The 60,948-nt window shown below is 43.4% G+C and overlaps 3 protein-coding genes across 3 annotated transcripts; all 3 read left to right on the top strand.

Moving 5' to 3' along the window:
* Window positions 1–1,017: 1,017 nt before the first annotated feature.
* On the top strand, window positions 1,018–13,757 carry LOC136768471 (zinc finger protein 679). Its single transcript, XM_066722699.1, has 2 exons — window positions 1,018–1,350; window positions 11,888–13,757. Exons 1-2 carry the CDS (start codon window positions 1,110–1,112, stop codon window positions 13,189–13,191), a joined length of 1,545 nt encoding a protein of 514 aa, XP_066578796.1. The 5' UTR covers window positions 1,018–1,109; the 3' UTR covers window positions 13,192–13,757.
* An 8,722-nt stretch (window positions 13,758–22,479) lies between these two features.
* Window positions 22,480–37,728, top strand: LOC136768469 (zinc finger protein 345). Its single transcript, XM_066722697.1, has 2 exons — window positions 22,480–22,794; window positions 34,911–37,728. The coding sequence occupies exons 1-2, from the start codon at window positions 22,554–22,556 to the stop codon at window positions 36,863–36,865; spliced, it is 2,196 nt and encodes a 731-aa protein (XP_066578794.1). The 5' UTR covers window positions 22,480–22,553; the 3' UTR covers window positions 36,866–37,728.
* An 8,320-nt stretch (window positions 37,729–46,048) lies between these two features.
* Window positions 46,049–59,729, top strand: LOC136768470 (zinc finger protein ZFP2). The gene is made up of 3 exons (XM_066722698.1): window positions 46,049–46,222; window positions 54,614–56,241; window positions 58,990–59,729. The coding sequence occupies exons 2-3, from the start codon at window positions 54,762–54,764 to the stop codon at window positions 59,502–59,504; spliced, it is 1,995 nt and encodes a 664-aa protein (XP_066578795.1). The 5' UTR covers window positions 46,049–46,222; window positions 54,614–54,761; the 3' UTR covers window positions 59,505–59,729.
* Window positions 59,730–60,948: the final 1,219 nt, after the last annotated feature.

Genomic DNA, 60,948 nt, shown 5'->3' with positions numbered 1-60,948 from the left:
TGCCCAGTCCCCCGAGCCAGTCAAGGGGATTATTAATCCAGGGCGATTTACAAACTAGAAGCGCAATACAAAGTGCAAAAATACAGTGCAGTACAAGGCATAACATTACAAATTCAAATTCACAAAATATAGTGCAATTCAAAGCATAATACATTTTACAATTTGCAATTTATACAAGTGAATACAATAAATGAGGTCTTGTTCCAATACTCCCACGATGCTTTCATTGTTTTATTTCCTGGCTTCCTGGCGCTGATTCCCCATAACACTCAGCAACAGCCACACGTTGCTCATCAGGAGTATCGGTTGCTGTTACTAAATGCTCGAACCTCTCAATGTTTGTCATCCACGGTTCCACAGACTCATTAAAGGCATCAACATGGCCAATCGCGGCAGCCATCTTTTATAGCGTAATACGTGGGTTAATAGTTTGAACACTTGCTTAGTACCACTTAGTGAATACTGACATCATTTGGTACAATTGCAAAGGTGTATAAAACATCCCCGTCGCCAATTTATGTTACGTATCACCGTTAATTCTATAATGTATCCACACCGACTAACACCACGGCTGCGTCCCAAATCGCACACTCGCTCCAACACCCTTCGACAAGTGTGCCCTTGGCGTGACGTTGTGCTGACGTCACAGTGTGCGCTTGAGTGAGGAGGGTGTAGTATGTAGGGTGTAGTGTGTAGTATGTAGGGTGTAGTGTGTAGTTTGTAGGGTGTGGGGTGAAGCTAAAGCGCTCAATGGGACACACTTCAGCGCCTTTGCCTATGGCCGAAAAAGTACCTACGCAGTCTTTTCTTGTCATCTGTCATCTGTATTTAAATATAAATAATAATTGTGAAATACATTGTTCTTTAATATCACCTCCTACTTTTATAGGATACTACTGCAGTAATTAACTCATTGATTGGTGCCGAAGGGAGCAGTGAAGGACAAAAAGCGCGATTAGGCTCCTTCACTCGCTCCCTAAGGGGCTGGACAGCCTTAACGGCCACCGTAGCACTTCCGCCCCGCAGGGGAAGGGACGAGGAATCAAGGCTGCGACCCAAAGCACACGCTGGCGCCGCTGCGCACTGAGCCGCCCAGCAGCCCGAGCAGCATGTCTCTGTCCCAGCGCTTCACACAGCGCCTGTCCTCGGCTCTGGCCGAGCTGATGAGAGCCGCTCAGTGTGCGGCGCGGAAGGCGCTGGCAGAGACGCTGGCGGAGCACCGAGAGGAGATGAGCCGAAGGCGGCGAGAGACCGAGAGGCTGCGCTGGAGGCTGCGGGAGCTGCGGGCGGCGAAGCGGAGTTTGAGAAGCGGCGGACACGGAGGAGGAGAGACCCCGGGAGCTGCCCTAGGTAACTTGTTCATTGTGTTCATGTCCGCTGGTTAAAGAGACGCGATGCGCAGACGCGATGGGCTGGATCTTATTCTGTGACGCATCTGTGCGGCTTCTCATCAGGGCTGAAAATGCGCATCCGCTCGTTTCATATTAAAAGCGCTGTGAGAGGATCTCGGCGCGCCTGCGCAGTGAGGTGCGCTGCTGCGCATTTCCTCAAGGCCGATTTAGGCTGCGTCCCAAATCGCACACTCTTTCCCTCATTTCCTTCCCTTGCGGGGCGGAAGTACTCCGGTGGCCATCTTAAGCGCTGTCCCAAACCCTCAGGGAGCGAGTGAAGGAGCCTAATCGAGCCGTTTGTCCCTTCAGTGCTCCCTTCGACAAAGTGTACAAAAGCGCGCACTTATGCGGAAGTGTTTTAGCGCTGAAGTCCCAGAACTCTTTGCGTTAAAGGCCGAGACACTCAACTGGGAGTGGCGAGTGCTTATAAATATAATGTTAGCTAGACAGTTGTAGAAATTGTTAAATTATGTATCAATGAAATAATAGATGGATACAATAATATGATTATATAATCATTATTTAAATATACGATTAGAAAGTTCAGCCAAAAAATGTTTAGGCAACTATCATTTAATTATCCTATTAAACTAGGAGGTGATATTAATGAACAGTGTATTTCAAAATTATTATTATTATTATTATTATTATTAAATACAGAGACCGATGACAAGAAAAGACTGCGTAGGTACTTTTTCGGTCAAAGGAAAAGGCGGTGAATGCTGTCGCTGAAGTGAGTCCCATTGAGCGCTTTAGCTTCACCCTACACCCTCCTCACTCAGGTCCACACTCTGTGACGTCAGCACAACGTCACACTAAGTGTACACTTGTCGAAGGGTGTAGGGGCGAGTGTGCGATTTGGGACGCAGCCATATACTTCTGCGTAGGTCCGCGTCTGCGTCCCTGCGTAGTGACGCAGAGCAGGGGGTTGTGGGTAAGCGCAGCCGCAGAGGCCCGCAGAGGCGCCACGTCACTCCTCCGAGATCTGAACATATAAGAACGGATATGCAGGAGAAATTCACATACGCAGAGATGTGTGTATGTATGTTCTAGTGTTAAGTGTCTAGCCAACTATAGCAAGACAATAGAGATCTGCACATACAGGATGCAATTTGTATGTGTGTGCGTTTAGTTTCTGTAATAATAATAAAATAACATGTCAATGGAGGTAGAGGTCTTCATAAGGAATGTCATGATGTGGCTGACGTGAAGCTGTAATTTTGGTTTTGTGTCCTATCAACTTGGCTTCATCGACTTTGACAGATCTTTGTACTAGTTTAAATCACTGACAATTTAAGTACATTAGGCTCTATAGTTCTGAAGATATTTGCTGTCAAGTGACATCTTGTAACTCAATTTGCCACCATGCCGTATCACCACTGTTGACGAAACCAACCACAATCAAGAATAACAATGTAAGTTATTATTGTACCCAGTTTTGTGAGTTTGTGAATTTGGCATACATATTTTTTCGGGGGTTAAATGTCATATGTGTGTACTGCATTCCAGTGTGCAGGAAATGTGTAATGTGTTTAATTCGTCACGTATGTTTCTTTTCATTGGCACCCATGTTTTTCACTGGGGCAACTCGCCTTTAACAACCTTAATAGGACTCTGCACAGTTGTCTTGCTTGCCAATTTGTGTCAGAGTGGGTATAAGTGGCATGGAGCAGAAGGCACCATAGGTTGAATCAGAGAATGCTACATGGTGGACAAAGCATGTGCCCGAGGAACTTCTGATGAACATGCTTAATAGCGGGGCATATGAGTGTGAAGTGGCATATGCATATATCAGTTGGTTTTGGAGAATTATATTTCTGTGGCATTTCGAAATTGTACTGCTAAATGCAATATGGCGGCAGCACCATGACACCAGCAATTGCAGTTTTCAATGAATTTGTAGGTATAAGTGGTGTCCACAACACTTGCAAGTTTCATGAGTTTTCCTGTATGTATTAGTTTGAAGTTTTGGCGGAAGGACAAAAAAAAAAAATCCTAACAAAAATAATAGTGTATGGAAGCCTAATTAAACAGTAGACACATTTCATATTTTGTAAAAGAAACCACCTAGAACCTTAATGGTATTCTTTGAATGTAAATCTATAAAGAAAGCAGGAATTACAATGTAACAGAGATTGTAACATCAAATACTATTTACATTTTTGGGAACAAGTACAGCTCATTTAAGAGTCGTGCTACGATTTTAGCAGTCACATAGTCCTGTAACCAGGCAGGTTTTCGTCTGATCCGTGGGGTTCTGGGACAGGATGGAGGATCAGGCGGAGTCATTGTAGCAGTGTCCTCTGTGTTTGCGGCAGGAAATGGGCAGGCGGTGAGGTGGAGTGCATTCTACTTGCGGCCATCCTCTAGCATGTATGTGCTCTGTCCAATTTTCTTTTTAATTTCAATGGGTGTGCCAAATTTGGGGTGTCCTTTAGGCACATGGAAAGTTGTTTTTACACGCACTCTCCCTCTTGGAATGAAGGAGGGCAAGCCCCACATCTGGCATCAGTGTAGGCTTTCATTTTTTGTCGCCGTTCAATTCTGCTGTGCACCTGCATGTCTGAAGCCGGGTTTGCAACAAGAGGAGGGACCGTGTTGAGTTTAGTGCGCATTTGACATCCGTGTAGCAACTGGAAGGGTGAAACACCAGTGGCTGAGTGCGGCGTAGTGCGGTAGTTTTTACAGGAATTCAGTGAGAACAGATTTCCAAGGCAGAGAGTTACCCAGAGACATTTTGAACATTTTGTTTCAGCACACTATTGAAGAGCTTGATGGCGCCGTTTGCGGCTGGGTGGTAGACTGAGACTCGGTTATGTTTAACGTTTCGTTCGGCTAAGAAAGCAGCAAAGTCAGCGGAAGTAAACTGAAGGCCGTTGTCCATGACCAATGCCTCAGGATTCCCCAGTCTACTGAAGACAGTCAAAAGGAACGAAGTGACATCTCTAGTCATAACGTTAGCAGAGAAAGCAACGTCTTTGCAGGAAGATGAAGCGGTCTCGAAGTCAGCGCTGGACAGTGCAGGGAGAGCAGCCCTGATGTGCGCTACAAGTTCAGGTTCGACATCAAGTGGATGGTCATCAGGAACAGGCAGATGAAGACAGGAGAGGCAGTCAGCGGTATAGTTTTCAGAACCCGGGCTGTAGACCACATAAAAGCATTCCAGCGCGACCTAAGCAGTTTGTGGTTAGCAGAGCCTGGTGATCCGTACGCAAGGTGAAACGACGGCCCCACAGGTATGTACGCCACCTTTCTACTGCCCATACACAACCTAGTGCATTTTTTTCCACTGTAGCGTATTTGCGCTCCACAGCAGTGAGCGTTCTGGATGCAAATGCCACCGTGCATTCTGTGCCATCCGGGTGAACCTGGGTAAGCACAGCACCTAATCCATGATCAGAAGCGTCTGTAGACACAAGTGTAGGTAGGGCTGGGTCAAAAGGAGTAAGGGCAGCACTACTGACAAAACTTTCTGTGCCTCATGTCCATTTAAAGTCCTTTTCTTGTCTAATGCATGCTCGCATTGGCTCTGACTGCAAAGTTAGAGACAAATTTTGAGTACCAGGAGAGTAAGCCCAAAAACGAATGTAGGACAGCAGCATCTGTAGGCACTGGGGCATATCAGGCAGGATTCTATTTGCAGAAACAACATGACCGAGAAAGTGGATACTTGAACAATTGAAGCAGCACTTATCCTCCTTCAGGAGTAGACCTGCTTCTTTTAGGCAGTGGCAGTGATTTTAGATTGTGGTCATGTTCAGTAACATCCGCACCATAAATTATGTCATCCAGGTAATTTTGCACACCTGGTAGTCCGTGTAGGATTGTTGCCATCATTTTCATGCAGAAGGTTCTGAGGCCAAGCCATACGGAACACGGCGGTAACGAAAAAGACCGTCATGCGTAATAAATGCGATCAGGTCCCGGCTGTCCTCGTGTAAAGGCACTTGATGATAGGCGCTTGCCAGGTCAATGGTGGAGAACACTTGTGCCCCCTTAAGTGTAGATATCCATGTGTGGGAGCGGATAGCAGTCCATGATGACAGCTTTATTTGGCTCCCAGAGATCGACACACGTACGAATGCCACCTGATTTTTTTCTGCGTGACTACGATCAGAGAGACCCAGACAGAGGCGTCAATTCTCTCGATCACGCCAGCGGCCAGTAATCAATTCAGTTAATCTGTTGCCGCACCTCTCACAGACAATGGCAATCGGCATAGCTTTTGACAAACAGGGAAAACAATGTCGGAGATTTTAACCTTATGCACAACGTTTTTAGCGCAGCTGATGAGACAAATTGAGACAATTGCATTACAGGGGCAGTGGGAGCGCTTTCGCTCAGAGGAGGCAGAACAGCATTTCCCACAATGTGGGACTTAAATCAGTTACCAGGTCCATACCCAGTAATGGAGTACCAGTTTCAACAATAAAGAACGTTGCGGAAGCAGTGGCAGCACCTCTGGACATTGAAGACCCTGTGTCCACTACGAGATCTATGTCCTGAGCAGGGTTATCCGAAGATTTAATTGTCACAGTGCACATAATTTTAATGCCATATGAGCGGGCTCTTGCATGTATAAGACTGTAAGTTCTGGAACCTCAACCTCTCATACGGGGTGGGTGGGAGCAGAATGACACACTCAGGGGAAATGCCCCTTTTTATTGCAGTTTCGGCACATAGTTTTGAAAGCAGGGCGTGACTGAGCATTTGCTAGGTGACCATCAGATCCACATCGGTAACATGTGCGAGGTGCCTGTGACGCTGGATTAGTATTAGCAGATCGGCGGGGCGCTGATTTATGCCGGTGCCGTAACCCTCTTGGTTGCTTTTGTGCTGCATGTACCGTAAACGAGCCTTATTACTGCTCATCGATTTTGCTTGTGCAGCAGCGGATTTGATCTGTATAGCAATAGTAATTGCTTTGTTTAGCGTAAGATTAGTCTCAAATAACTGTCTCTCTTATGCGTGGACTTGTCATATGCTCGATTAATGATCTCGTAGCATTTCATCACTTCTTGTACGAAAGTCACATGTAGATGCTAATTCTTGCAAAGCAGTTATGTACTGAATTACAGTCTCATGTTTTCTGAATGAATGGCGCTCCACTATGACGTTAGTCATTGGCATAAAGTGGGCTTTCAGTGCAGCTACAGCAGAATTATAGGTATCACCTGTATTTGGTAGAGAGTAGAAAATCCACAGACCCTCAGTTTCAAGGCAATGAAGAAGTAGTGCTCTCTTTCTAGCCTCCGGCCAATGAAGCAGCAATGACAAGGAGATAATTGTCAAACATTCGCAACCACGTTTGGAAATGTATTCCATGAGTCCTGGGGCATGGCAGGAACGGTGCAGGACAAGGTACATTAAAAGCCATCTTCAAAATATTTATATAAATCTGTAGAACAGTAGGTGAGTTATACTCGTTGGCAATTTGTAGTGACTGATGTAAATAGCGGATTGCATTTCACTTTCCTTTCATCTCAGAACCAGTTAAATATGGCAGCACTTTTGTCTTCTTTAACATCTGTATTGTATCTGTCCCACGAGAGTACAGTATATGATTATGTATATTGTATAAGGTATACTGCCACCTATCGGGTGGAATGTAGAACTCAGCAGGGGAACATAATGAATATGGTAGAAGAACAATGTACAATTATACAGTAGACACAACAGTATGCAGGGCCGCTTATCCAGGGCGACATACAACATCAGTGTAAAACAAAGTGCATAAATACAATTAAGTAAAAGGCATCAATAATTACAAATTCAATTAAACTAAAACATAGCAATTCAAGTGAATACATTTTACAAATTCCAATTTACAATTTAAACAGGCAAGTACAGTAAGTGAGGTTCTACATCCTGGACGGTAAAGAACATAAGAACATAAGAAAGTTTACAAACGAGAGGAGGCCATTCGACCCATCATGCTCGTTTGGTGTCCATTAATAACTGATTGATCCAAGGATCCTATCCAGTCTGATTTTAAATGTTCCCACATTTTCAGCTTCAACCACATCACTGGGGAGTTTGTTACAGATTGTCACAACTCTCTGTGTAAAGAAGTGTCTCCTGTTTTCTGTCTTGAATGCCTTGAAGCCCAATTTCCATTTGTGTCCCGGGTGCGTGTGTGCGCCTACTGATCTGGAAAAGCTCCTCTTGTTTGATGTGGTCGATGCCTTTCATGATTTTGAAGACTTGCATCAAGTCCCCACGTAGTCTCCTCTGTTCCAGGGTGAAAAGGTTCAGGTCCTCAGTCTCTCAGTAGGACTTTCCCTTCAGACCTGGAATAAGTCTGGTTGCTCTCCTCTGAACTGCCTCTAGAGCAGCGATATCTTTCTTGAAGTGTGGAGCCCAGAACTGTCCACAGTATCCAGATGAGCTCTAACTAGTGCATTGTACAGTCTGAACATCACTGCCCTTGTTCTCAATTCTACACTTTTGACAATATACCCTAACATCCTGTTTGCCTTTTTTATTGCTTCCCCACATTGCTTGTCCACATAGACTCCTAGGTCTTTCTCATGCGTTACTTCATCTAGATCTGTACCTCCCATAGTGTAATTATAGTGGACATTTTTGTTACCTGCATGTAATACCTTGCACTTGTCCACATTGAATTTCATCTGCCAGGTGTCGGCCCACAACTGAATATTATCTAAGTCCCTCTGAATAGTCTGTGCTGCCGAGATTATCTGCTGAGCCACCTATTTTAGTATCATCTGCAAATTTGACAAGTTTGCTAACTATCCCAGAGTCCAGATCATTAATATAGATTAGAAAAAGCAAAGGCCCTAGTACTGATCCCTGTGGAACTCCACTAACAACCTCAAGCGGCGACTCTAATCGACACCCCAGTTCATAATCCATCTACTTGCATTACCCTGAATGCCTGCGGCTTCCAATTTGAGGATCAGTCTTTGGTGTGGAACATTATCAAAAGCTTTCTAAAAATCTAAGTATATCATATCATATGCTTTCACATGATCTATAGCTGCGTTTGCAAGTTAAAAAGACATGATCTGCCTCGTCTAAACCCATGTTGACTATCTCCAAGAATATGGTTTTCATTAAGATGCTCCTCTATTTTCTGTCTAATCATTTTTTCCAAGATTTTACAAGTGATGCAGGTGAGACTGATTGGTCTGTAATTTCCTGGCTCAGTTTTGTCCCCACTTAGTGGCCTATAAATTTCCTATAAATCTGGCCGAGGTGATTTTTTTTTTTTTTTTTTTTTTTTTAATTCTGCTAGTCCGTTTAGTACCTCCTCCTCATTTATCTTGATCTCCCTTAGGGTCTGAAATACTCATTTAGACATTTAGAACATCTTGTTCATCAGAGTCTGATCATGCTGGATCAGAGAGTCAATGCATGATTCCAGCCTTCGGACTAAACATTTGCCATATACATTTATATCTGCATTTAAAAGGGACGGGGCGAGAGCTGGAACATTCTAAGGGATCCTCCCTCTTCTTTAAAAGAAGAGAGATTAATGCAGTCTCTGTGAAAGGAGCCAATTTCTATTGAAAAATTTAAGGGAATTTAGAAGGATACAGCCAACCTGTTACCTCAAGCTCCTGTAGTGTAAGAGGCATATCTAGCATTGAAGCTTGTTCAGGAGACAGTGAGGGTAATTCTAGAGGATTTAAAAAATACTGATATACTGGTACTGATATACAATACTGAATCTAGAGTTTTTAAGCAATACTGACATCTACTCTGGTGAATACAGTTGATAGTAGAATTATTTGGTTAACTTGCTCTGGTTGTGAAACCACCATTTCTGTTTTGACTTTGATTGCATCTATAGAAGAAAATTGTTCAGCCTGTTTTAAAATGTATGTTGACTGTCAGTAGTGTAACATGTTGCAAGATCCTAATATAATGTCAATTCTGCTATATGTTTTATGTCTTCCTTAAAATATATATAATCTCTGTCAGGGGTGCTGAACGTGCCAGGGGTCGCAAATACATAAATCGGAGGTAAACTCCTTAAAAAAATTGGGTAATTTGGGAGATCGTGTGGGTGAAGAGTATGATGTATCCAACACTTTAATAAATAGCTGATTGAAATCCAATATAAGCCAATAAGCCAATATAATATGCATAATTGTCAGAGCCGGGTCCTGCCGTTGTTAACTTTCAGAACAACAGGAGACACCAGGCAATGTTCTTCTCTGTGGGGGCAGAGCCTTGCCCTGACCGGTCCAAACGCCTTTCTCTTCACAGCAGTGACAGCAGAGTAATCCACATAGATGGCTAATTTCCGACTTGGACAATAACTGCATTTGATTTGCAACCAGCTTGAAGGCTGTGCTCTCTGTCAGTGTAACAGAGGCACTGTATAATCAAAGTGCATGGATGGCTGGTCTCTATGGAGCATCGGAATAGGGTCTGTGTGCTCTGCTCAGCTCCAATAAGGGAGCCTTTTAGTTGCAGATCTGGGAACCAACGAGGGATTAGTTGTTGAAGAAAACGAACGGGTTCATTGCCCTCCACTCCCTCCGTTAGCCCAACTAACCTCAAGTTGCATCAATGGTTTCTGTCCTGAATATCCGCCAACTTGTCTTGCATTGTGTCAATGCGAGTATTGCATTGATGATCAGCTTTTTTGTGATCTTCCATCGACATGGACATGGGATGGTCACAGGATGTCCGGATTTTATTTTCTTAATTGCATACATACTGTATCTGTTATGTATGATTTATTAATAGGTCTATTGGGGTTTTATTTACAACCCCAATTCTGAAAAAGTTGGGACTGTATGGAAAATGCTAATAAAAACAAAGAGGAGTGATTTGTAAATGTTCTTTGACTTGTATTTAAACAAAAAATGTATAAAGACAAGGTATTTGATGTTTTACCTAATCAACTGCATAGTTTTTTGAAGGTAAATGTTTATTTTGAAATTGATGCATGCAACATGTTCCAGAAAAGGTGGGACGGGCAATTTAGGACTAATAGCGATGTGACAAGTTAAAATAAAAGTTGATGTGAAACAGGAGCCTCCAAAAAAGGCCTAGTCCTTCAAGAGCAAGGATGGATTGAGGCTCACCAATCTGCCAACAGATGCGTCTGCGAATTATCCAACGCTTTGAGAACAACATTCCCCAAAGACAAATCGTTAGGATTTTGGACATTTCGCCTTCTGCAGTGCACAATATAATTAAAAGATTCAAGGAATCCGGACAAATCTTGTTGGGTAAAGGGCAAGTCCGAAACCACTTCTGAATGCGCATGATCTCCGATCCCTCAGACGTCACTGTCTTAAAAAACCGTCATGAATCTGTAATGGATATCCTGACATGGGCTCGGGAATACTTTGGTAATCCTTTGTCTGTCAACACCATTCGCCTCTCTTTCCACAGATGCAAGTTAAGGCTTTACTATGCAAAGCAGAAGCCATATATCAACACTGTCCAAAAGCACCGCTGACTTCTCTGGGATCGGTTTAGTCTGAGATGGGCAGTAGCACAGTGGAATCGTGTTTTGTGGTCCGACGAGTCAACATTTCAAATAGTTTTTGGACAAAACAGCTGTCATGTTCTGCGGGCGAAAGAAGAAAAGGACTATCCAAGCTGTTATCGGCGTCAGGTCCTAAAGCCAGCGTCTGTTATGGGGGTGGGGGTGTGTCAGTGCCCATGGCATGGGTAACTTGCACATCTGTGAGGTACCATTAATGCAGAAAGATATGTACACATTTTGGAGCAACATATGCAGCCATCCAGACGTCATCTTTTCCAGGGACGTCCCTGCATTTCCCAGCAGGACAACGTCAAACCACATTCTGCCCGGATTACAAGCGCATGGTTGTGTAAGCAGAGTGTGGGTGCTAGCATGGCCTGCCTGCAGTCCTGACCTGTCTCCGATTGAGAATGTGTGGTGCATTATGAATCCGTACAGTTGCGCAGCTGAAGAAATGCATAATGGATGAAGGGGGAAAATTCCGCTTGCTAGACTTAACCAACTGGTGTCTTCAGTGCCCAAACGCTTAATACATGATATTAAAAGAAAAGGTGATGTTACACAGTGGTAAACAGTCGACTGTCCCAACTTTTTGGGAGTGTGTTGCAGTTATCAGATTTGAAATGAGTGCATATTTTCAAAAATAAATTAAATTCACAAAGTAAAACATCTAATAATGTGTTAATGTGTTTTCAATATAGTACAGGGTGAATTGAGTTTTCAAATGTTTTTTTGCATTTTCCATACTGTCCCAACGTTTTCAGAATTGGGGTTGTATGTTGTAGGAAATTAAGAAGTATTTGATCTAAATCAAAACAGACAGTAAGTGACAGGGTTTTATTTTCTTAATTGAATACATACTGTATCTGTTATGTATGATTTTATTAAGAGCTCTGAAGGGCTCTTAGAGGTTTTATTCATGTCACTTGCAAGTGAATGTTTAAAATGTCAGTGACTTATTTTCCGTGATTAATTGCCGGGATGCCCTAATTCTGATCTGCTCTCCTGTCTTGTCCTCCTCCAGGAGCTGTAGAAGACACCACCTTCCCTGACTCTGGGGAAAGGGCTCCCACTGAGCAGCAGCCCTGTGAGCAGGAGTGGGGCTCCAGTCTGAGGCAGGACACAGAGCCCACAGCTACTGAAGACAACAAGAGTCTGTCTGAGCAGCACAGGAGCAGACACGGTGAAATGGAGCTCAGTGGACTGGAGTCTGGCCACATGGCGGAACCACAGACTGTGGGTTTAACACAGGGACTCAGGGCACTGGGATCTGAGTGTGGACCCAGTGCAGCTGGTGCCGAAACAGACTCTACCAGTACACAGTGTGAACCCAGTGTTGCGTCTGTTCACATTAAAACAGAAGACAGTAAACTGGAGTGGGAAATGCATGCAGATTTGAAAGATGAACCCTGTGATCTTAGAATAGAGAATATTACAGGAGGCTTCTGTAAACTGGAACCACAGCCCCCAGTAGATGGGCTGTGTGACAGCGACTCTGTTGCCTTGAGGACGGGGCTCAGTGGAGGCAGTGGCAGTGCAGTGAGGGGTGAGAGCCCATCTTCACACTGCAGACAGCTGCGTCCTGGACCTTCCAGCTCTGACTCTCCTCACTCAAACACAACTAGGAAAACTCTGGGATTCCATCGCTGCCCCCAGTGTGAGAAAATGTATAGGAATTATGGAAGCTTAAAAAAACACCAATGCATTCTTACAAGGAAAAGAGTGCACAGCTGCACCCAGTGTGGGAAGAGCTTCACTCAGGTAGCACACCTTAAATCTCACCAGTGCATTCACACCGTGGAGAAACCGTACAACTGTTCCCAGTGTGGGAAGAACTTCCGTAATGCAAAAACCCTTAAATCTCACCAGCGCATTCACACAGGAGAGAAACCATACAGCTGCACCCAGTGTGATAAGTGCTTCACTCATTCATCAAGCCTTAAATCTCACCAGCGCATTCACACAGGAGAGAAACCGTACAGCTGCACCCAGTGTGGGAAGTGCTTCACTCAGGCAGAAAACCTTAAATATCACCAGCGCATTCACACCGGGGAGAAACCGTACAGCTGCACCCAGTGTGGGAAGAGCTTCCGTAATGCAAGAAATCTGACAATTCACCAGCGCAGTCACACAGGAGAGAAACCCTACCTCTGCACCCAGTGCGGGAAGAGCTTCACTCAGGCAGCAAGCCTTAAATATCACCAGCACATCCACACAGGGGAGAAAACGTATAGCTGCACCCAGTGTGGGAAGAACTTCAGATGGACATCAGGCCTTAAACGTCACCAGTGCATTCACACAGGAAGGAAACTGCACAGCAACTGCTAGAGTGAGAAGAGCTTCAGTTAAACAAGCAACCTTAAATCTCAGCAGTGCATTCATACTAGAGATAATCTGTACTGGATTAGATTTGTACATTAAAATTACACAAACAGTTATGTTAATAGTTATACAGTGAGGGGAAAAAAGTATTTGATCCCCTGCTGATTTTGTACGTTTGCCCACTGACAAAGAAATGATCAGTCTATAATTTTAATGGTAGGTGTATTTTAACAGTGAGAGACAGAATAACAACAAAAAAATCCAGAAAAACACATTTCAAAAAAGTTATAAATGATTTGCATGTTAATGAGGGAAATAAGTATTTGATCCCCTATCAATCAGCAAGATTTCTAGCTCCCAGGTATCTTTTATACAGGTAACGAACTGAGATTTAGGAGCACTCTCTTAAAGGGAGTGCTCTTAATCTCAGCTCGTTGCCTGTATAAAAGACACCTGTCCACAGAAGCAATCAATCAGATTCCAAACTCTCCACCATGGCCAAGACCAAAGAGCTGTCCAAGGATGTCAGGGACAAGATTGTAGACCTACACAAGGCTGGAATGGGCTACAAGACCATCGCCAAGCAGCTTGGTGAGAAGGTGACAACAGTTGGTGCGATTATTCGCAAATGGAAGAAACGCAAAATAACTGTCAGTCTCCCTCGGTCTGGGGCTCCATGCAAGATCTCACCTCGTGGAGTTTCAATGATCATGAGAACGGTGAGGAATCAGCCCAGAACTACACGGGAGGATCTTGTTAATGATCTCAAGGCAGCTGGGACCATAGTCACCAAGAAAACAATTGGTAACACACTACGCCGTGAAGGACTGAAATCCTGCAGCGCCCGCAAGGTCCCCCTGCTCAAGAAAGCACATGTACAGGCCCGTCTGGTTTGCCAATGAACATCTGAATGATTCAGAGGAGAACTGGGTGAAAGTGTTGTGGTCAGATGAGACCAAAATCGAGCTCTTTGGCATCAACTCAACTCGCCGTGTTTGGAGGAGGAGGAATGACCCCAAGAACACCATCCCCACCGTCAAACATGGAGGTGGAAACATTATGCTTTGGGGGTGTTTTTCTGCTAAGGGGACAGGACAACTGCACCGCATCAAAGGGTCGATGGACGGGGCCATGTACCGTCAAATCTTGGGTGAGAACCTCCTTCCCTCAGCCAGGGCATTGAAAATGGGTCGTGGATGGGTATTCCAGCATGACAATGACCCAAAACACACAGCCAAGGCAACAAAGGAGTGGCTCAAGAAGAAGCACATTAAGGTCCTGGAGACTCCAGACCTTAATCCCATAGAAAATCTGTGGAGGGAGCTGAAGGTTCGAGTTGCCAAACAGCCTCGAAACCTTAATGACTTGGAGAGGATCTGCAAAGAGGAGTGGGACAAAATCCCTCCTGAGATGTGTGCAAACCTGGTGGCCAACTACAAGAAACGTCTGACCTCTGTGATTGCCAACAAGGGTTTTGCCACCAAGTACTAAGTCGAAGGGGTCAAATACTTATTTCCCCCATTAACATGCAAATCAATTTATAACTTTTTTGAAATGCGTTTTTCTGGATTTTTTTGTTGTTATTCTGTCTCTCACTGTTAAAATACACCTACCATTAAAATTATAGACTGATCATTTCTTTGTCAGTGGGTAAACGTACAAAATCAGCAGGGGATCAAATACTTTTTTCCCCTCACTGTATATATGTCAGTGCTATGTGTATCATTGTATTGTAGCAGTCAGCCAGCTCCTATACTCTCCAGATAAATCACCAGAAAAATACAACGTGGTGTGGGAGTAATTTTTGGACAACTACATCTCCATTTGACACCCCAAAAAAGGCAGTCCAAGTCAAACCACAACATAGTCACTACCACAGTCATTTTCATTAGCTCTGATTGTCAGCATTTTTAGGAATGACCAGAAGACAGCTGCTGCCTTTGACACACCTGCGACTGCTAGAAAGTTCAATAATGAGTCAGTGCAGCACAGCACATAATCGTGTGCAGATTATAAGAGATGCTTTAATTTTGATCAGAAACACTGGTCAGCTGTCCATTCAGTCTGCTGAGTGACAGGAGTGTGAAGCAGCTGATCAGAGCAGATCTTTGTCAGACACAGCAGTTAGACATCAGTGTTTGTCTGGAAATTCACACAGTTCTGTATCTGACTCCATTCTCCAGCAGTGAACGGCACTAATCTGTACCACACATTAAGTACACTACTACAGTGCAATACTGATGCAGTTATTGTTACTTTATTATTATTTGCAGCATCCTTACTCAGGATGACTTGTTGACTGAGATTTACCAGTTTACTGTGTTCTGATGTAAATGATTGTTAACTGTTAGGTTTCATTTTTTAACAGTGTTGTTAAAATGTGACTGATCACTCTTATAGTGTTTATATTTGATTATTTTTTGTATTCTAATTTGAATTGTTACTGAATTTGTAGATTTCACATGAATTGCATGAATGAGTTGTTTTTCTAAAATAAAAATGGATCTTAACTCTGCTGCAGTTCTTTCTGTTGGGTGTGTGAATAAGCTCTTGTAAGACGATGCAACAAGCTGAGATGAACATATCCAACAATACAATAGATTAATTGCGTACATTACCTTGTACCAGTACATAGTGACCATCATTATCTATGACAATGTTCTGTACTGTGAATGAGGAATGTATGTGTACAAGTATTGCCTCCCCTGTACTTTTACTATTATAACCGGAATACAATAATTTTTGTGGGATTCACTTTCGGTTCAATCAATGCTCCTTTGTGGTGAGTTATGACCCACTGTATATCTTTGATATTCACGGCCATTGCAAGAGGATGAACACTTTGTTGAATCAAGTCCTTATGTAAGCTGTGCCAGAGGGGAAAAAAGCAAAAGATAAATTGTTTAAAAAAAAAAAACAAGAAAGTGCAAAAAAATAGAAACTCACAAATAGGCAACACATACCCAACTGGACATACTAACGCAATCCAGGTAGCTCTGTCTGTGAGTTGAGCTCGGAGTTCGGCCTTTTTACACGAGCCCCGGTGCAATGAGTTCAGTGTGTTCACCTCTGTATAGTCCATGCACTTTGAAATATAAAATGTAAATTGAAGAGGAAAACAAACTTCACATTGCTGTTTGGGCCATTAATAACAAAATGTCCCGTTCAAGATTTCATTTTAAAATACCTCGTTAAACATTTTGTTTTTTGGGGGGGTGAATAAAGGTGCAGACGGAAAAAAAATAATGCTGCATGTACAATACTACTCAAGTTTAGGGAGTAGCTTCATAAGAACCATTTTAGCCTCACAGGGTTCTCAAAGATGCTTTCTCCTTTCTCTCTTCTTGACGTTTTGTGTTTATTGACAAATGTTTCACCGGAGCCCCTGTGTCTACCGCTGCCGTCATGTGCCTCCAATATCTTTTAATCATATATGTGCTCCTCAGACGTGGCTCACGGGATTGAGGACTATATCTGGTTTTGGAAGCTCTAAATTACACGCCACATTAGTACAGATTAATAGACACATCTGTCGGTCACAGTGCAGAGTTGGTACAGAGGGATGCTGTGCTGTGAGACCCTGTTGACATGTCCCATTGTTAGTGCGGCAGGTCACACAGTACACAAGTGTGAGGGAGTTTTAGGAATTAATAACTTATTACAGTTCGGCCTCTCTCCAGTGGGAGTGCGCTGGTGGAGTCTGTAAGGTTTCCTGAACTACTGAAGCTCTTCCCACACTGGGGGTGGCAGTACGGTCCCTCTCCAGTGTGAGTGTGCTGGTGGCATGTAAGAGAATCTCCTCTATTGAGGCTCTTCCCACACTGGGTGCAGTGGTGGTGGCCCCCAGTGTCTCTAGGGGGCAGGGCAGGCAAGAGTGCACTGATTGGGAAGGATGGTCCAGGGCGCTGCTGTCTGCTCTTCACTCTGATTGAGGTAGACCTCAGCAGGGTGAGGTACTCCTGCTGGTGACATCTCTTCATATGCTTGTGGAGGAAGAGCTGGGCCATGAAGGACACTGAGCACTGGGTGCAGGGAAACACCTGAGATCAGAAGGCACACCTGAAGAGAGAGAGAGGGGGGGGCTTAATATGGTACAGACACACTGACTGACTGGACACAGCTGTACAGACACTGCACTGAGAGAGATGGGGGGGAGAGAGTGAGCAGAAGAGTGACAGAGTGTATGTGGCAGAGAGAAAGAAGAAACCTTCCAGACACAATGTGAGAGCATTGAAAACAGACAGAGAGCAGGAGGGGGACACAGAGAGAGATGGGTCACATGAGTAACAGTTGTGAAAGACGTGTGAACAAGCGACAGATGCGGAGAGAAAGAAGTTGGTGAGAAGAGCGGAGTGAAGAGATGGAACGTGAGAGAAGGAAGGAGAAAGAGAGAGAGATAGACAGTGCTGAAGTGTGAGAGAAGAACGGCTGTAAGAGAGAAGGTGCGTGAAAGAGAGGGACGTGGAGCAGGGTGTGGCCATCTGAGAATTGGCTCCTGTTCTCCCACAGGTAGTCCCAGGTCATGACTAGGGCCAGACTAAATCTGCGGGCGTGGATTTTTAACAAAAAAGCATGCATTTATTTTTAAATGAGAAGCAAAATTAAAGTATTATTTACTTTGATATAACAACAACACCCCAAGTAATAGCATACAGTGCTACACATGCACTGTAAAATAGTACAGATTCAGGTAGATTTACCACATCCGGGTTTAAAGTGCATGAAATCTCAGAGACACGCAGACAGAAAAGTAAAATCGAATCAGGACATCAGTGCTGATACCCAGCACTAGTCAATATATTATTACTATTATGTACGTTTGTGTCCCAGGCTTTGATTTGCTGCTTAAATTAAAATGGTGTTGATTTCAATAAACTGATAGACTTCATGGAGGAACACAACATGACACCACAGCTACCCGTGAGCGCAGTACAAACAAGATCAATGCTGTATAGGATCTTGCAGAGCACACTCAGAACTACAGAACTACTCTGCAAGGTGTGAACAGGATTTGAAGGATCGTTTAAACAATAAAGATCTCCTGAAGTCACAAGCTACCTTTGTTGTCGAGCACAGTCAAGAAATTGTCTGGATTTTAAAATCTCTGGAAGCAACAGATATCCCAACAGCACACAATCTCCCAGAAACTAGAAGACTGGAGTGCTGTGCTGCACTGACTCAAAGAGAAAACCTGGATATTTGAGTGCTGCATTTAAAATACAAGTGATTGTTAAAACATTTACACATGGTTCCTGCAGCTATCGGCTGAGCAAATGTAAGTCCCTTTTCAGACATGTTAAGACCAATCTTTACAATACAGTACAATAATACAAGAACACTTTATTGTCCACACAAGGTGGAAAATTGTCTTTGGTCTCACTCAATGAAAAACACAACAAAATATAATCTGTCCACGTATAGATCCATACATACAATAAATAAATACATTATACATTAAAATACATACTAAAATACTATTTAAAATCACCTTGAATTAAGAAAGCTAATTGCACTGGGAATAAAAGATTTCCTGTATACATTTTTGGTTGACAGTCACCCTATATCGCCTACCTGAAGGTACCATCTCAAACTCTGAGAACAAGGCATGCGAGTCACCATCCAGAATACTCTGGGCCTTCATCCTAGTTCTCAGTGCATATAGATCTCCTAACTGACATTGTGGCCTTTTGCACTGTAGAAAGTGCAAGACCCACGGCAAGTATACAAAACTAATTCTGAAAGTGTGATCAGTTCAAATTCTCTTTATTTGATCGACATGTTCCAATATGACTTCTGTGGTTCGGTACATTACCAGCATGTCAGTGATGAAAAGTGTAGTTGGGTTATACTCTGAATCTAAGTTTGGAAAGTGACCGTGCCTCGTTCTTGCAGAAATTCAGAAATTCAGAAATGTGCATGAGCAAAGAAACAGACATCATTTTGTATTCTCAAAATGTTGTTTTCAAAATTAACCCGGTTTATAAACATTTAAAAAATCCTATACAAGATTCTCCTGCATGTTCTTTTAAAAATACAAAAACAAGAGATATCATCAGTGTTGCAAGGAGCGCACCTGTTAACTATTTCACACAACGGAGATGACATGTACGGTAGTTAAGCTCTACAGGGCTCATGTAGCTGCTGCACTCAAACAGGTGGTAAAATGTCCAGTGATTTGGGATACAGAGGAAACAGACGCACTGTTAGACAGTGGCGTCGGTAGATCTGGGCTTTTTGTACTAGCCCCGGGTCTTTTGATCCAATTCCAATAATATATTTGTACTCCGATTATTTACCATAACGGCTTTGCTGTGAGTTTATATACAGACATCTACTTGCGTGTCTTGCAATCATATGAACACACAGTCAGCCCCCCCCGCTCTTACCGGAGAAAACACCATCAGCTAAACTAAATTGGAGATCAGGGGATATTCATAAAACATTCGGGGCCCGCCTAAAACCTGTAGCCCCTCTAAAACCGACGCCCCTGCTGTTAAGCCATCATGCGGATGGTGATGTGCTCTATTATTTATAGGATTGTATTTGTTGTGTTTTTGTTTTGTTGCCCTGGTGTGTTTCAAGTGATTGAACGTGTGGTTTCTTTTGTTTAAGACGTTTTAATGCTTGTGACAGGATGCTGTCTGTCACAGCACGGCTGCTGCAAACAGCTCCCTCGCAAACAGGCTGTGAGCTCACGGCTGCAGGCGACGAGCACCGTGGCGACTGTGACGTCAGGGGCAGCTGTGCATCATCTATTTAATCTCTCTCCTTTCCCGGGTGAAGCAGCTAACCCCTGAGAGACAACCGCGGCATACTTACCCTGAACTCCCTACCTGGTACGTGGAAGGACAGCTATGGAGGCATCTGTGGTGGAGCAGTTGCTGGCTGCAGTGGTGCAGCTGGTCCAGCAACTTCAGGTGCGAGCTCCTGCATCTGTCCCTGCTGTGGCCACAGCGAACCCGGCTTGGGCCGGCTTGAGGATCCCGAAGATGGGGCCGGAGGTATATAGCCTGGTGGCTGGGGTTGATTGACCTTAATTGATCAATCACCCAAGCCACCTGCAATCCATGAGCAGGCAGGGAGGGACAATTAACCCCATCCCTGCCACACACACCTCACCTCACCACACAAAGTATGGAAGGCCGCCATCGGCTGCCCCCTCCCCAGCCGGAACCCAACACCGAGGGGAGGGCGGGAGGGCCGAACGGGAAGGCACCTCCTCCCCCAGGGTCATACACTCTGGCACTGTCCTCCCTGTTCTGTGACCCTGGGCGAGGCAATGGTCCCTCTCCCCGTCCAGGTTCTACTTCCCCTCCAGATTCCACCTCTGGGTGAGGTAATCTCCCTGGCAGTGGTGGTGCCCCCTCAGGGCACAGTAGCCACGACACCGGTACTTCATCCCCGGGCAGCGGCAGCAACAGCAGGCTGGTGACCACGGGCGGTGCGGGCACGTTATCCCTGGGCGGCGGCAGCAGCAGCTGGCTGGCAGCGCAAGAGCAGTCGTTCCCCTGACGGTTGATTTGGAACCAGCAGGTATTAAACTAAACCTGCAGTACTGCTCCTAGCCTCCTGGTGACACCATAAGTGGCGGGGTGGCCAGCAATGGACGCTTGGAGACGGACCACAGGTATAAAGTAAGTCTTTAATTAAATAAACACCAAACAAAATAAACCGGCACAAGGGCCATCCAATATATAGCAGGTGGCTGGGGTTGATTCACCTTAATTGATCAATCACCCCAACCACCTGCAGACCATGAGCAGACAGGGAGGGACAATTAACCCCCTCCCTGCCACAATTGATACCACTGCATTATTTTTATCTTAGAAAATAAGTGCCACATAATGTATATTAATCTACCAGTTTTAGTTATTTTACAAAATGTAAAAGCAGTAGATATTAAGTAAATATATGTTTAAAAAAACGAAGTTGCACTGGTTAAGATTGAGTGCAAGTGCAAACATACTGCAAAACAATAGGGTTACTAATGCAGCTAAATGAACAAACGTCTACTTCTTGTAACGGCAGGGCAATGGGAGAATCTGTGGGACTTTGTTTTGGGGTTAGATTGTAGATTTAATGGGGTTTTTAAATGTACTTTAGCATTATAATTGTGTGATGAATGCGTGATTCATGCATTTTACTGCACAGTAGCAATACTGTAACATTTAAATTATGTTTTAATTGTATGATGCACTTATTCTGTATCATTTAATGTTGCATGCTTTGGCATGGTGTTCCACTATATACAATTGATTTAATTTGAATGAGGATTAAAGATTCTCATTGTCCAAAATAAAAAGGGACATATTCCAAAAATGATTGAGCTAATGAAGTGCTATTACTATTGCTTTTTTTTATCTGTAAATTGACAATAATCTGTGAGCAAAAATGGAACCTGCATATTTATAATCTTTCTTGGGAAGATTATGTGCCTCTTCCCTTCTTTCAGCTTCTTTCAGCTTCATACTCTGCAGCAGACTCCCATTAGCAGACTGCAGCTGCACTTGCTCTCCAGACTACAGAGGGATAAGGGGGTGGGGTCAAGGTGGGGGGAGGTTGGCAGTGGATGCAGGTGGTGGGTGGGATCTATCTGTCCATATTTTTTATTTTTTTCTGTATTGCAGTTTGCTTAATAACTTAATTACAACATATATATATATATATATATATATATATATATATATATATATATATATATTGGACTTGTTTGTCCAGCACATCCCACAGATGCTCGATTGGATTGAGATCTGGGGAATTTGGAGGCCAAGTCAACACCTTGAAGTCGTGATTCATCAGACCAGGCCACCTTCTTCCATTGCTCCGTGGTCCAGTTCTGATGCTCACGTGCCCATTGTAGGCGCTTTCGGCAGTGGACAGGGGTAATACTTATAATACTTATTATTATTATTTTGAAATAGATTATTTGTTGATATCACCTCCTAGTTTTATAGCATACTACTTCAGTAATGAATTAATTGATAGGTGCCAAAAGGTTTTGGGCATAACTTTCTAATCATATATTGAAATCATGATTATATAATTGTATATTATCTATGTATTATAATTTCCTTGATACATGAATACACAATTTCTACAAATGTCTAGCTAGCATTACATTACATTGATATACAGCCGCCGCTGCCATATGTTCCCTACTGACGTGTCTCCGCCTTTAACGCACAGAGTTCTGGGATTCAGCGCTAAACTCTTGCGCATAAGTAAGTGCGCAGTTGTGTTCACTCGCACTGCGCCGACGCACAAACACTCGCTCCCTGAGGGGCAGGACAGCCTTAACGGCCACCGTAGTGCTTCCTCATTCCCTTCCTGCCTGTGTGCGCACTGAGCCGCCCAGCAGCCCGAGCAGCATGTCTCTGTCCCAGCGCTTCACACAGCGCCTGTCCTCGGCTCTGGCCGAGCTGATGAGAGCCGCTCAGTGTGCGGCGCGGAAGGCGCTGGCAGAGACGCTGGCGGAGCACCGAGAGGAGATGAGCCGAAGGCGGCGAGAGACCGAGAGGCTGCGCTGGAGGCTGCGGGAGCTGCGGGCGGCGAAGCGGAGTTTGAGAAGCGGCGGACACGGAGGAGGAGAGACCCCGGGAGCTGCCCTAGGTAACTTGTTCATTGTGTTCATGTCCGCTGGTTAAAGAGACGCGATGCGCAGACGCGATGGGCTGGATCTTATTCTGTGACGCATCTGTGCGGCTTCTCATCAGGGCTGAAAATGCGCATCCGCTCGTTTCATATTAAAAGCGCTGTGAGAGGATGAAGCAAGATGGACACGCATGGAAATTGGGCTTCAAGGCATTGAAGACAGAAAACAGGAAACACTTCTTCACACAGAGAGGCGTCACAATCTGAACAAACTCCCCAGCGATGTGGCTGAAGCTGAAAATGTGGGAACATTTAAAAATCCTTGGCTCACTTAGCTCACTGGTTCTCATCCTTTTTTTAGGGAAGGCACACAGAGCCTTGGAGTTATCCTGAGGCACACCACATGATATCATCACAGATTGTATTGCTTTTACATTGCTAACTGTACATAGGCAATCAGTGCACCATGCATTCCCAACAGGCAAATCATTACTGACCAAAATACAAAACAGGCCTACCATTATAAACTTATCCGTGCAATTGTGGTGGCCAGCCTGAAACAAACTGAGGTTTAGACTGGATTCTTAGAACAGATTGTCTGTGCAATTGCACCATTTTGTTTCAAGATAAACAATGTATCTATGTTTTTGACTAAAGACGTTGACTAAAATGTAACAAGGAACAATCTTAAAAACAGCAATCAGCACTCCTATTCAAATCGAGGGAAAAAAACTATAAAACAACTTAATTAAGCTAATATAACATTGTATTCATTTAAAATTATTAATCAAATAATTAATTCTAATCAAATCTAGTTTAACCATATTTTTCTAACTAGGCAATATAAAAGCTAAGAAGAATCATGATGTCAGAATACACTGTCTTTAACACAGTAAACAGATATATCGTTAAAATAACTTATTTAAAAGGAATACATTAAAAACAATTAGTTGACAATACTGTGTGTACTGCTATTCATAGTCTGTTGTAAAAATAACTTTTTTTAAAATTGTTTTTTGGCACAGAGATGTTACTCCTTGGGGGAATTGAACATTGACACTCTGAGCTCTTGTTCCACAGATTGCAGCCGCTCTGTTTGTTCTGGATGTTTTGAGACCACCTTTCAAAAGTAACGTGCTGTTGTGGAGCTTTGCCGCTTATTCAGCTGCATGCCAGTTCCTTTATAGAGGCTGGCTGATATAATTTCCTTTCAGACCTTGATGAGCTGCATTTCTCTCCCTGTGTGTCTGTGTGAACAAGGTCACTGTTTATATAAATTTAAGTTTATTATTCCAAACATGAATGGGGTTTAATTTAATGTAACGTTAGCGGGTAACAGTGTTACTTTCTCCTTTTTTCACGGAACACCTGCACTCATCCTACGGAACATCACAGTTCCGCGGAACACCGGTTGAGAAACACTGACATAGATACTAATGGACACCAAACGAGCATGGTGGTTCGAATGGCCTCCTCTCATTTGTAAACTTCTTATGTTTCTTATGTTAGCCTTTTGGGGTCCTAAGCAGGATTTAATTCCCCTTGCCCCCTCCTCCCTTTTTTCCTGATCCCATTTTGTACAATGACACGTGTTTAGTGGTTTAGAAGTTTTTGCCCCAGGCTGAAGGTGCGTTCACACTGCCCGCTCGCTAGCGCTACAGAGCGACTCACTCCCATTCATTTCCAATGAGAGCAGACATTCCCGGCGACAGGGGGCGGTGCTGTGCTCGGAGACAAAATCTCCCAGCGAAAGTGACAGTGCAGAGTTGAGCAAAGTTCAACTTTATGCAAATTAGCATAATTAACTGGTATTTATTACACACTTTCAGGGCTCGAAATTAACGTCGTCCTGTCGTCCCGGGGACAATAAAAAATATGTCTGGGATGGTCCTACACAGACTTTGGGACGATTGCGGGCAATAAAAAGATAAAATGCATACACCAGTGGTTCCATACTAACATGTTTAAACACAAGGCTGATGAAACCGATTGTCAACACCTTGAACTCGTGATTCATCAGACCAGGCCACCTTCTTCCATTGCTCCGTGGTCCAGTTCTGATGCTCACGTGCCCATTGTAGGCGCTTTTGGCAGTGGACAGGGGTCAGCATGGGCACCCTGACTGGTCTGCGGCTACGCAGCCCCATACGCAACAAACTGCGATGCACTGTGTGTTCTGACACCTTTCTATCAGAACCAGCATTCACTTTTTCAGCAATTTGAGCTACAGTACTCGTCTGTTGGATCGGACCACACGGGCCAGCCTTCGCTCCCCACGTGCATCAATGAGCCTTGGCTGCCCATGACCCTGTCGCTGGTTCACCACTTTTCCTTCCTTGGACCACTTTTGATAGGTACTGACCACTGCAGACCGGGAACACCTCACAAGAGCTGCAGTTTTGGAGATGCTCTGACCCAGTCAGATGGGCCCTTGTCAAAGTCGCTCAGATCCTTACGCTTGCCCATTTTTCCAGCTTCTAACACATCAACTTTGAGGACAAAATGTTCACTTGCTGCCTAATATATCCCACCAACTGACAGGTGCCATGATAACGAGATTATCAGTGTTATTCACTTCACCTGTCAGTGGTCATAATGTTATGGCTGATTGATGTATAACTGTAACAATATGAAATTTAAATAGTAGTTTCAAATAGAGCTACTGCAGAAAAACCAAACAAACAAAAAGCACGACAGGAAGCATTTTAAAAAGCTGATCACAATGCTGTTCATTAGTGTACCTAGATTCACAGATATATTTTACAGACATTACACTAAAACAACTCAATGTTAAAACTTAGCATTGTTTATGATTCATTGGATTTTTGGTGGTAAAACAACCTTCAAGCTGCAAAAGGCCTGACTGCAGGCCTCATTGTATTTTGTTTTTTCATATTGGTACTTTCAGGGCTGCCTGCACTTCCCATAGTATCCTGTTGTTTTTAATAACTACTGTCAGGGGTGCCATGCAGCTAATTGTTTTTTTGTTTTTTTGGGGGGGTGGTATCCTACATATTTTCAAATGTCAGTGTACTTTAATGTACTGCTCTATAAACTTATTTAATAGTATTGCTCCACTGTTTGTGTTCTCTGTACTGGTATTTCTAATACCAGTTACTGTAGAAACATCTTCGTTTGGGGTTCGCTAAGGAGTGGGACCCTTATATTAATCTCTTGCCAGTCAATCTTTTGGCATGATGAAATTGTATTGTACAAACTATAAGAACAATTGAAACGCAGGAAAAGCACCTGAATACTTCATTATTGAAGTACCAAAGGTAAAGTGATTGACAGCAATATATGCTGTACACCACCGTTACACAAAAAACATAATTTAATACTTTTACTATATTTTAAAAATAATGTAGCATTTTTGTAAAAACACATTTATTGACTTGCGTGGTGTCAATCCATTATGAAACAATAGTATGAGAGAGAGAACAATGCCTATTTTAATGTACCTAATAATTTTAAGCAGATTGCATACTGAATAGAAACAGAACATTACCAACACAAATCTGAAATTTGGGCAAAACGAAAGCCAAAAACGGAACAATATACATGCTTCAGACTGCCACAGAAAAAGCAGGATGAACTAAAATTAAATGCCCAAACAAAGGCTTTTTAAAATGTGTTGTAACAATCAAAGTGTTGATCAGTGTGTGATGTTCTGTACCTGCTGTCATTTACACACAAACACTGGTGGCACAAGGTACACAGCTGATGACGCGCATGCGCTGATTAAAGGGCTGTGGCTAAATTACAGACTGTAGCCGGAGTGGCAAGGGATCATCTAAGATAAATCTTAGTTACTGAAATGTTTCTACATAGGATTGACAAAGGGGAAAAAAAGAAAAGAACAATGGAAAGAATCTGGCGGGCAGGTGCCCCCCGTGCCCCAATGGCATGACACCACTGACTCCTGTGATTCCTGTGTTAGTTGTGTTATCAGGTCTTTGCTGGGAGCAGCTCTGCAAGATCTGCTACAGATCAGTTAGTAAATGAGTTGCTTTCTATGAGATGTGAGGAAATAGAAGCTCCACTTTATTGCTGGAAACTCAATTCCACCAAATACCCCATCCTTGCTGTTTTTGCAAAAAGTTTCTTTGCATTTCAACATCCAGTTGCTCTTCTGAATTCTGCACATCTGTGTTTATTTGCAGTCCTAGAGAGACCGTCTCACCCACGAGCTCATTCACATGCTTGTACATCTGGCAAATATTGTTTACAAGTCTAGTTCTAAGTTCAGGTAAAAAAACAAACTCTACTAGCAACTAGTCTTTTTCTGTTAGAAATTGAAATGTCTCTTGTGCTGAAAGACAGTCTTGTTGTTTTGTTAAAAACCGTATCATTGTTTTCATTCCTTCCACGAGCACTTCTAGGACACTGTAACAGGGACTTAGGGACAGGAGTGTAGGACCCAGGTACGGGCAAGCAAAGACAAAGTCAAAACCAGGTGAGAGGTCAATGTCGGCAAACAGGTATCTAGAGGGAACACGGCAAAGTAGGAGATCCAAGAATCAGTAGTCAAAAAGGAAGCAAGGGTCAAAACACAGGTACTGAAATAGAAATAGATGGATAGAAACAGGAGCATAATGAGGCACAGACATGACAGACCCCCCCCCCCCCCCCCCAAGAGCGTTCTTCAGGGCTATATCCCTCCCAATCGACCAAATATTGCAGATGACCACCTCGATGTCGAGAGCTAAGCAAGGAGCAAACAGTGTAGGCAGGGCCGCCTTTTAACTCCAAGGAAGGAGGAGGAGAACTCGAGGAGTGACGTGTGGAGAGGGAGAGGATACCACTGGCTTCAGGAGGGAGACATGAAATGTAGGAGAGATCCGGTAATGAGGGGGCAACTGAAGACGATAGGAGACCAGGTTGATTTGACTTATGACCTTGAAGGGACCAATGAAGCGGGGACACAGTTTTCTGGAGAGAAGACGGAGTCGAATGTCCCGAGTGCCAGACCTCCTCTCCAGGATGGAATTGGGGAGTCGGTCATTGATGGCGGTCCACCTGCACCTTCTGGCGTTGAATTGCCCTCTGTAGCCTGACGTGGGTAGACTGCCAGACATCATCGCTCCAGCGAAACCAGTCATCAACTGCCTGGATGTCAGATGCTTCCCCAGACCAAGGATACGGGGGAGGTTGGTAGCCAATACACACTGAAATGGAGTAAGGCCAGTAGAGGGATCTGATTAAGGAATTCTGGGCGTATTCTGCCCAGGGCAGGTACCGACTCCATTCTTGCTGTGAGTGGCTGCAATATGCAAGAATCTACCAATTAAGACGTTCCGTCTGGCCGTCTGGTGATATCCAGAGGAGAGACAAACATTGATATTGGATTTGGAAAATCGGTCAACCACCACTAGAACGGTTGTGTTGGGGAGATCCGTGATGAAATCGATAGCATTGGGATAGGGATAGGGAGTGGTTCCAGGAAGCCAGTAGGCCTTTAATGGCAGAACTTTGACTGAGCACAAGTAGTGCAGGTTTGGATAAAGTGGGTGATGTCTCTGACCAGGGATGACCACCAGAATTTCTGCTGAATAAGGGATAGTGCATCCATTGGAAAAGCTGAGGTCTCATATAGGTCGGGACATATATGTGTGTAGAAGGACACTCAGGAGGGACAGGGTCAGTGGTAAGAGCTTGTTGAATTTGATCCCAGAAGATGTCACACCTGATGGGAGCCACAATGCAGGTGGGAGACAGAATAGGTTCAGTAGAGGGCAGATTGTGAGGCGTGTCAAACTGCTGGGATAGGGCATCTGCCTTGATGTTCTTGGAACCAGGGTGATCGGACAATGTGAAGTTAAAGCACGTGAAAAAAAGAGCCCAGCGAGCTTGACATGGGTTGAGCTGTTTGGCAGACCAGATGTACTCTAAATCTCTATGGTCAGTGAGTACCAGGAAGGGATGTTTGGCTCCCTCAAGCCAATGTCTCCTCAAATGCCAGTTTGATAGCTAGGAGCTCCCAATTGCCAATGTCGTAGTTCCGTTCAGCTGTGGAGAGCTTCTTGGAAAAAAAGCACAGGGATATAGTTTAGCGGGTTGTCCATGCTGTCGGGAGAGCACAGCCCCCCACTCCAGACTCGGAGGCATTCACCTCGACCACAAGGGGGAGAGAGGGATCAGGGTGTCGTAGAGCTGGAGCCGTGGTAAACCGGTTCTTGGGTCTAGTAAAAGCAGTAAATGCTGACTCTGTCCAGGAGAGGGCACGAATTCCTTATAAACCTTTAATAAAAATTTGCAAAGTCCAGAAATCTCTGCAGTTCCTTGACGGTTTTATGTTGGGGCCAGTCTGCAACTGCTCTCACTTTCCCCTGATCCATATTGACTCCCTTGGGATCAATGAAGTAACCCAAGAAGCTTAGCGCTGATGGTGGAATTCGCCTTTTTCTGCTTTCACAAAGAGCCCATTCCATAAAAGACACTGAAGGACCTCTCGGACGTGGGAGATATGTTCAGATGATGATGGGGAATAAATGAGTATGTCATCAATATAGACGATAACACAATGGTTCAAGAAACGTCTCAGTGCCTCATTAACAAAGGCCTGAAAAACTGAAGGTGCATTCACTAAACCAAAAGGCATTACTAGATACTCATAGTGACTGCAGTTTGTAATAAATGCCGTCTTCCACTCATCACCTTCCGTGATGCGTATGAGATTGTACACACTGTGCAGATCCAGTTTGGTAAAGAATCTGGCCCCTCTGACTTGTTCCAGGGCAGCGGGGACTGGGGCAGAGGGTAGCGGTATTTAATGGTGAGGTCATTAAGACCCCTATAATCTATACAGGGTCTCAATCCTCCATCCTTCTTTTCAATAAAGAAAAAACCTGCTGTTGCAGGGGATGTTGAGGGTCGAATTATGCCAAGTTTCAGGGCTTCAGTGATGTACTCCTTCATTGCCTGTGACTCGGGGATAGAAAGAGGATAAATACCCCCTAGGAGGGGATGTTCCAGGAAGCAGATTGATTGCACAATCCCATGGTCGATGAGGGGGTAGACCTTATTAAAGACTGCTGCCAGATCCCTATGCTCAGGAGGAATCTCCGGGGGCACAGAAAGGAGAGCGCTCTCAATGTGGGTAGCCCGACAGGGAAGGGATAGACACTGTGAGAAGCAATGAGGACTCCAGGATAGTATTTCGCCGTCCTTCCAAGAAATAGATGGATTATGATAAGAAAGCCATAGGAGTCTCAAGATTAGATCAGCACCAGGTGAATCAATCACAAGAAGCAACAGACTTTCGTTGTGGAGGAGACCAACTTGACGGCTGATGGAAACTGTCCTTTCAGAGACTGTACCAGAACCAATGGGTTGGTTATTGATAGCATTAATTCGAAGTGAAGGGATGCAGGAAATAAGAGGAATGGTAAGCCGATCTACAATTGCGTGAAAATCTACGGTGAATGAAATTTCCCACTGATCGAGAGTCCAGTAAGGCAGAAACATGCATACTCTGAGAACCACTCATGATCTTTACTTTGATGAGACTTTGCGAGCCAGTAAGCAGGGGACATTGTTTGGGGCTTACAGTGACCTTTGGGGAGCTTTTGGTTTGCACTGGACAAGACTCTCTGAAGTGACCTGATTGACCACAATAGAAACACAGTCTCTGCTGTACCCTCCTCAGCCTTTCTTCTGTAGAGAGCCGTGTGCGATTTGATTTGCATAGTTTCAGGTTCCTTATGAGAAGAGAACTCCGACAATGAACAATTCTTCCTGTTCTTCAGCAAATTATCCAGTCTAACAGCGAGTAGAATAAGTTCCTCTAAGCCCATATCCTCATCACGACTGGACATCAGACTGGAGATCATCGTTTAAACCCTGCTGAAAGACTGTTAATAAAGAGCGTTCATTCCATCCACTAATGGCAGCAAGAGTCTGGAATTTCAGGCCATAATCAGCTGCAGGTGAGGTGCCCTGGTGGAGGACAAGTAGCTGTTCGCCAGCATCCTTCCCCTTGGTCGGGTGGTCAAAAGTGAAGACAGATGGTTGATGGACAAAGAATAAAGAACATTGAAGCAGGAAGCCAGCACATCTATCTGGAGCACCGTCATATCTCTCTGGTACAGCAAGGCCAAATAGCAGGGCATCGGATGGGGGGAAGGTTGAAACAAAAGCTTATCTAGTGTGGAAGATATCTGCTGCAGCCTGGAATCATGCTTTCCAAGGAGTCTGCTTTGGGAAGACACTGGTCTGTAATGAAGAAAAGTCTGCTGGGTCCATGTCTTCTGTAACGGGGACTTAGGGACAGGAGCGTAGGACCCAGGTGTGGGTGAGCAAAGACAAAGTCAGAGAGGTCAAGAGGTGAGAGGTCAATGCCGGCAACGAGTATATAGAGGGAATCCAAAAATGTGGTCAGGTAAACAAGCAAGGGGTCAAAAACTAGCAAACACCGCAAAGGCAGGAGATCCAAGACTCGGTAGTCAAAAAGGAAGCAAGGGTCAAAACACAGGTACACCGAAATAGAAATGGATGGCTTAGAAATGCAACTCGGGGAGAATACAAGACTTAACAAAGCACCCAGGAAACAAAGGAGAATATATAGGTCACACTGATGAGCTAGGGCAATGAGGAGCAGGTGAGTGGACTTAATTAGAAAACAAGGATCAATTAACTTAAGTGGCGATGGACTGACAATCAAGGGAAAACTAAAACTCAGAAAACTGTGATCTCTGGAGGTGGACAGGGGCATTCAGAGGCACAGACATGACAGACACCCCCCTGTATATGAACATCTGACAGTCATAAGAAATGTGCTTTGAGAAAAGTAAGTTTTGAAAGAACTTGATTTCCTTAAACTCATCCCTGCATTAGAACAGATGACAGATAAGGCTTTCAGATGTGAAAAAGTTCCGTCACGAAAATGAATCTAATTGGTATTGTTGGTCTCTTGTGAATTTAAACTATCGATATATCTATTCATCACACTTATATATAAAAAAAAAATGTATAGCTTAATTGATGTGTGATACCATAAGTAACGCATAACCATTCAAATATATTGTTGTCCAAAAATCCAGTGCTATGGAAACATTCCCATGTTTGCTTGTTTTTTGGGTTTGTTTTCTAGTGAGGTTTTATTTGTTGTAGGACATCAATAATTATTCAATCTAAATCAAAAGAGACAGTAAGTGACTTTTTTTTTTTTTATTGTTAGTAGAAACTGACATACATACATACATAACCATACTCCCCCTCCCCCTCAGCTGTATTTAAATCAGTAAAATAAACTTAGCTGTGTAACTCTTCAGCCGAGTCCCATACAACCAAACTCCTAGCAGAGGCTGAGTGTAGTTGAGCTGTGGATCTTTCTAAAATAATATCATAAGTGATCAAGCCATATAGAAGAAAATGAAATGGACGGTTCCACCATCATCCCTGCCAGGAACAGCTTCCTGGAATGTGATGATGAGACTAATTTTGAATCATCAGCCAGTAGGAAGATCTCAGGAGAGAGAGGCACCTTCACACCCAGAAGAGGACTCATAATGGAGACCACGAATCTCCAGAAAGTAACAACCTTTGGGCACTCCCAGAATATATGCACATAGGTACCTGTCACTCCCAAGGCACAAGCCTGGCACAGAGGGTCGACACTAATTTTCATCTGAAATGCCCTGAGAGGAGTAGCATATAATTTTTGAGCCAATTCAAAGTGACTGAGCTGATGAGACAAATGTTTGGATGAAGTAAAGATGTTATCCCAAATAGTGCTCCAGTCAGGAGTAACAGCATTTGTACTTCACTCCCTGTCCCATATGGACTTCATTGGAAGGGTCTTAATATTGTAGAATAACAATTTGTTATATATGTGAGAGACAAACCCTGATCCAGGAGAACTACAAAATCAATCTGCCAAAGGATGAGAAAATGCAAAGGAGCTTCCCAGGGAAGCCCATATGCACACACAGGGATGAGCGAAGCCTTGAGGTACACAAAGAGAGAAGCCTGGAAGACCGTAGAACTCTTTCAAGTCCATATATCCCCCAATATATGAATATTGTGTGTAGACCAAGGAGAATAGACACAAGGTTGTAATGTATGGGTAACAATAGTGCCCATGCGCAGAGACATTTGTGGTTTAGACCAGTGAAAGGGAGATCCTGTAAATGATAGGGTTTGACTAAAGTCTCTTCAGCTGGAAAGCCCAATAATGAAGTTGAAGATTTGGTAAAGCAAGACCCCCAGATTTAGGACGTTGCAAAGTTGCTAGACAAATTCTATTTTTTTTTATTAAGTACAAAAGTTTACAAATGAGAGGAGGCCATTCGCCCCATCGTGCTCGTTTGGTGTCCATTAATAACTGAGTGATCCAAGGATCCTATCCAGTCTGATTTTAAATGTTCCCACATTTTCAGCTTCAACCACATCACTGGGGAGTTTGTTACAGATTGTCACAACTCTCTGTGTAAAGAAGTGTCTCCTGTTTTCCATTTTGAATGCCTTGAAGCCCAATTTCCATTTGTGTCCCCGGGTGTGTGTGTCCCTGCTGATCTGGAAAAGCTCCTCTGGTTTGATGTGGTCGATGCCTTTCATGATTTTGAAGACTTGGATCAGAATGTCAAAAGTGTAGAATTGAGAACAAAGGCAGTGATGTTAAGACTGTACAATGCACTAGTTAGAGCTCATCTGGATACTGTGGACAGTTCTGGGCTCCACACTTCAAGAAAGATATCGCTGCTCTAGAGGCAGTTCAGAGGAGAGCAACCAGACTTATTCCAGGTCTGAAGGGACTGTCCTACTGAGAGACTGAGGAACTGAACCTTTTCACCCTGGAACAGAGGAGACTACGTGGGGACTTGATCCAAGTCTTCAAAATCATGAAAGGCATCGACCACATCAAACCAGAGGAGCTTTTCCAGATCAGCAGGGACACACGCACCCGGGGACACAAATGGAAATTGGGCTTCAAGGCATTCAAAACGATCTACAGCTGAAAAAATCTAATAAATTAGTAAGACATGATCTGCCTCGTCTAAACCCATGTTGACTATCTCCAAGAATATGGTTTTCATTAAGATGCTCCTCTGTTTTCTGCCTAATCTTTTCCAACATTTTACAGGTGATGCAGGTGAGACTGATTGGTCTGTAATTTCCTGGCTCAGTTTTGTCTCCTTTCTTGTGGATTGGTTTGACATTTGCTGTCTTCCAGTCAGTTGGCACATCCCCTGTTCTAAGTGTCTTTTGGAATAATTGAGTTAGCGGCCTATAAATAATGTCCATCATTTCTTTAAGTACTGTTTGGAAGTATAATCTCTGTCAGAGGGGTGCTGTACTTGCCAAGGGTCGCAAACGCATAAATCAGAGGTAAACTCCTTTAAAAAATTGGGTAATTTTGGGAGATGGTGCGGGTGAAGAGTATGATGTATCTAACACTGGAATAAATAGCTGATTGAAATCCCCTGCCAATATAATATGCATATTTGCCGGGTCATGGTTAACTTTCAGAACAACAGGAGACACCAGGCAATGTTCTGCTCTGTAGAGGCAGAGCCTTGCCCTGACCGGTCCAAACGCCTTTCTCTTCACAGCAGTGACAGCAGAGTAATCCACATAGACGGCTAATTTCCGACTTGGACAATAACTGCATCTGATGTGCGACCAGCTGCGCTGTTGGTCAGTGTAACAGAGGCACTGGAAAATCAAAGAGCAAGGATGGAGGACAATTTGGAGGCATCAGAATAGGGTCTGTGTGCTCTGCTCAACTCCAATAAGGGAGCATTTTGGTTGCATTCTGGGAACCAACGAGGGATTAGTTGTTGAAGAAAACGAACTGGTTCATTTCCCCCACTCCCTCCGTTAGCTCAACTACCCTCACATTGCAGTTTCTGGCCTCAGTATCTGCCAACTTGTCTTGCATTGTGTCAATGCGAGCATGGCATTGATGAAGATCAGCTTCTTGTTGAAGGTCACGGGATCTCCGGGTTTTATTTTCTTAATTGAATACATACTGTATCTGTTATGTATGATTTATTAAGAGCTCTGAAGGGCTCTAAGGAGTTTTATTCATGTCATTTATAAGGCAATGTGTAAAATGTCGGTGACTTATTTTCCGTGATTAATTGCCGGGATGCCCTAATTCTGATCTGCTCTCCTGTCTTGTCCTCCTCCAGGAGCTGGAGAAGACACCGCCCTCCCTGACTCTGGGAAAAGGTCTCCCACTGAGCAGCAGCCCTGTGAGCAGGAGTGGGGCTCCAGTCTGAGGCAGGACACAGAGCCCACAGCTACTGAAGACAACAAGAGTCTGTCTGAGCAGCACAGGAGCAGACACAGTGAAATGGAGCTCAGTGGACTGGAGTCTGGCCACATGGTTGAGACACAGACTGTGGGTTCAACACAGGGACTCAGTGCACTGGGATCTGAGTGTGGACCCAGTGCAGCTGGTGTTGAGCCAGACTCTACCAGTACACAGTGTGAGCCCAGTGTTGCGTCTGTTCACATTAAAACAGAGGACAATGAGCTGGAGTGGGAAATGCATACAGTTTTGAAAGATGAACCCTGTAATCTTAGAACAGAGAATATTACAGGAGGCCTCTGTAAACTGGAGCCGCAGCTTCCTGTAGATGGACTGTGTGACACTGATTCTGTTGCCTTGAGGACGGGGCTCAGTGGAGGCAGTGACAGTGCAGTGAGGGGTGAGAGCACATCTTCACACTGCAGACAGCTGCGTCCTGGACCCTCCAGCTCTGACCCCCCTCCCTCAAACACAACTAGGAAAACTCGGGGCTACCATCGCTGCCCCCAGTGTGAGAAAATGTATAGGAATTATGGAAGCTTAAAAAAACACCAATGCATTCTTGCAAGGAAAAGAGTGCACAGCTGCACCCAGTGTGGGAAGAGTTTCTATTGTGCAACAAAACTGACAATTCACCAGTACATTCACACCGGGGAGAAACCATACAGCTGCACCCAGTGCGGGAAGTGCTTCACTCAGGCAGCAAACCTTAAATATCACCAGCGCATTCACACAGGGGAGAAACCGTACAGCTGCACCCAGTGCGGGAAGCTCTTCACTCAGGCAGCAAGCCTTAAATATCACCAGCACATCCACACCGGGGAGAAACCGTATAGCTGCACCCAGTGTGGGAAGAACTTCCGTAATGCAAAATCCCTTAAATATCACCAACATATTCACACTGGGGAGAAACCGTACATCTGCACTCTGTGTGGCAAGAACTTCCGTAATGCAAGAACCCTTAAATATCACCAACATGTTCACACAGGAGAGAAACCATACTCTTGCAGCCAGTGTGGGAAGTGCTTCACTATTGCAGCAAGCCTTAAATCTCACCAGCGCATCCACACAGGGGAGAAACTGTACAACTGTTCCCAGTGTGGGAAGAGTTTCAGTTGTGCAAAAAATCTGACAATTCACCAGCGCATTCACACAGGAGAGAAACCGTACAACTGTTCCCAGTGTGGGGAGAGTTTCAGTTGTGCAACACATCTGACTATTCACCAGCGCATTCATACAGGAGAGGAACCGTACAGCTGCACCCAGTGCGGTAAGAGCTTCACTTATGCATCAAGCCTTAAATCTCACCAGCGCATCCACACGGGGGAGAAACCGTACAGCTGCACCCAGTGTGGGAAGTGCTTCACTTATGCATCAAGCCTTAAATCTCACCAGCGCATCCACACGGGGGAGAAACCGTACAGCTGCACCCAGTGCGGTAAGAGCTATACTAAATTAGTAAGCCTTAAATCTCACCAGCGCATTCACACGGGAGAGAAACCGTACAGCTGCAATCAGTGCGGGAAGTGCTTCACTATTGCAGCAAGCCTTCAATCTCACCAGCGCATCCACACAGGGGAGAAACCGTACAGCTGTTCCCAGTGTGGGAAGTGCTTCACTTACGCATCAAGTCTTGAATCTCACCAACGCATCCACACCGGGGAGAAACCGTACAGCTGCACCCAGTGTGGGAAGAACTTTACTACATCAGGAAGTCTTAAACGTCACCAGCGCATTCACACAGGGGAGAAACCATACAGCTGCTCTCAGTGTGGGAAGAACTTCACTCAGACAGCCCAGCTTAAATCTCACCAGCGCATCCACATGGGGTAGAAACTGTACAGCTGTACCCAGTGCGGGATGGGCTTCAGTTGTGCAAGAAATCTGACAATTCACCAGCGCATTCACACAGGAGAGAAACCGTACAGCTATGGGAAGAACTTCAGTCAGGCAGCACACCTTAGTTCTCACCAGTGCATTCACATGAGAAGAAATACAGCTGCACCCATTGTGGGAAGAACTTCCTTCATGCAAGAAGCCTTAAATCTCACCAACACATTCACACAGGAGAGAAACTGCACAGCAGCTCCTAGAGTGGGAAGAGCCTCAGTTAAGCAAGCAACCTTTAATCTCAGCAGTGTATTCATACTAGAGATAATCTGCACTGGATTAGATTTGTATATTAAAATTACACACACCGTTATGTTCATAGTTATATGTATTTGTGCTATGTGTATCATTGTGTTGTAGCAGTCAGCCAGCTCCTATACTCTCCTGAAGAATCACCAGAAAAATATAATTCTGAGTCAACGTGGTGGGGGAGTAACAGCTTGTCTGTGTGTATGGCAAGCATCAAATATGTCAAGAAAAATAGCATGCTTTTAAAATCACAACCAGGAATCGATCTTTTTAAATTTGACAAGAAAACATTGAAACTTTTCTTTCTCTCTGAAATCAGCTGCAATATAGCTTTAATGAGACGATGCAAGAAGCTGAAATGAACTCGGAGAGTTGTATTTACTCAACGCACACTGCGCTACTTTAGACTTGTGATTGGTGTGTAATTTAAGTTCAACTCCCAGATTTAATTTAGGTTTACAATTTTTGCCTTAAAAAGCAATGTGATTTATTTGTATTTATCTAATTGATAGGTTTTGATCATTAAACATTCCATCAGGTCTCCTGATTTAAATTGAGATACATACACTTTTGAAGTACTTATATATATATATATAAATGTGTAATAATCAAAGTTTTATTGAAATTGAAGGAATGGTTAATTGGTTTGCAGTCAATCAGATACTTGATACAGTAATAATGAAATGGTGTACTTACAATATTGCCCCAGAATAGATTAATTAATGTTTTCTTTATATATTACCCTTTTATTTATTTATTTATTTATTTATTTTTGTATTCATTTTAATAATAATGGTAAGAAGAATATAATCAATGTTGGTATGTATGGAGCCATTACCAGAATCCCTGTAACAGGTACAATTATTGTGCTGGTTCGTGTCGCACACAGTTTCATATAAGGGAGTGACGTCACACTTGGGCGGATTCTAGAGTTCTGCCCTCTGTCATAGTGTTTGAAGTGTGAGTGCAATCCCTGCAGCAGTTTTGGTTATTTGAATAGCCTCAAAACTAAAATTACATTTTTGCCATTGCTGGGGTGGAGGAGGAAATATAAATCTTACAATAACAGAGTTGCCAGTCTGGTCTGATCCAACAGACGAGCTACTGTAGCTCAAATTGCTGAAAAAGTGAATGCTGGTTCTGATAGAAAGGTGTCAGAACACACTGCATCGCAGTTTGTTGCGTATGGGGCTGCGTAGCCGCAGACCAGTCAGGGTGCCCATGCTGACCCCTGTCCACTGCCGAAAGCGCCTACAATGGGCACGTGAGCTTCAGAACTGGACCATGGAGCAATGGAAGAAGGTGGCCTGGTCTGATGAATCACGAGTTCAAGGTGTTGACTTTCCCCAGCTGTCAATCCAATCGAGCATCTGTGGGATGTGCTGGACAAACAAGTCCGATCCATGGAGGCCCCACCTCGCAGCTTACCAGATGCCAGATACCACGGCACACCTTCAGAGGTCTAGTGGAGTCCATGCCTCGACGGGTCAGGGCTGTTTTGGCAGCAAGAGGGGGACCTACACAATATTAGGCAGGTGGTCATAATGTTATGGCTGATCGTTGTATATATACACTCACCTAAAGGATTATTAGGAACACCATACTAATACTGTGTTTGACCCCCTTTCGCCTTCAGAACTGCCTTAATTCTACGTGGCATTGATTCAACAAGGTGCTGAAAGCATTCTTTAGAAATGTTGGCCCATATTGATAGGATAGCATCTTGCAGTTGATGGAGATTTGTGGGATGCACATCCAGGGCACGAAGCTCCCGTTCCACCACATCCCAAAGATGCTCTATTGGGTTGAGATCTGGTGACTGTGGGGGCCAGTTTATTACAGTGAACTCATTGTCATGTTCAAGAAACCAATTTGAAATGATTCGACCTTTGTGACATGGTGCATTATCCTGCTGGAAGTAGCCATCAGAGGATGGGTACATGGTGGTCATAAAGGGATGGACATGGTCAGAAACAATGCTCAGGTAGGCCGTGGCATTTAAACGATGCCCAATTGGCACTAAGGGGCCTAAAGTGTGCCAAGAAAACATCCCCCACACCATTACACCACCACCACCAGCCTGCACAGTGGTAACAAGGCATGATGGATCCATGTTCTCATTCTGTTTACGCCAAATTCTGACTCGACCATCTGAATGTCTCAACAGAAATCGAGACTCATCAGACCAGGCAACATTTTTCCAGTCTTCAACTGTCCAATTTTGGTGAGCTTGTGCAAATTGTAGCCTCTTTTTCCTATTTGTAGTGGAGATGAGTGGTACCCAGTGGGGTCTTCTGCTGTTGTAGCCCATCCGCCTCAAGGTTGTACGTGTTGTGGCTTCACAAATGCTTTGCTGCATACCTCGGTTGTAACGAGTGGTTATTTCAGTCAAAGTTGCTCTTCTATCAGCTTGAATCAGTCGGCCCATTCTCCTCTGACCTCTAGCATCAACAAGGCATTTTCGCCCACAGGACTGCCGCATACTGGATGTTTTTCCCTTTTCACACCATTCTTTGTAAACCCTAGAAATGGTTGTGCGTGAAAATCCCAGTAACTGAGCTGATTGTGACATACTCATACCGGCCCGTCTGGCACCAACAACCATGCCACGCTCAAAATTGCTTAAATCACCTTTCTTTCCCATTGAGACATTCAGTTTGGAGTTCAGGAGATTGTCTTGACCAGGACCACACCCCTAAATGCATTGAAGCAACTGCCATGTGATTGGTTGGTTAGCTAATTGCATTAATGAGAAATTGAACAGGTGTTCCTAATAATCCTTTAGGTGAGTGTATATATATAAGCAAACACATAAACTCACACATATCTCATTATGTTATATTTATCAATAGACGCTAAAGACAAGAACACCATTTTCACAGTGAAGCACCATTTGTGAATACTCAAATGTTTAAATTATATATATAATATATCATTTGTTCATTTGTTCATGCTCAAATGTATAGAATCAATAAATACACACACACATGATGGTGACTTTATTGTGACAAACAAGCATTTTACTACATGGGTCAGAAGTAAAAAAGACTGTAATATTATGTAAAGATACTTGTAATCACTAATATCTGGTTCACAACACCAACATTGGACAGAAAGAAACACTGACCTGTACGGAGTAATGTAATTCCATAACATTTCCAACATATTCCATATATATTCTATTAAGTCTTTCACTGTTGGCTTCTTTTTTAAAGTTATACCAGACTCTATCTGTTGTAAATAAAGTGAGAAACACTTAAGTTTCTATTCCTTTGGAAATACCTTATTTTTCAAACCAATACTTGGTGACAACTGCAAGCATGAAACGCATACAAAACACAGAAATTGCATTCTGTTCAGGGGGTTGAATAATTGAATAATGACTGGAGAAGTCAGTATAAGTTGCATTTTCAGTTGAATTTGGGGAAACCCCTTGAAGCATTCGTTGTGTTGAGCTATTTCATTTGCTTTTGTTCGATTTGTTCATTGCAAGCAGCTGACAGTCTGTACATTTTGACAATAAACCTGATTTGCAATGGGTGGTTGAATAATTTTGCTCGCAACTGTAAATATGATGGATATAAGTGTATATTGCTGAGGTGTTTATAAAGAGAATGTCAGTGGAACTTTAGTGATGTTAGTGGGAATTTAAGTCATACGTTTGTGAGGATTTAACATATCTTTATAAATGATGTATCATTATAAAGCAATAATCCAGCTCAATCAGATGAAGTTAAAATCTTATTTTTGAATGGTTTTGTGGTGGAGGGTCACATCACTTTGATAGCTCGCCTGTTTATTAGTTATTGCTGTTCTTTCAATGTGCACAGTGCACTATTGGTATTTATTACTAAATGCAATACATGTTCTGTGCACTATTTAGATGTAGGGTTGTCAAAAATACCAATACTTCAATACTACCGTGATACCAAATTTCAGAAACGGTTATGCATTCGGTAATAATGAAATTTGTGTGATTGCATCTTTCACTTAACAAAAAAAAGGCAATTTTCTCCACTGCTTTTCCTGGTGAGGGTGCAGTGGCAGCATACTAAGCAGGGTGGACCAGACCTCCCTTTCCTTAGCGACCAGATTCCAGCTCCTCCCAGGCATTCCCAGGCCAGCTGGGAGATATAATCCCTCCAGCGTACCCTGGGTCAACCTCAATGGGGCGTGCCTGGTAAAGCTGCACAGGGAGCCTCCCAGGGGGTATCCTTACCAGATGCCCAAACCACCTCAACTGGCTCCTCTCGATCCGGAGAAGTAGCGACTCTACTCCGAGGCTCTCCCAGATTACTGAGCTCCTCACCCTATACTGAAAGTTGAGTCCAACAACCAGGCATGGATTTACGCACGGGCCTGCTGGGCACTTGCCGCTCAAAATATCTTCCCTAAGGGATAGTGGTCTGGGTGGTAAGACCGCTCCCTTACCAAATGGACAGATTGTTTCACAAGAGTGGCTATTATACTCTCCATCAACTGGATGGGTGTTCTGCTTTTCATGCAAACTTTTCTCGACCAAAAGACACGCCTTATAGGATGGATTCAATGACTGGAAGCACCCAGAATGGATTTCTGAACATGAGAGGAGTCTTGTATGCTGGCCTTACTGCATAGATCTAAGAACACTCATGGACTCAGCTCTGGTCAAACAAAATGCTGGAGAGAAGGAATACTGTAAAGAGGTACTGAAGCGTGTGGTGGCTGTGATAAAGTTTTTAGCAGAAAGATGTCTGGTGTTCAGGGGGATGACGAGCTCTTAGGTTTGCCTCACTATGGTAACTTTCTAGGAATTTTAGAACTAATATCTCAATTTGACCCATTTCTATCACAGCATATTAAAATGCGCGGCCAGAAAGGAAGTGGAAATGTTTATTAAAGTATGGGAGAAAAAACTAAACAAAACAAATTAAAGGATGCAAAATATTTTTCAGTCATCATTGATTCAACACCAGATTTGCCCTATGTAGACCAGTTAACATTCATCTTCAGATTAGTAAATGAGAAAGGGAATGTGATCAAACGATTCATAGCTTTCAAGCCCATTTCAAGTCACACAGGTGAGAGTTTGTGTTATCATGTCATTAAAATGGTAAACTATCTTGGGTTGGACATATTAAACTGTAGAGGCCAATCGTACAATAATGCGAGCAATATGTCTGGCAGATAGAATGGACTGCAGGCTCACTTAAAATGGATAAATCCATTGATCCATTATGTACCGTGTGCTGCTCACTCATTGAATTTGGTAGGTGTAAACAGCATACACAGCAGTAGCCTAGAGGTTGGAAAGTACTTTAATCTGTTACAGTCACTGTATTAATTTTGTTCTGCATCTACTTGCCGAAGGGGAACATTATTCAAAAATACAAACTTTTCACTCAAGCATTTGTCTAATACTCTGTGGAGCTGTAGGGCTGAGTAATATAGCAGTAATATACAGTAATATAAGAGAGGCCTTAAACAGTATAGCTGCAGATGAGTCTGAAAAACAAGTATAAAGTCAATCATCGACATTTGGCCCAAGGTGCTCTGGTACCAAGTACACTTGTTCATTATGGACAATCCATGACAGTAGGCTGCACCCTCTTGAGCACCATACCCACCTTCTCCAAGGCCAAATACTCCGAACTGCTGTTTGGCACATAAGCACAGACAACAGTCAAAGTTTTCCTCTCTGAGACAAGAAGCCTCATCAAGGCGACCCTCTCGTCTACAGGGACCTGGTATCCCTGTTCTGGCCGAGGTTCTCGTGCTCTTTATCGTCACCATTATGGGGGTGTTTGGGTGGATCGCTCTTAGTCTGGAACCTCGCCTCAGACCTTTTTGCCAAGGGAAACCCTACCAAACAACATAGCTCCAAGGTTCACAGGATCACACATACCCTTTCACCAGGACAAGGTTACAATCCTAGGAAGGGCACAATCATAGGTCTCGAAGTTTATTTAAATTGATGATGTAATTTCAAGTCAGCTTGTAACAGAATCGTTACATTGTGTGTTGGGGAGGGTTATGAAAGAAGAATGAAGAGAGGAGCTGCATCGTCAAGCTCCTAATGATTCTGCTGCTCTCCCATTGCAGCCTAGCATTTTTTACACAGTATTTTTTTCATTAATTGTGATCCAACAGTTATGTCTCTATCTGTTTAATTACTTTATTAATCTGTCCTTGAGGGATCAAATATATTTTTCATGTCAAAAACAAGTTTATAATAAGAATTTTGTTTCTCCTGAGACTTGACATTTTGTATTAATAATTGAATAATGTTCAGTTTTGGTTAAGAATAGTAATTTGTGTAAAGTGTGAGGAATTTACTACATAGTTAATAAATACATTTATAATTTGACTATGGCATATCTGTGTCTTTTTATAATCTGTCATGTTGATTTACATAGTACAGACAAAAAGGGTCTTCAAATTGAAATATTAATTTACGTTTCTACTTCTTAAGAGGATTTATCTTTATATAGATAGCATATTTTGAGAGATGAAATGCTAAAATTTGGGATGAATGAAATGTAAATCTTCATTTTACGAGCTTTAGAATTATATATAATGAATGGTGAATTGAAAAAATGACACTGATTTATAACTCTTAAACACCGGGTGTGTAGATTTTCTTTCAATGCATACTTGCAGGCCCTCCTTTCTTAAGTGACTCAAACGGCAATAGTTTATACCCTGTTTTGGACATGAGTTCATATTTTACATTTAATTTCAAAATGAACTACCTGATTATATAACAGCAACATTTTCTGTTAAATTATTTTCTATCAAAATATTTAATTTCTTCCTGGCTGCACTAAGAAAGACTTTTTCTGCACTGTTAGACACAGACTATTCACAAGGCAGCACAATGTGTCCCATTAGGATGGCAAATGAAAGAGGATGAGATAAAGCAGTGTAGGTTTTGGAGTTATATGTAATGATGGGATATGATCTCCTCTGCTGGGACTGTGACACAGACTTTACCCAATGCCTGTCACTACCGTGCTGGGATGTGGCTTCTGTCTGGGTTTCCCTGGTCTATTGCAGGGGTGCCAACTAGGTGTATACTCCTTTAATTAGCTAATCAGACCATTTCAGTCACAAAGGGCTTGGCTGGAATAAAAGACAGAAGACTTTGTATTGCACTTATGTTGTAAGTCTCCCTGGATAAGGACGTCTGCCAATAAATAATAATAATAATAATAATAATAATAATAATAATAATAAGACTAAGCAGTGCTCTTCAGCAGCTCTGGAGGGCCTCAATCCAACACATTATACATCTCTATGTTTATCTCTATGTCTACCTATATTTGCATCTATATGTACTTGGCTTTTTACATCACCTGCTAAACCTGTTCAATTAACCAATTACCAAGCTTAGGTTGGAATGGAAGCCAGAAGACACTCTGGGCCTTGGGGACCAGGTTGACAGAGCACAGCTGACCTACAGTGTTCTCTAGCAGGGGCTCAGAGAGAGCTCTGGACCTCAAGCGCCACTGTGATACTGATTTACATTCTGAATCTTGTATCTTGTAAACAACATTATAGAAATAGAAATCTGAAGCATTAATATAAATGTATGTTAATTACAATGCCACAAAAATTAATAGTTTCATGCCTGAATAATAATAATATCCCTACCTGTATAGAGCATAAAGTTTACAAACAAGAGGAGGCCATTCGCCCCATTGAGCTCATTTTGGTGTCCATTAATATCTAAGTGATCCAAGGATCCTATCCAGATTAATTTTAAATGTTCCCAAATTTTCAGCTTCAGCCACATCGCTGGGGAGTTTGTTCAGATTGTGACGCCTCTCTGTGTGAAGAAGTGTCTCCTGTTTTCTGTCTTGAATGCCTTGAAGCCCAATTTCCATTTGTGTCCCCGGGTGCGTGTGTCCCTGCTGATCTGGAAAAGCTCCTCTGGTTTGATGTGGTCGATGCCTTTCATGATCTTGAAGACTTGAATCAAGTCCCCACGCAGTCTCCTCTGTTCCAGGGTGAAAAGGTTCAGTTCCTCAGTCTCTCAGTAGGACATTCCCTTCAGACCTGGAATAAGTCTGGTTGCTCTCCTCTGAACTGCCTCTAGAGCAGCGATATCTTTCTTGAAGTGTGGAGCCCAGAACTGTCCACAGTATCCAGATGAGCTCTAACTAGTGCATTGTACAGTCTGAACATCACTGCCCTTGTTCTCAATTCTACACTTTTGACAATATATTGGATGTGATTTTCTTCAAGATTAAATTGACGAACCATAAAAATACCTTGATTAATTTATAGAAATTAAAATGTTGGATTAATCTTGTGTGCCCCCTTTAGAAGTCTCACACACAAACACATGAATATTGACTTTATTACTAAAATCACAATATCTACTTTTACTTTTGGTACTTGAGTACACTTGAAAGTAGATACTTTTTTACTTTGACTTAATTATTCAAGTATGCATCCCAAGGCAAGAAAGTTAACTAGTTTAATATCGGTCTTACCAAAGCTAATGCTTGTAAAAAAAAAAAAAAACGAGTGACATGTAATGTGCATCTGTATCGTAATTGTATATTTTACATTATATATTAAACAAATGTCGTGAAGTTGCGTGCATCACTGGCAGCTGACCTTCAGCTCCACACAGTCAACGTGTCGCCTGTCTGAGAGCAAGACTGCTTTTCTCCCGCCTCCTTGAAGGCGATTGGCCGCATGAAGAAAATGACTGACAAGTGTGTTCTGCAGGTGATTGGCCACATGAAAAGTGATTGACACGCATTTCCTGCAAAGTGATTGGCTGCACACAGACTTATTGCGTTACTCCTCCCACATCCCAGTGTCTGCGGGTCTGCAGCCAATGGCGGCGCTGCATAGTAACGCGGGCGGGATGTGGGTTTGAAACAGCAGCTGCTTTTCCTCCATTTTTCATTGTATCTGCGTTTGATTGTATTGTGTGGCCGGTGTTTATTGGGCGAGAGACCGAGAGGCTGCGCTGGAGGCTGCGGGAGCTGCGGGCGGCGAAGCGGAGTTTGAGAAGCGGCGGACACGGAGGAGGAGAGACCCCGGGAGCTGCCCTAGGTAACTTGTTCATTGTGTTCATGTCCGCTGGTTAAAGAGACGCGATGCGCAGACGCGATGGGCTGGATCTTATTCTGTGACGCATCTGTGCGGCTTCTCATCAGGGCTGAAAATGCGCATCCGCTCGTTTCATATTAAAATGCTGTGGCTGTGTTCACGACACTTCTCTGCGGCGGGAGTGCAGACGGGAGTCTGTGCGTGACGTCACGGTCTGCGCAGACGGAGTGTGCACAGCTGCGTCAGCGCAGCTGCAGTCTGGGCAGAACAGTGTGTGTCGGAGCTGAGAGGTCAGTCCTGATGAAGAGGAAGATCCTGCTGCACCAGCTTCACACTTCACAGTGTAATCAGAAAATGGGCCATTTAATCAGTTCATATCACGTTAAGTAGTGGCAGTAGCACATGCGGTGAGGTCTGTCTCTGATTGATTCACGTCTTTGTCAATCAGCGCTCTTTTGAAATGTAAGTGTATTGTACTGCTCTGCATACTTATTCAATAGTATTGCTCCACTGATTTTAATATAAAAAAACCGCCTTCAGTATATCTGATGCCACTTACTGTTGAAACATATTTGCTTGGGGTTCGTCTAACGCTGGTCATAGTTTAAAGTCTTGCCAGTCAATCTTTTGGCACAATTAAACTTGTCCCGGTTTCTGTTTTTTTTTATATATATATATATATATATATATATATATATATATATATATATATATATATATATATATATATATATATATATATATAATGTATGTATATGAATGTATATACACTCACCTAAAGGATTATTAGGAACACCTGTTCAATTTCTCATTAATGCAATTATCTAACCAACCAATCACATGGCAGTTGCTTCAATGCATTTAGGGGTGTGGTCCTGGTCAAGACAATCTCCTGAACTCCAAACTGAATGTCTGAATGGGAAAGAAAGGTGATTTAAGCAATTTTGAGCGTGGCATGGTTGTTGGTGCCAGACGGGCCGGTCTGAGTATTTCACAATCTGCTCAGTTACTGGGATTTTCACGCACAACCATTTCTAGGGTTTACAAAGAATGGTGTGAAAAGGGAAAAACATCCAGTATGCGGCAGTCCTGTGGGCGAAAATGCCTTGTTGATGCTAGAGGTCAGAGGAGAATGGGCCGACTGATTCAAGCTGATAGAAGAGCAACTTTGACTGAAATAACCACTCGTTACAACCGAGGTATGCAGCAAAGCATTTGTGAAGCCACAACACGTACAACCTTGAGGCGGATGGGCTACAACAGCAGAAGACCCCACCGGGTACCACTCATCTCCACTACAAATAGGAAAAAGAGGCTACAATTTGCACAAGCTCACCAAAATTGGACAGTTGAAGACTGGAAAAATGTTGCCTGGTCTGATGAGTCTCGATTTCTGTTGAGACATTCAGATGGTAGAGTCAGAATTTGGCGTAAACGGAATGAGAACATGGATCCATCATGCCTTGTTACCACTGTGCAGGCTGGTGGTGGTGGTGTTATGGTGTGGGGGATGTTTTCTTGGCACACTTTAGGCCCCTTAGTGCCAATTGGGCATCGTTTAAATGCCACGGCCTACCTGAGCATTGTTTCTGACCATGTCCATCCCTTTATGACCACCATGTACCCATCCTCTGATGGCTACTTCCAGCAGGATAATGCACCATGTCACAAAGGTCGAATCATTTCAAATTGGTTTCTTGAACATGACAATGAGTTCACTGTACTAAACTGGCCCCCACAGTCACCAGATCTCAACCCAATAGAGCATCTTTGGGATGTGGTGGAACGGGAGCTTCGTGCCCTGGATGTGCATCCCACAAATCTCCATCAACTGCAAGATGCTATCCTATCAATATGGGCCAACATTTGTAAAGAATGCTTTCAGCACCTTGTTGAATCAATGCCACGTAGAATTAAGGCAGTTCTGAAGGCGAAAGGGGGTCAAACACAGTATTAGTATGGTGTTCCTAATAATCCTTTAGGTGAGTGTATAATCACAGCTGCTTTTTAGTCCCACTAAACAGTAATCACTCGTTAGACCACCTCCTACCTGTCTGACCCTCACTGGTGCTGCTACTACTGAGACTACAGCTGCTTCAGAGGAGACTTCGTTGATTATGCTTTAATATATATTTAATTACTTTAAGTAGTTTTCATTAATTTATGCAACAAACACTGAATGTACACTTTTGTCACAAAAACTAGTGACCGATGGTGTAATAAAATACAAGAGAGCGGATTGTGATTAACTTTCCTTTAATCTCAGAACCAGTTCAATATGGCAGCACTTTCCTTTTCTTGACATCTGTACTGTATCTGTCCCACAAGAGAGTACAGTATATGATTATGTATATTGTATGAGGTATACTGCCAGCTATCAGGAGAATGCTAGTAATGAATATGGTTGCGGAACAATATACAATTAAACGGCAGACACAACAAAACCCCACTGTAGTCTATGAGGGATGTGAATAATTCTGGAGGCAACTACCTGTTGGGCTAGTTAGTAGTATTACTAGATGTAACGTTTTTTTTCCTTCTCTGGTTGAATGGGATCCTCTCATTTATTTTGCCAGTTGGGTCTTTTGACACAAACGTGTCTGTTTGAAATTATTATTATTTTTGGACACAGCTTCTAAAACCCGTTTTCTGTCTGTAAAATATGTTGTGCGCTTGCTAAATGTATCCAAATTACAATCGTAATCATCATAAACATGTTCACATTAGCGTATAAAGGTCACGATACACTAGTAAAATAAGTGTAACAGACTTGAAGTGGTTGTGCCACACACACATTTAATAAATACCAGACATTGATATTACAGTATAGCAACGATGTAATGTTAATGGTAAAAAAAAAAAAAAAAGCAATGTACAGTGAGGGGAAAAAGTATTTGATCCCCTGCTGATTTTGTACGTTTGCCCACTGACAAAGAAATGATCAGTCTATAATTTTAATGGTAGGTGTATTTTAACAGTGAGAGACAGAATAACAACAAAAAAAATCCAAAAAATTTCAAAAAAGTTATACATTTTATACAGGTAACGAGCTGAGACTCTCTTAAAGGGAGTGCTCCTAATCTCAGCTCGTTACCTGTATAAAAGACACCTGTCCACAGAAGCAATCAATCAATCAGATTCCAAACTCTCCACCATGGCCAAGACCAAAGAGCTGTCCAAGGATGTCAGGGACAAGATTGTAGACCTACAGAAGGCTGGAATGGGCTACAAGACCATCGCCAAGCAGCTTGGTGAGAAGGTGACAACAGTTGGTGCGATTATTCGCAAATGGAAGAAACACAAAATAACTGTCAGTCTCCCTCGGTCTGGGGCTCCATGCAAGATCTCACCTCGTGGAGTTTCAATGATCATGAGAACGGTGAGGAATCAGCCCAGAACTACACGGGAGGATCTTGTTAATGATCTCAAGGCAGCTGGGACCATAGTCACCAAGAAAACAATTGGTAACACACTACGCCGTGAAGGACTGAAATCCTGCAGCGCCCGCAAGGTCCCCCTGCTCAAGAAAGCACATGTACAGGCCCGTCTGAAGTTTGCCAATGAACATCTGAATGATACAGAGGAGAACTGGGTTAAAGTGTTGTGGTCAGATGAGACCAAAATCAAGCTCTTTGGCATCAACTCAACTCGCCGTGTTTGGAGGAGGAGGAATGACCCCAAGAACACCATCCCCACCGTCAAACACGGAGGTGGAAACATCATGTTTTGGGGGTGTTTTTCTGCTAAGGGGACAGGACAACTGCACCGCATCAAAGGGACGATGGACGGGGCCATGTACCATCAAATCTTTGGGAGTTTATCGCTCCCAAACGCCTATATATTTGTTTTTTTCGTTTATTATGTATATTTATATTTGGAATTCAATATGTATGACACTAGTTTGATCATATAGTATAATGATATAACTTATCGGTCTTTTTTTGGTTGGCCAATCGCCTTCCTCATTTATCAGAGTAAGGCGGGAGAAGGAATGAAGAGGAGGGAGCACATGTATCTCCGCGGTGTTACAATCTAATCATTTGTGTTGATGTTAGTAAATGTGTCGTTTTGAGGTCCTTAATCAGGAGATGCAACTGCTTATCAAGTTGCATGTTTATTTTACAAACAGACGGTTCGTGGAAATACGATCCATGTTACACTCGCTTTAAGATTTTATTTAAAGCAATGGAAATTAATAAAAATAGTTATTAAATGTTTGAATTACACACTAATATCTAATGCACACACATACACTCTTATACATACACACACAAGGTTTCCCGCAGTGCTATTCAGTCTAACCCTGCTAACACACACAGTTGCTACAACGGTGTAACCCCTGACCAAAAAAAATGTGTGAGCGAAAAAATAACCAAAAAATAACCCGTCGCCGGGCTAAACTCCATCCCCGCTAATTTAGATATATAATATAATAATATTTGTATAAAATTAAAGAATAATAAAGTTTCTTTGCATTTTAATAAATTGGAAATGCAGAATGTTTCATTTTCTTTTCATTAAGATGTTGAACTGGTACAACAGTTAATAATAATAATAATATTATAATAACTATTTTGTATGAACATGTGCTGTACCGGTAAGTAGAACCGAGACGCGACAATCAGAGGAGAAATGTCCCTGTAGCAAACCTGGATGTGCTAAATCTGTAATGTGTTGCATTCTGCATATATTTACCATGACAGCCTGTATGTGGTATTTGTTAGTTTTGCATATTTAATGATTAAATAAATACTTGTTTGAATGTCTTTGGTCGTATTTTGTCGTTTGATTGGAGAAAAACAAGAAATATCGAGAGAGATATCGTGTATCGCCTAAAAACATCAGGATATAATTTTACGGCATATCGCCCAACCCTATTTCTTGGTAAACTATTCATATACGGATTCATAACACTTCAATAATTCACAAGTGTGATACGTGTATTTTTGTATGTATTAATAGCTCTATTTGGGGGGGGTTAGGTTTGTTGGACATTAAGAACTGTTCGATCTAAATCAAGAGACGGTAATTGACTGGGTTTTACTCATCATTGAATACCTACTGTATCTGTTTTGTATGATTTATTAAGAACTCAGTTTATATTGGGGCTTTATTTATGTAATTTGCAAGTGAATGTGCAAAATAGTATTGTCACAATACCAACATTTTGGTACCGATAACAAGTACTCCATACTTTTCCTAAAAAAAAAGGTGGAGACAATGCGTGGCTGAACACGCATGTGCGTGCAGTGTGTGCGTGGTGTGTATGTGTGCAGTGTGTGCGGTGTGCGTGCGGTGTGTGTGCAGTGTGTGTGCAGTGTGTGTGTATGTGTGCACGGTGTGTGTGCGTGTGTGCAGTGTGTGCGTGCAGTGTGTGTGCAGTGTGTGTGTCTGTGTGCAGTGTGTGTGTGTGGTGTGTGTGTGTGTGTGCAGTGTGTGTGTCTGTGTGCAGTGTGCGTGTGTGTGGTGTGTATGTGTGCAGTGTGTGTGTGCGTGCGGTGTGTGTGTCTGCTTCAGGCTGTCAACACTGATCGTGTTCGTGTGTCACAGCTTTCTGCGCCGGATACACGACTGTGATCGGATGACGTCACACACATCTTATCAAAGAACACCTTTCTTCACAAATACTGCAGAAATCCATGTGATTGGATGACTATTGTTTTCTATTGTTTTAATATTTCAGTTTACATTTTTTAAAATGGAATTGCCAATCATTTAAATGTCTCAATTAATTGGGTCTATTAATCAACTATTGAATTGATCTACGATCAATATTTTCTCTAGTTAATCTAGCATATATATTAATTAATTAATTCATTATAATGGCTGATGATTTATAAAGTTAACACTAGAAGCGCTGACATTTTGAAGTACATACAAGAGCCAAAACCTTTTATGTTAACCGATATCTCTGTAAACGCTGTGGTAAAGAAAGGCAACCCAGCTAACACAGTGTTGTCAAAATGTTGTACAACATTGTGGCAACACTGTGTGTTAGCAGGGGAACGATTTTATAAAACTAGCACAAATGTAGAAGGTGTATTTCAATGGAAATCTGAACATAAAACATTACAGTGATTGGTATAAATATCAAAGCACTTTGTTTTCTAAATGCGTACACTGCACAGTCAAAACAAATAAATGAAACCAGTGTTTATTTGCAGTGTAATCACTCAGTGTCCACTCAGTCCGACTACAGTTGTAAGAAGACTGTAGACAGGCGAGGATGAGATTGTGACTTTAACTTGATTTGCATTTGTGTAACCTACACCACCCCCGGTTAATTTATAGTGAGGAGGGGGACCTCACAACCTCCTTTTCCCACACAGGCTTGGCTCAAATCTCGGGCACACACACCAATAGCAGCAAGTGGTTTGTAAAGAAACAATTTATTACAACAATGTTGCACAAATATTTCAAAGGGGCAAGAGTTCAAAAAAGAGCTAAACTATTTTAAAATGCCTTTAATTTAGGGGCAATAAAGAATAAAAATAAATAAATGGGCAATTGATTATTCTAATAAAAAGTATTCATAAAACAAGCCCAACTAAATATAACCCAATAAAACACAACAACCATAGCCCAAGCTCCAATACCCAAGTCAGTTGTCCACTCCAGATTCTCCTCAGTCCAAAAAAGTACACTTAGTTTCTCCCAGTCGGAAATCCTCACGACCACCGCAGCTTTTCACTTCTCCAACCATCCGCCACCAGTAGCTCCCACCTCCCACCTCCCAGCTCTTTAAAGTCCACATCTTTGGTTTCAGAGAGGTGGGGAGGAATGGAAAAGGTGCACAGATTGGTCAGTCAGGGGACCAACACAGGTGCACTGCATTTGGGCTTGACAGCTCATAAGTAACAGAGAAAAACCTGTGCAATCAATTAACTAATTAAAGTAATGAAACAAAAACAAAAGGCATTACAAAAGTGATGATACACACAATAGTGCATCAGCATATAATACTCAAAAGAAAAATAAACAACCCAATAATACAAATCAACCAATGATTAATTAACCCATAATCACCGATAAGAGAGCTCAAGCACCATCTGCAACATTTATGCAGCTAAAACACCGTATGGATATTTTATACATACTTTTAGGAAAAGTCACGAAAGGGTCTGCACAGTGTATTCAGGAATGCCAAGTAATTCAAATTACATCTGTGAAACTGACCAGCTCAGCTCTTCTATAGTGTTAAATTATAAAGTCGAACAAGCAAGATATCACACCAGGAGAGCTTCTGTACAGTATCCACACACAAACTGCAGGGTTACAAGCTGCTAATGCGAAAACTACAGTCTAGCTTTGGATTCAAACTGGATTCGGAATGAAACTCTGAAGACAAAGTAAAGGTTTTCTGTTTAATTTGCAAGCAAAGCTTTTCTTACAAGGGCACTGCGAGTACAGTATCATTTGTGAGCAAAAAAACAATTTGCTGTAGCGATTTATAATTTAGTTTCCTGATTATAATGATTTAGTGTTTTTTTTTTTTTTATATGCATTATTTTTATTTTATTTGTACCATTCCCGTCCAGCGTTGTTATACTGCAATATCAATGTCCAGTATTTAATTATTACTGTGTGTGGAACAACCACTTAGACTTATTTTACCAATTAATCAACTAATGTCTATTGATTAACCGATCAAATATTTGTATCGACTGACAGCCCAGTTATTATTAGTATTATCATTAATAATGTTGATAAGAATAATATTATGTGAGATTTACATTATATTTGTTAAAATAATTAATGTAATTATTTAATAAAACATTGACTTTGCCAAAGTGTCGATCTAAAATTGTCTATGGTGTTGACAATGTCAATGTTTGTCATTCACCTCCACTATCTAGGGGGCAGCAGAAGTTGCAAACCCTCTTTGATTGTATTTCCTCTCGCAGCCACAGCTCGCCTCCCACAGCAAGTTTTCCGAGCTGTGCTGGGCTGCACCGATTCAGCACAGATTTCTGCTGGTGGTGATAAGTGTCGTAATGAAACAATTCAAGAACTCATTTATCTGAACTCTGCATAACTGTGCTTTACAAACATGTTCTGTGCAGAACTGCACTTCACGAACGACACACTTTCTGCGTGGCTCATATTACCCCGAGTCTGTGCTGTTTACACGCCAATAAACCTACATCACCGATTTCAGTGTTCTTCTTAAAGAGACTGATGCCTGTTAGTAAGATCAAATCGTCATTTGCATAATTAAAAAGTATCTTTTTAATTTAAATGCTGGTATAGTACTGTTTTCAAAACTGTAGTACTGCTGTACTATTTCAGTACCAGTATACAATGCAAAACAAGTTAAAAATGTTTGGTGACCTATTGTCTGTGATTAATTGCCGGGAAACGCCTATTCTGATCTGCTCTCTTGTCCTCCCCCAGGAGCTGTAGAGGCCAGCGCTCTCCCTGACTTTGGGTGAAGCAGCCCTGTGAGCAGGAGTGGGGCTCCAGTCTGAGGCAGGACACAGATCCCACAGCTTCTGAAGACAAAAACAGTCTGTCTGAGCAGCACGAGAGCAGACTCAGTCAAATGGAGCTCAGTGGACTGGAGTCTGGCCACATGGTGGAGCCACAGACTGTGGGTTTAACACAGGGACTCAGGGCACTGGGATCTGAATGTGGACCCAGTGCAACTGATGCTGAGCAAGACTCTGCCAGTACACAGTGTGAGCCCAGTGTTGTGTCTGTTCAAATTAAGACAGAGGACAGTGAACTGGAGTGGGAAATGCATACGGTTGTGAAAGATGAACCCTGTGATCTTAGAATATCTGAGAATATTACAGGAGGCCTCTGTAAACTGGAACCGCAACTCCCTGTAGATGAGTTGTGTGACACTGACTCTGTTGCCTTGAGGACGGGGCTCAGTGGAGGCAGTGACAGTGCAGTGAGGGGTGAGAGCACATCTTCACACTGCAGACAGCTGCGTCCTGGACCCTCCAGCTTTGACTCTCCTCCCTCCAGCACAACTAGGAAACATCGAGGCTGCCATCACTGCCCCCAGTGTGAGAAAACTTATAGGAACTTTGGAAGCTTAAAAAAACACCAATGCATTCCTAGAGGGATAAGAGTGCACTGCTGCAGTTTGTGTGGGAAGAGTCTCAATTGTGCAAGAAGTCTGGTAATTCACCAGCGCATTCACACAGGGGAGAAACCATACAGCTGCACCCAGTGTGGGAAGAGTTTCACCCAAGTAGCAAACCTTTATTCTCACCTGCGCATTCACACGGGAGAGAAACCCTACAGCTGCACCCAGTGCGGGAAGTGCTTCACCCAAGTAGCAAGCCTTAATTATCACCAGCGCATTCACACGGGAGAGAAACCCTATAGCTGCACCCTGTGTGGGATGAGTTTCAGCCAAATAGGAAGCCTTAATTATCACCAGCGCATTCACACGGGGGAGAAACCGTACAGCTGCACCCAGTGTGGGAAGAGCTTTGATTGTGCAAGAAGCCTGGCAATCCACCAGCGCATTCACACAGGAGAGAAACCCTACAGCTGCACCCAGTGTGGGAAGTGCTTCACCCAAGTAGCAAACCTTTATTCTCACCAGCGCATTCACACGGGGGAGAAACCATACAGCTGCACCCAGTGTGGGAAGAACTTCAGTCGGGCAGCACACCTTCGTTCTCACCAGCGCATTCACACAGGTGAAAAACCTTACACCTGTTCCCAGTGTGGGAAGAATTTCATTCAGGCTGCACACCTTCATTCTCACCAGCGTATTCACACGGGGGAGAAACCGTACACCTGCTCCAACTGTGGAAAGAGCTTTCATTGTCCAAGAAATCTGGCAATCCACCAGCGCATTCACACAGGAGAGAAACCATACAGCTGCACCCAGTGTGGGAAGTGCTTCGCCCAAGTAGCAAACCTTTATTCTCACCAGCGCATTCACACAGGGGAGAAACCATACAGCTGCACCCAGTGTGGGAAGAACTTCAGTCGGGCAGCACACCTTCAATCTCACCAGCGCATTCACATGGGGAAGAAACCGTACAGCAGCCAGTCTGGTAAGAGCTTCACTCGGGCAGCAAACTTTAAAATCACCAGAGCATTCACACGGCTCAGGAAATGTACAGCTGTCGGAAGAGCTTCAGTTAGGTAAGTGTGTGCAACACAATGTGAAACCTGTGCGAAGAGGGTCACTCTGATGAAGCCATTACCAGAATCCCTGTAACAGGTACAATTATTGTGCTGGTTCGTGTCGCACACAGTTTCATATAAGGGCGTAACATCAAACTTGGGCGGATTCTTGAGTTCTGCCATCCGTCATGATGTTTGAAGTTTGAGTGCAATCCCTGCAGCAGTTTTGGTGATTTGAATAGCCTCAAACTAAAGTTTAGATTTTTGCCATTGCCAGGGTGGAGGAGGGAAAAATAAATGTACAATTTCAGAAATTCAGGTTTACGGTTATTCTGCCCAATTACAAGTGTAAGCTAAAGCATGATGTTAAAATTATTTGTCTTATGGCTATAGTAGATTTATGTTATTGTTTTTTGTTTAGTTAAACAGTGTCTTTCAAAAGTGACCCTATCACAGTTTTCACATTGTGCTGCTTTAATGTTTGCATTCAGGACACTTTGAAGTAGGAATTAGTATATGTTATGTACATGTAAAAATAAATCCGTCAACAGAAAATGTAAAAGTCATGATTACATAAGTATCCATATAGCCTTTTGTGTGGCAAACCTACATGAATTCAGGTTCACAAACTGACCTTAACAAGCCACACAATTAATTGAATGGCCTCTGTCTGTGTGTAATAGTAGTGGATTGCTTGATTTCAGAATTAAGCCACCCGTCTGTGTGAGGTTACTTGGTGGTTATCAGTCTTAATTAAATCCCTTAAAATACAATAATATGAAGATGTTCATCATTATTATGACTGTGGTTTGGAAAATGGGTTTTAGAAGGCGTGTCCATAAAAACCAAAATTAAAACCCCATATTTACTCCAAGACCACTGTGTGGTGGTCCGGACCACTGTGCATATAAGTATTTTTTAAGCAGACTGCAAAAGCCAGACACAATACAAAGGGAGAGAGTCTTGGGTTCTGGCGAAAAACAAAGCAACAAAACAAGCACACAAACATCTACACAAACAGGGTGCTCTGGGCAGTCAGGGGTAGTAGTGGCAGTCCTCCTTCTCAACGGTTAGCTCCCTCTACTGGGAAAGATTAAATAGACGCAGCACAGCTACCGCTGATGTCACAGCCATGAGCCCACAGCCTGTTTGGGAGGGAGCGTCCTGTAACACCCTCTCCCCCTAGAAAAGGACCGCCCAACAGGTGGGCTGGGAGAGAGAGAAAGGAGGGAGAAGAGGAAGGGACAAGGGATGAGGAGGGCAAGTGCTGGGAGAGGAAGTCTGCGTTGAGATGTTGAGGGCCGGGGCGGTGACGGACTCGGAAGTTGAGGTCCTGCAGGGCGAGATACAACCGAGTGATGCGATGGTTAGTGTCTTTAATGCAGTGCAGCCACTGTAGGGGGGCGTGGTCCATTTCCAGGGTGAAGGGACTTCCCAGGAGGTAGTACCGGAGCGTCTCGACAGCCCACTTAATGGCAAGACACTCCTTCTCAATCATGCTATATTTACGCTCCTGGGGGGACAGTTTTTCGCTAAGAAAGTCCGGTAAGAACCGGTGATAATATCCAGCAAACCCCAAAAACTGCTGAACTTCCTTTTTGGACTTAGGAGGTGGAAAGGAGGCAATAGCAGTTACCTTGTCAATGACTGGCCTTACCTGTCCCCCCCCCAAGAGGTACCCCAGATACTTGGTCTCCCTCCTCCCAACTGCGCACTTGCCGGGGTTTGCCTTGAGCTCCGCCTGCTGAAGGGACCAGAGCACAGTTGCTACATGGACGAGGTGGCTGTTCCAGTCACTACTGAAAATCACCACATCATCCAAGTACGCTGAGGCATATTGTTGGTGGGACCAGAGTACACGTTCCCATCAACCTTTGGAAAGTGCCCGGGGCTCCGTGCAGTCCGAAGGGCATAGTGCGGAACTGGTACAAACCCCGAGGAGTGGAGAAAGCGGTTTTCTCTCGGGACGCTGGACTGAGGGGGATTTGCCAGTATCCCTTGGTTAAGTCCAGTGTTGTAAAAAACTGAGCAGCGCCCAGCCAGTCCAGCAACTCGTCCACACGGATCGAATCGAGAATCGAGTGCTGCCGTCGGGCTTTGGCACTAAGACTATAGGGCTACACCACTCCGACTGTGATTTCTCAATGACTCTCAGCTCCCGACATCTTCAGCACTTCCGCATTAACAGCCTTCTTTTTATAATAGGGGGTGCGATAGGGTTTTACACGCATGCAGGTGTCCGGTTCCGTGTGAATGTGGTATTCAATGTGAGCACGGGTCGGTGAAAAAAGACATGCTGGAAGCAGTTCAATAAAAAGCGAACCTGCTGTTTCTGGGTGTTTGTTAAATTGGGATCAAAGCGAACCTCAGAAATAGTGGGTTCAGACTCCTCATTTTGAGAGGAACTAGTAGCATATAATGCTTCCTCCTCTTGCCACTTCTTCAGCATGTTGAGGTGCTATATCTGCTTTTCTCTCCTGGTGACACACCTCATAATCAACCTCACCTAATTGAATACGTACTGTATCAGTTATGTATGATTTATTAAGAGCTCTATTGGGGTTTTAATTATGTAATTTGCAAGTGAATGTGCAAAATGTCGGTGACTTATTGTCTGTGATTAATTGCCGGGATGCCCCTATTCTGATCTGCTCTCCTGTCTTGTCCTCCCCCAGGAGCTGTAGAGGTCAGTGCTCTCCCTGTCTCTGGGAAAAGGGCTCTCATTGCGCTGCAGCCCTGTGAGCAGGAGTGGGGCTCCAGTCTGAGGCAGGACACAGAGCCCACAGCTACTGAAGACAACAAGAGTCTGTCTGAGCAGCACGGGAGCAGACACGGTGAAATGGAGCTCAGTGGACTGGAGTCTGGCCACATGGCGGAGCCACAGACTGTGGGTTTAACACAGGGACTCGGGGCACTGGGATCTGAGTGTGGACCCAGTGCAGCTGGTGCTGAGCCAGACTCTACCAGTACACAGTGTGAGCCCAGTGTTGCGTCTGTTCACATTAAGACCGAGGACAATGAGCTGGAGTGGGAAATGCATACGGATTTGAAAGATGAACTCTGTAATCTTAGAATAGAGATTATTACAGGAGGCCTCTGTAAACTGGAACCACAGCTTCCAGAAGATGGACTGTGTGACACTGACTCTGTTGCCTCAGTGGGCTCAGTGGAGGCAGTCATAGTGCAGTGAGGGGTGAGAGCCCATCTTCATCTTCTCTGACTCTCCCCCTAAAACACAACTAGGAAACATCAGGGCTGCCATCGCTGCCCCCAGTGTGAGAAAACTTATAGGAACTTTGGAAACACCAATGCATTCCTAGAGGGAAAAGAGTGCACTGCTGTAGTCTGTGTGGGAAGAGTTTCAATTGTGCAAAAAGTCTGGCAATTCACCAGCACATTCACACAGGAGAGAAACCCTACAGCTGCACCCAGTGTGGGAAGAGTTTCACCCAAGTAGCAAACCTTAAAGAACACAAGCACATTCACATAGGACCAGATTTAAATTAAACAATGTATTTTGAAAATATATGATCACACTAATGATTTATCAATTGTTTTTCTTCTGAAAGGACAGTATCCCCCATTTGCCAGCATGCTTGTGTTATTCTGCTTCATTGTTTATTTATCCACAATCTTTATATTTTTGTGCAATATAATGGAAATGTAAAACAAAGCAAAGGTTTCTAAAAACAAGTGCTGTTTGGATTTGTTTGCAAAATGCATAGAAGACCCCCAAAAAGCTTAATGTATGCCGTGAAACTGTAGGAGAGCGCAGGGTCGAGGGTGACTCCTAGATTTTTAGCGGAAGAAGAAGGAGAGAGTGTGGTGGATTCCAAGGTGGATGGTGTGGTGGATGGAGATGGGGAGGTCAGCAGAAGGTGAGGAAGAGGGGGGGTAAAACAGGAGATCCAATTTGGAGAGGTTGAGCTTGAGATGGTGCAAGTGCATCCAGGTGGAGATAGCAGACAAACAGGAAGAGATGTGAGAGGGGATGAGACGGTCAGAAGAGGGAAAAGACAGGAAGATCTGGGCATCATCAGCATAGAAGTGGTAGGAGAAACCATGGGATGCGATGAGGGGGCCCAGGGAGCGAGTGTAGAGAGAGAACAGGAGGGGGCCCAGAATGGAGCCTTGGGGAACACCTGTGAGGAGTGATCAACGGTGTCAAATGCTGTGGAGAGGTCAAGGAGGATGAGGACTGAGGAGAGGGAGGCCACCCGAGCACAGCTGAGGGAGTCAGTGACAGCCAGGAGAGCCGTCTCAGTGGAGTGAGCTGTGGGGAAGCCGGATTGCAGAGGATCAAGGAGTGAGTGTTGGGACAGAAAGTCAGAGAGCTAATGGTGGACCGCCAGCTCGAGGAAGGGGAGTAAGGAGACAGGGCGGTAGTTCTGAGGAGAGGTGGCGTCAAGGGTTGGTTTCTTGAGGAGAGGGATGACAGCAGCTTGTTTAAATGCAGTGGGGAAACCGCCAGAGAGGAGTGAGGAGTTGAGGAGGAAGGAGATGAAGGGGAGTAGATCAGGAGCGCAGGTGGAGAGCAGAAACTTCAGCATCTGAGAGAGGTGAGAATGAAGAAAAGGAAGCTTGATCGTGGGAGGTTTGGGTGTGATGGGTAGGAGGGGGGACGGTTGAAGAGC

Source organism: Amia ocellicauda, chromosome 14, assembly GCF_036373705.1.
Source record: "Amia ocellicauda isolate fAmiCal2 chromosome 14, fAmiCal2.hap1, whole genome shotgun sequence".
In the NCBI taxonomy this organism is placed as follows: domain Eukaryota; kingdom Metazoa; phylum Chordata; class Actinopteri; order Amiiformes; family Amiidae; genus Amia; species Amia ocellicauda.
The sequence above is the reverse complement of the archived record's forward strand: the minus strand, read 5'-3'. Positions and strand labels throughout refer to the sequence as shown.

Bases quoted from the DNA above. Each gene is read 5' to 3' on its own strand.
- LOC136768469 (XM_066722697.1), top strand. From the start codon at position 22,554: ATGTCTCTGTCCCAGCGCTTCACACAGCGCCTGTCCTCGGCTCTGGCC. The intron at 22,795-34,910 runs GTAACTTGTTCA...GTCCTCCTCCAG, and splicing joins GACCCCGGGAGCTGCCCTAG to GAGCTGGAGAAGACACCGCC.
- LOC136768471 (XM_066722699.1), top strand. From the start codon at position 1,110: ATGTCTCTGTCCCAGCGCTTCACACAGCGCCTGTCCTCGGCTCTGGCC. The intron at 1,351-11,887 runs GTAACTTGTTCA...GTCCTCCTCCAG, and splicing joins GACCCCGGGAGCTGCCCTAG to GAGCTGTAGAAGACACCACC.
- LOC136768470 (XM_066722698.1), top strand. From the start codon at position 54,762: ATGGAGCTCAGTGGACTGGAGTCTGGCCACATGGTGGAGCCACAGACT. The intron at 56,242-58,989 runs GTAAGAGCTTCA...GTCCTCCCCCAG, and splicing joins ACCGTACAGCAGCCAGTCTG to GAGCTGTAGAGGTCAGTGCT.